Below are 72,089 nucleotides of genomic sequence, written 5' to 3'. Positions count from 1 at the left end.
TTTGTTTATTTAATGACAGTCAATAAGAGGATCAATGATTAATATCTCGAACATGAGAAGTTGATATGCAACAGTAAATATTTATCAACATTGCTTGAGCTTCTATAAATGGTAACTTTTTAAACATGTACTCTGGAAACAACTTTGAATATTTTCTGTTGGACGAAGCCAATCCAACGGTGGACAGATGGGAAATCCCAGCATTTTTGGCCATTCGATATCTTATTTACTACAAAAGAAAAATTCCAAGCATGCGTACTATATAGAATATTCCATTTGTAAGCTCAAGCACAATGCTACCTATGCACAAACAACCTCATAGCACTATGTTTCTCTTGTTAGTACAACCCCTGTTACAACTATGCTCTATTCCTCAATTGTGCAACCCATTATCTGGTTTTGCTATTCATGAAACTATGCTCCGTTCTTCAATAGTGGCAACCCATTATCTGGTTTTGGTATGCATGAAACTGGGCCACATCATCGAGTCATGCATCTGGTCAGTACTGATGCATGCAGTAACAATTTACGGCCACTGCCTGCCATTAACAACAAACATGGATTAGTTCTTCTCTTGCACAAATCAATCCATGAAACTATGCCACATCAGTAATCATGCATGCCAAGTCCATGCAACAGTACATTTCTAGCAACAAGATTTTCTATTGCATTCTTACTATATAGAATTTTCCATTACTAAGCGTAATCATAATGCTCCATGCACAAAGCTGATACCACATTTTCTCCTTTCTTATATAATCTTTCTTACCTTACAGTGCAAACTTTTTCTATCTGCTTCATGATTTCCATATAATGAAGTGGACTATGCATCTTATTTTCAATCTGATTACCAAATCTGTTGAGACCTACTAAACAGTACATTTATTTAGTTGTCAGAAAAACTGGTTTATTTGATGAAAATCATGAAGCCATACAGCTATATTGTGAAGACATTTTCTGATTGCAGTCAGTAATTCATTGCACAGTTTCTTATGTATGCACCCTATGTAATTATTAGCAACAAGGATGAGTAATTAAAGCCATAATTTCTTATGTTCGCAACCGATGTACCTCAATCCAAAATTTCTCTTTTTTATACATAATTCATGACCTCATTCATATGTTTTGTTTTCTTCAAAATATCAAGTGAGGGCAATCTTTTGTTTGTTGATGCGGTAGTTTTACTTTGTAGTATGTACTCATCTAGTTTGAATATCATTAAATTAGATATTGTCTGGTATCTCTTTATGATAAAACCAGATCATACAACATATTGTTGCAAGAAATGGCAAGAAATGATCCTATTTTTGGAATTATCTATTTTCAGTATGAACTAAAATATGTGCTTGAATGCAGTAAAGTGATTTGTTCATACCGTAAAACCTGAACACTTTAGTTAATTGTCAACTTAGATTGTACAAATAGGAGTACTTTAGAGGGGAGAACAGCTACGCATGCAAAGAAAATAAAAAAGAACAAGAAAGATAACAAATAATACATAAACATATATTGCAATACATGAGGTACATGTTGTGTGAATCATCTGATTGATCATATTTTTGTATTCCTACTTTAGGAATGTACTTGATACTCTTATGAAATGCTACATTTCTGTATTCCTAATCTGACATAGCTGTCGATCAACTAACACACAGGAAGATGACGAAGACGTGGATGATAGTAAGGAGAGTAGGGACAGCAAGAGCCGCTACGTCCTTAGGAGGCTGCGGAATGGGGAAATCCCATACCGCAGCGGATACAACAGGCTCTACGGCAACATAGCATGCCCCTTCTGCTGCGCGATTATCAAGAGCGACTACAACAGCCTGATCATGCATGGCACCTATATCGGCCGTGGTAATGGGAGGAACCGCAAGCCCCACGTCCGAGCTAAACATACCGCTTTTGGTGCCTTCCTCAGGAAGTACGCAAAGGGGCATCTGCCATTCTACCTCCCGAGGCCTCCTCGTCCGGCCAAGATGCCGAGGATCTGATGCGCTGCTTGGTCGTTACTGCTGGCCCACCCTAGTTAAGACCGTTTTTATGTTATGTTGTCGTGTGATACTTCTGCCCCACCGTACTGCTTGAACTTATGCGCCGGTTTATCTTTTGGGTTCTGACTGTTTAACATGCTATGTTTAAGTGTTTGGTAGTACATTGCTCATTTCTGGTAATGGCCAACTTCCAATGCTACGTGCTTAGGTACATGCTAACAATAATAAACATGGCTTTCTAAAGCAGCAGTGCCAATTTGTACATGATAGGCGCCTAATTAAGCGTCTACCCTGTTCTAATAAGCGTCGTTGCTTCATTAAACTATTGTTTATCTTGTTAGCACCTACCCTAAGTGCATTGCGGTCAACCTTGCCTAATACCACTATGGTGATATATGGTACATATATGTTATGACTCTAACTGAAGATGCTAATGCTATATCTTGCACTGAATTTGGTATGTTTAGAAATAATGACATTCAAGTTATTTCTATGGACAGTTAAACCATTATAAATGAGCTTGTATTAATAGCTGCCAAAAGTAGAGCACACAAATGTTTGCCAGGAGTACATACTGCCATTTGAAGGAAAACAAATGAGCATGCATTAGTAATTGCCAGAAATGTAGCATGCACATGATTGCCAAAAGTACCTATTGCCACTTTTTGACATGCACTTAGGTTGTACTATAAGATATTGCCAAAAGTACATCATGCAAATGATTGGCAGAATGACCTATTGGCAGTTCAACCAAAAGAACTGAGCATGCATCCCTAATTGCCAAAATTACATAATGTTCGTGATTGCCAAAAGTATGTACTGCGACAGCAGATATTGCTATATTGTGGTATGTTATCATACCCTACTTTTTACGGTCTTAGCTGGTGTTAGCACGCCATCTTTCACCGCTCGTCGATGCATGTTTGATAAAGTTCAATCACCAAATCGTAAATGACAAATGTATCATAAGTAGTGCTAACTACAGTGCTACCCAGTACGTACCTAAACTACCATTTGGTTAACTTGAATGGGCTCGATATAGCTTGTGATTGTTTGCGTGATCGTCTTGACATCGAAGAAGCCACTTGTTTAGCAATGGTCTTGCTATCAAATTTCACTCTGAGCTCTTCCATAGTTTTTGTTTTTTTAGCTTGCACTTCATCGACAAGCTTCCTCGGGCGTCCACGTCCTCTCCGCTTTTTTGGGGAGCTTGGGGTGTCAGGATCCTTTGGGGAGCTCGACGTGTCTGACATCTTGCACTCAACGGTACTGATAATTTCTTGGACATCGTCTTCTGAACCCATAGGTTGCGATGCAACATGGGCTTCATACGTCTCCGCCTGTAAAGCAGACATGAGTGCATTCGGTAGCGTCATGACACATATGAATAAAATAAAATATTCGTGCTTTTTTCGCTAACCGTTATGGGGTACTTGTATGTTTCCATGCGAAGACTGTTGCAATCTGAACGCAGCAAGCTTGAAACTATTTTCCAGCTAAATATATCTATCTGTGACTACATTTGATAAGCGACACATATGTCAGCACAGCGTTCAGTCATAAGATATTCTACAAGAAAATATAGTGTTTGGCTCACCTGCTCCACTTTGTCGGTAAATACTTCACCGTTCCATGTCAACATGTACTTCAGTGTGAAAAACGCACATGAATGCTTGCAGTGTTTAGTTTAGGTTTTAGTAAACTTGGACGTGTCGGCAAGGAATAATTTAGGAGGTCGTACGTACCCGTCATTCTGTTGCAGTATGTCGTCATAGCGTACTACTTCCCAGTCGGTAAATTTGATGGGCTTAGCTGGTGTTACCAAGCCATCCTTCACCGCTTCGTCCATGCAGGTCTGAATCGCCTCCACCTAGCATAATTCGAGTATTACGAAGGGTTACGGTGATTTGGGAGTTCATGTGCCATGCGACAGTAAAGAGGCAGCAAGATAAAGCTTACAAGAGCAGTTTCCTTGGACTCGTCAAATTGATTTTTCAAGGAGTTTAGGATTTGAATCTCTTCTTTGTCGAAATTGAACACCATTGCCATCCAGTGGTTATCATTCACATTCAACGGGATGTGGACCTGCCGTAAAGTCAAAGAGGACTCATTCCACGGAATAATGTATATAAGGTAACAATTAGGGTTCGGGGGACCCCTGAAATATTTCATCTACACTATCTATTACGATATATGAAAGTGAGGAAAACGGTTACCTTCCGGCGTCCTACAAATTTATTTGCAATACGCTGAACCCACGAGCTTCCATGGCCCTTTGGAATAACCCCTTTTGTTTGTAAAAGCTTTCTGGTTTCATTGGGGGATATGACTGAGGTAGTATCAGTCTCAACTCCGCTGATGTGAGCATACGCCATAATAACCTGCCAAATTTGTAATCATGTAATGATGTGCCAACAGTTCAAATAGTTGATGTACAATGGAGTACAAGGGGCTTACATCACCACAGATGTATTTTTTTATCGTAAATTGGCTTCAGTAGTTCCGCTCTTAGGGGAATGTCTCGGATTTGAACGACTTCAACAGGGCCGTGTGTTCCCCGGATGAAAATGGCTGCCTCTTTGTCCTCAGCGGTGAGCACGTAATCATTATCAAACAGAGGCTTCATCGATGTGATTCGAGGATCGTCCTTGTTTGGCAGGACGTGTCTGGCACTTGGTGTTGGAGTCGAAGTACATGGCGTGGATGCGTCGAACTTAGGAGTCGCCATGAAGGGATCACTGCACACATTGACTTGTTCCTACAACAACAAAAAATGGTCAATTATAATTAGTTTGGTAATACTACTTATGTGGTGGGCCATAATTATTACCACGACGCCTGGTTTCTGTGACTCGGATTGTCGGCTGACTTTACTTTTGTTTTTTAATTCCTGTAACAATTATAACAATAATGAATATGGAGGAACATATTCGTAACAATAAAAAATGCACAACATGACATACCTTCAGTTCCCTCCTTAAGTCCTTAATTTCGTCCTCGAGTAGTGAGAGCCTAGGATTACTGCCAGATTTACTCTTAATGTCGATTAACTCTTTGCTCAGGGTGAGGAATTTTGCGTCAAATCTATGCTAAAATTCCATTAACTGTCTGCCTATCTTCTTTTCTTGCTCAGCACAACGTGCATTCAGGGATGCAACTATCATTTCCACCTGTGCAAACGAAATAACACCCCGTTCACAAGAAATCAAAATGAATGAGTTTCGATGCGACCTTTTACTGATCTTGGAAAATGAAAATTGTCTTTGTTGGGCTTACTTGGTGGCTACTCATATTTTGACCTTTTCACTGTGCTCGAGATGAATCACCTTCATCCACATGTACAATTTTTTTGCTTCCTGGATCCTTTCTATTGTTGGCCTCTGGTTGTCGAGCACAAATTTCCATCACAACCTTTGAATCAGGTACAATGAATCAGTAGTAGCAAATAAATAACCGGATATATACATGGGTCAAATCTAGAAACACACCAGTCCTTTATGAAGACCTCCTGAGGTGTAAGCTTCTGCTCTTATTACGCACGTGCATTCATCCCATCGTGCGACCAATGGTGGGGGTATAGGAGTATACATCAATTTGCCGGAACGCAGGTGCTCCTAGTACCAAATCATCACAATAAATTACTTCGTCAATATAGAGAGATATAGAAAAGAAAAACAATTGTACAATGTTAACTAGTGATGTTGCACTAACCTGAAGCAGAGGTAGATTTCCCTGTAGAGATACTTGATCAAGAGAGTTAAATTTGTGTATGGACATGAACAAGTGTTTCATTGAGAAACATCCCCAGTTCAATCTCGGAAGCCTTTTAATATCCGCAACAAGTTTAAGGTATTTTGCATCGACATAAGATTGTGTTGTTGGTGCTAAAACTGTGCCAATAGCGAATAGAACGAACCGCGCCAGGAAATCATTGTCTGGTGTTTTGGAACTTAAGATCTCTCTCTCAAGGTCAGCCAGATCAATGCTCCCATTTTTTTGAAATGTGTTAAACAAATTTGGATCCGGTGCGCTTTCCAGCTTTTTATCGATATCCTCCCCTTCTATCGCAAGGCCAAATATATGGTGCACGTCTTCTGCGGTGATAGGAATGGGTGTTTTACCTATGATAATGGACGATGTCTCACTATCGAAGCTCTTTGCTAGTCTTATCAACATAATGCGCCGGAGTTTAAATTCACGAATCATGTTTAGACACCCAAGACCGGTATCGCTTATGATTTTCTCTATGTGTTTTGATGACAACAATTTCATGCCTTTGGCGAGCCTTGACGGTGAGCACACTAACTTCATATGGCCGTGTTTCCTCAAGATTTCCTGCAAAAGTGGCAATAGATTTTATCGAGTATGAAAGAAGGGTCTGCAAGTACAGTTTTCAAACAAAATGTCAACTACGTACCTCATCGGTCATTTCGGAGACGTGTTTTTCTCCATTAGCAGGACTTTTAACAGTAGTTTCCATTTTACTGGCACCTATGGAACAGAAGCAAACCGGTTCAATTTATTTGACCTTCACGTTGAGAAATGTGTAACAAAAATAAAATCTTATACGCAGGCACGGATGAGTTTATTAAATAATATGAACTACATGTAACTTTAAGCACACTACAGATTTTGGTCATGCATAACATTGGGACAGTTCAACTAGGGTTTTGGGATTGCATAAACATACGACGTGTTATTTCATGAAAGAGATACCCTTGTTGTGGTATTACCTCTTCGGACGTTCGTGTAGTGTGCCAAGATTGATTACAAGATAGTTATTAATGAGAGCTATGATCAGGTAATCTTGACGACTGGAATAACTTGTGGGAAACCTATTAGGGCTTTACTAGTAGACGTGTGTGTCTGAGAAAGATTAAAAAGAGCTATGATCACGTAACCTTCTGTCATCGGCGGTGGCGGCCCAATGCTCCACGCGGATAGTGCGTCCCACACTAGATGTCGATGTGTGGCGCTCGATGGCAGCAACAGGAGCAGCGATGCGTTGACGCGCGTAGTAGGCGGCGACAACACCACTCCCGTCCGACCCCTCAGGCGACGTTGGCGGTGGGCGGTGGGCGGCGGGCGGCGGGCGGTGGCTACAATCTGATCTTGCAGCGGTCGTGGGGGGTGGTAGGGGACCTGGATGCTGCGGGTGGTTACGAGGGAGGAGCTGTAATCGTGGGATTTCGGGAGATCTGGGCGGCGTGAGTTATGGGAGGTTGAAACATTAGCATGTAATTGGCCAAAACAAATGTAATGTTCCGAAGAAAAAACAAATGTGCCGTCAAGAAAGGAATGCATTTTTTAAGTTGTAAAATATGTTGTTTGTTCTGAAAATGCCCGGAAATTGGCCGTACGTGACTAAACTTGCAATTTCGTTGAAAATGGTTGAAATTTGAAAGTACCCCAATAATTACCATGGCTTGCAACCCTGCAAAGTTGGGTTGATTTCAGGTAGGTCAACAAACCAGCATGTGATTTCGGAGGTGCCAGTCAAGGCCGCAAGGGCGTGTTTGGGGGCACCCCCATGTTTAGTAGATCATCTACAATACAAAATGATGTGTACTAATTCCCATGGAATCCCATGACCAAAACAAGCTGCCATGTGAAATGCTTCTAAGTTTAGACTAAGATTTACACATGAAAAAACTTTCAAACCTAGATGAAAATGGTTCAAACTTGGCATATGTATCCCTAACATGGCCATGGATTGTAACGATACAAACTTGGCGGTCATTTAATATAAGTCAATAAACCAATATGTGCTTTCGGAGGGTACAAGGATAGCCCAGAAGGGCCCGTCTCGGGCCACCTCCTTCAATACACCATGTACATAGGATTCCAAGTTATTTTGATGCCATCCCATGAACCAAATCAAGCATGCATGCACAGTGCGTTCAAGGTTACACATGATTTTCATGATTTTTTCACCTCCCAGACGGTCTACCCGTAGACAACCATCGAAAGTGGCAGCACATGATGCCTTCAAGCTTTATTGCCTAAGGTTAGACCTAATTGACACCATACCAAGTGCGAATATTGGTTCAAACTGGATTCCATCCATGGAGTCGATGCAATACACGCACTGCCTCCGTCGAGAACCTTCGTGCTACACTGTCGAATGTACAAACCAAGTAGATCATGCTTCATGTGGAATGAACCCAAGTTATGACATGCAATGGAAAATGTTTCATTACAGGCTTCCAGGACAACATCAAAATGAGTTTCAGCAAAATTTGCAAGTTTTCGCAATTGCGGCCACTTTTCGAGCATTTATGACCGAAAAATGGAAGAAAATGGAAAATCTAGTAGAAACTTACAACCATTGTGCATGCATGCTTCATTTGGTCATGGGAGGCCATGAAATATATTTTACAAAATATAAAGATGGTGTGAACATGGAGGTTCCCCGACACAAGCCCTTCCGGCCAAGCCTGGCGCCCTTTGAGAGCAGATGCTATAGTACTATCCTGACCTGTATGAAATCGACCCAACTTTTTGGGGTGACTATTGAAGGCCATGTTTGAACCATTTTTTTGTAAAGTTTGCAATATGATTCACGTGTGGCCAGTTTTCGAGTATTTTCGGCCGAAAAAATTACCATACATGCAAAATTTTGTGTAAACTGAATAGCATTTTTGCATGCTTGCTTGATTTTGTCATGAGATGTACTTTAAAAGCTTGGGAGAATTTCACAAATTTCATGTTGTACTTGCTTCACAAAGTGGACAGTGCAGTTCGAAGGTTCTTGACGGGAGCAGTTGATGTGCCCGAGCTTTCATACGACATGGAATCCGGTGTAGGCCAATGATCCAACTAGGCTTGGTGTGTTAACTAGGTCCACCATAAGACAAACAAAGTGTAATGCATCATGTGCCCCCTTCTTTCGATGTGTGGCTAGGGGGTAGACCATGCAGGCGATGTATCTTTTTCGCTTCAAAATTGCAGAAGGGTTATAAATGTTGAACAAATTAAAAACCATTGTGAATGCATTATTGATTTTCTTATGGGAGATCATGAAATAAAGTTGGCATCATTTGTGGATATTGTAAACACGGAGTTGCTCCAATGCGCGCCCTTCCTTTGGGCTAACATGGCATCCTCTGAGAAGACACATGCTGGTTTGTTGACCTTTTTCTTGAATCAACACAAATTTTTTGGGGTAACAACTCATGGTCATGTTAGTCCTCCATGCCAAGTTTGAAGTATTCTTAGTAAAGTTTGCAACTAATGTCACGTGGGGCCAGTTTTCGGGCATTTTCGATATAAATAAATCCCAATACGTGGAGAAGTCGTCGAAACTGAGAACCATATTTGCATGTTTGCTTGATTTTCTCATGGGAGGGCATGAAAAAAAGTTGGAATCATTTGTATGTGGTCTTAACATGGAGGTGCTCCCGGACTCGCCCTTCCGGACTAGCCTGGCACCCTCCGAAAATGCCCGATGGTTTGTTCACATATCTTAAGTCAACAGAACTTTTTTGCGGTGACAATTCATGGCCATTGTACGCCTCCATGCCTAGTTTGAACCATTTTCGACAATGATTGCAAGTGTTGTCACGTGCGGCCACATTCGGGCATTTTCGTCCGAAAATGAAAAACTTCGCTAAACTAAAAACCATTTTTGCATGCTTGCTTGCATTGGTCATAGCATGTATAGTTGTGAAACTTATTTGGAAAATGGACAAGGCCAATTTTGGAATTATATATCGTTCAAACTTGTTTCGAACCAAAAACCTAGTTCACCGTTATGAAATGTATTTTTTAGCACAACATAATGTTCTTTTTTATCTTGATGATATATGTTAAAAGATCCCATAACTCACGCACGCCACCTCTCCCGAAATCCCGTGATTGCACCGCCTTTCTCCTAACCACCCGTGGCATCGGGGCCTCCTACCACCGCCACGACAGCTCCAATATAAGATCGGAGACGCCGGGCGTACGTGCTTTTCGAAATCTCCGGACGCCGCCGCCGCCGCCGCCATCGTCAGCTTAGGGGTCAGAAGTGACTGCTCTTTTCGCCCCCTCCTCCTCACGTCCCTCTCTCGAGCGAAAATGGTTAAGGAGATCAGTGCGGTACGTATTTGGACTATAGAATTTGTCAGATCTGAATTCAACTGCTAGCACTAATCTTTAAGACTGTACGTACTAGTAATGAGATTGATCTCGATTCGCAGTGTGGCATTTGTTTGGACACCAAGGGTTTGTGCCCCGGTGAGCATCGTATGAGGGAGTTTTGTACCGTCACCCTGCGCGCGGGATTTGCAAACAAGACAGTAAGATCCAGTCTGACATGACCCATAGCAAATATCATGAGAAATTTAGTACTCCGTCAGATCCAAAATTAATGTGTTAGATTCATGTAGATACACATGTATCTAGTCATGTTTTCTGCATAGATACATCCGTATGTACAAAAATTTGTCCACAAATTTTTGGACGGAGGCACTAATATTGAACGAATATTGTACTCAGACCCTTTGTACTCAGTCAGTTGTTCGTAATGTTTACTGCAAAAAGAGTTATATTGCATGTTGATTTCTTAGATGATAAAATGGTTTTGTGTACGTGCATGTAAATTTAAATCTTCTACAGGGTTATATGATAATACTGCTAAGAAGTAGTGAACTATACTATGCTAGTCATCTATGATTGGACAAATTCTTTAGATTAACAGGCAGTTCATATATATTAACAATCGTACATATGCTACTCAGGTAATCCCCTGCTACGACAGATAAAGTTTCACGCAGAAATTTGGAGTGCCCTTGGGAAAATATGGGAACTTTGAAGCAAGTTTCAGTACCAATGAGGGGTTTGAATTCCAATGTGAGATTACCAATGACAATGAGTTGACATACATTTCAGGGGAGTCTTGGAAGGAATTTGTTAGAGTTTATACGCTACATGTGGGTCAGGAGATTACGTTCAGTACTGACAATTCAGAAGTACCAAGTAGCGTTGCGACAACTGGGAATTTGCCTATCATACATCCGAGTAAGATACTTTTTTGCTCCTGCAATTTTTATTACTCTAAATTTATCATATACCATATATAATAAATTAAATTGTATGTGCTATAATACTGTAGCATACTACCAATTGTCCAATGAGAAAAGAGATATTATTGACAATGTCGCTGTAACTGAGGGGACAAGCTTAAACTGGAGAATGATGGAGTATGTCATACGCCAAGTGATGGACCTTGACAAGTTAGTGGAGCGTCATGATGCTGGAAACTATGATCAGGGAAGAGCATATGCATTCCTCCATACGTTGACATGGTCAGATTGCAACAAGAACTTCTCGGTAACCATCTTTCTGTTCTTCATTTACTTTGTGTCATTTTAGTATGTTTTTAGCTTTGTTCCAAATTAATTGTTCTTCCTTTACTACATAACAATAAGTTGCCATGTGGTGATGTAACAAATATTGTTTTCAAACAGAAACTGCCTAATCGTGTTGTCCCCGAAGAAATGGAGGAATATGGTGCCATAACCATTGTTTGTCATCCACACAGTACTGTGTCAAGTACATACACCATTTCTGATATTGACGGTCGTGTCTGCGTCAACAAATGGAACGAGTTCATGAAGAAGGAAAAAATCTTGCTGTTAGGACAAAAGGTGCCGATGTTGCTGTACCTGGGAGATCATGGGATTTATTTGTTTGTTTCCCATGTTCCTGACGTGCCTCTAGAGTAGTTTTGGCAAAACGTAGTGTGATAAAATAAATTAAGGGATTTTTAAGTCATTGTTGTAATGGCGTACTTTATTTTTATATCATGGTACTCTTGTGTTCGTGCACAACATAGTGGGCAAGAATTTAAATGGTCGTTTACGTTTTTCCATTCGATTGCCTTCATTGCAACTCAGTTTATTCATTATTTTTTAGCAATTTTAACATGCTCCGTCTTGCCCCTTATTTTCTCATAATAGTCAAGAAGGTAAGAAATAATCAAAACAACTATTTCATGCAATCATCGTGTAAGATTTATTTCTTACTCTTACCTATCATGTTAAAAGAGGGGTGGGGGCCGGGGGGTGTAAGAGGTATCATGTTAGAACACCTCTTCTTATTAAGCTGTTATTACATGTGACCATGATAATCGCCTTGATACGATCACAAATATATTATTTCTTCACAATCAACATCACACACAACACACACAACACCATTACACTAGCCGTCAACAGCTTCAGCATGAAAACAATTTGTCTCCCTAGTCCTAACATCGTATAAGCTTGGTGCTTCGTAATGGTTGCCACATTGCTCTGACTGTAATTTGTCCTGCCTCCAATGTTGCCAATCTTGGCACATGCATTCTTTTCACACTGTTTTTTTAGCGTTGTAGCTGTTCCCTTCTATCCTGTGCCGCAGCCATTGCATCAAGGGCATTAGCACCAACAAGGACACTTGTACCAACAAGATGATCCACATACTCTAGTTCCCAGCGCCAGAAATCACATGGATCCTATGAATCAAGTGAACTCAAATCAAACCAACACTAACGAAACAGTAGAAAAAAATTACTCATGCAGTAAATGTCATGTAAAGGGATTGTACATCATGGTGCTTGCACTTGTAGAACACCCAACCATCATGCTCTTCAGTACTGGAGAGATAGAATCTAACCGTTTCGCCACAGTCAGGGCAAGGGATCAGGGGCACATCAACTGATCGGCCCCTCAGCGCGCACCTAATTGAGCTCGACGACGACATGGTTGATTTGGTGTCAGGTGACTGCGGCAATGACAGACGGTGGTCGTAATCCTTTGGGTAAGAGAAGAACTAGGGACTCCTCCGCTGGGCTAACAAACCCTAACACCAGGACCAGAGCATCGTGCTCCCTCTAAATAGGCTAACTAACAAATCTTCCAACCGACTACCCACCCTAAAATCACGGACGGACCATCCATGCGCATTACTTGTAAATATATCGTCAGATATCACAGGAGATATGTACCCTTCCATCGTACCGCATATCCCTCCCATCTTTTCTTTCCGCATATCGCTCCTTCCTTAACCGCCCAGAAAGTTTTGGTGTCCAGAGGTAGCCGTCGCCGGGATAATCGCCATCGCTCTGCGGAAGCCCACGCCGACGGCCGAGTAAAAAGGAAAAGGTATCGTCCTCCACGTCTCCTCCCATCTCTTGAAACGTTCATACTTTTTCCGTCGATTGGACCAAAAAGGAGGTTGTGATGAGATTAGAGATGCCATATTTGTGTGCAAGATCTTTGGTATTTGTTCCTGGCGGATTAGTTTTTCGTCGAAGGTACTATTTTGGTGCAAGATTGTGTGTGCTTGTCTTTACTTGGAGTAAAGGCCGTTATGAGATTAGATGTGATTGCAAGTTCACAGTAGTTCATAATACGATCTGGTTACGGAAATATTATGTTGGTGGAGCTAATTTTCTAGCCCTTTCTGCTATACTGGATTATTATGAATGATTTGCATAAGGTTGGAGTGAAGAATTTTATGCAAGAGCTTTGCGATTGGTTGTTAGGGGATCCTGATCATACGGTCTAGTTATGGATATTTTTTGTCGTTGGATTTTCTTTACAAGACCTTTAGGCTATGTTCCATTAGTAGGAATGATTTGGATGATGTTTGATTTAGCCACTTAGATGTGGCGTACAAAGACTTGTTCTCAATACTACAGTAAAGGAGGTGCTGTTGAAGGAGTTGCTGGATTATTTAGGACTGATTTGGATGAGGTTGTTCATACCAAATTAGGAATACGAATTTTAGGAGATTAGAGCGTTTGCTGGAAATTCATGACTCAGTTTGTCTCACACATACCATGCTATTCTATATTACGAGGTATTTAAATAGTCCTATGTTTTAGTGAGAATCGGTATATTTTGACAATCTGGATCTCATTAATCGCATTCTACTATCTGGTGTTGTAGGCACCATGGATTCACATGTGCATGGCAATAAGCGTGCGGAGTACAACAGGTTGTTGCGTGAAGCCCGCCGAGAGATCGACGCGAAGGTCCAACACGAACATGATGAGATGGACAGGGCACTCCAACAGGAACGTGCGTATGTCGATAGGATGCTTAAGGATGAGCGTGCTGATATGTCTCAGAAGATTAAGCAGATGCATGAAGAGATGGTTAAATCAGGACCGCGAGGCCATGTAAAAGAAATTCCAGCTGCCGTACAAGGAGATGCAGCTTAAATTGCAAAAGGACCGGAAGGTTGTCGACGGCCTTATACAGACAGAGCGTGTCAACATGGACCCGAATGTGTTGCAGGCACGTGCCAATATGGACATTAGGCTACAACAGGAGCGCAAGGACATGGACTACAAGGCTATGGTGGAGCAGGTCATGATGGAAGGAAAGATGCTGGAAGACCGTGCGATGCTTCAATCCCACGTTCAATGCCACAGCAGTCAACCGCAAGAGCATGTCTTCAGTACTCCCCCTGTGAGTACCTTGCAACGATGCTATTCAGTCACGATCACGACCGATATTGTGTATTAATAGTTTTTTTGTGAGTAACTTTGTGTAAGCTATTCATATTGTTGGGGAACGTAGCAGAAATTCAAAATTTTCCTACGTGTCACCAAGATCAATCTAGGAGATGCTAGCAACGAGAGGGGAGGAGTGCATCTACATACCCTTGTAGATCGCGAGCGGAAGCGTTCAAGAGAACGGGGTTGATGGAGTCGTACTCGTCGTGATCCAAATCACCGATGATCCTAGCGCCGAACGGACGGCGCCTCCGCGTTCAACACACATACGGAGCAGCGACGTCTCCTCCTTCTTGATCCAGCATGGGGGGAGAAGAGGTTGATGGAGATCCAGCATCACGACGGCGTGGTGGTGGAAGTAGCGGGATCCCGGCAGGGCTTCGCCAAGCGCAAGCGGGGAGGAAGAGGTGTCACGGGAGGGAGGGAGGCGCCAGGGCTTGGGGTGCTTCTCCCATGTGCCTCCCCACTATATATAGGGGTGGAGGGGGCTGGTTTCTTGCCCTCCAAGTCCATTGGGGCGTTGGCAAAGGTGGGGGAAAGAAATCCCATCATTTCCCTTCCCCACCGATTGTTATCCCCTTTTTTAGGGATCTTGATCTTATCCCTTCGGGATATGATCTTATTCCTTCTAAGGTGGGATCTTGGTGCGCCTTGACCAGGGGTGTGGGGCCTTGCCCCCACTACCCACGTTCATGTGGGTCCCCCCATGCAGGTGGGCCCCACTTCGGAACCTTCTAGAACCTTCCCGGTACAATACCGAAAAATCCCGAACATTTTCCGGTGGCCAAAATAGGACTTCCCATATATAAATATTTACCTCCGGACCATTCCGGAACTCCTCGTGACGTCCGGGATCTCATCGGGACTCCGAACAACTTTCGGTTAACCGCATACTAATATCTCTACAACCCTAGCGTCACCGAACCTTAAGTGTGTAGACCCTACGGGTTCGGGAGACATGCAGACATGACCGAGACGACTCTCCGGTCAATAACCAACAGCGGGATCTGGATACCCATGTTGGCTCCCACATGTTCCACGATGATCTCATCGGATGAACCACGATGTCGAGGATTCAATCAATCCCGTATACAATTCCCTTTGTCAATCGGTACGTTACTTGCCCGAGATTCGATCGTCGGTATCCCAATACCTTGTTCAATCTCGTTACCGGCAAGTCACTTTACTCGTACCATAACGAATGATCATGTGGCTAACTCCTTAGTCACATTGAGCTCATTATGATGATGCATTACTGAGTGGGCCCAGAGATACCTCCCCGTCATACGGAGTGACAAATCCCAGTCTCGATTCGTGCCAACCCAACAGACACTTTTGGAGATACCTGTAGTGCACCTTTATAGCCACCCAGTTACATTGTGACGTTTGGTACACCCAAAGCATTCCTATGGTATCCGGGAGTTGCACAATCTCATGGTCTAAGGAAATGATACTTGACATTAGAAAAGCTCTAGCAAACGAACTACATGATCTTGTGCTATGCTTAGGATTGGGTCTTGTCCATCACATCATTCTCCTAATGATGTGATCCCGTTATCAATGACATCCAATGTCCATGGTCAGGAAACCATAACCATCTATTGATCAACGAGCTAGTCAACTAGAGGCTTACTAGGGACATGTTGTGGTCTATGTATTCACACATGTATTACGGTTTCCAGTTAATACAATTATAGCATGAACAACAAACAATTATCATGAACAAGGAAATGCAATAATAACCATTTTATTATTGCCTCTAGGGCATATTTCCACCAGTCTCCCACTTGCACTAGAGTCAATAATCTAGTTCACATCACCATGTGATCAACACTCAAAGTTCACATCACCATGTGATTAACACTCAAAGTTCACATCGCCATGTGACTAATACCCAAGAGTTTACTAGAGTCAATAATCTAGTTCACATCACCATGTGATTAACACTCAATGAGTTCTAGAGTTTGATCATGTTATGCTTACGAGAGAGGTTTTAGTCAACGGGTCTGCAACATTCAGATCCGTGTGTGCTTTACAAATCTCTATGTCATCTTGTAGATGCAGCTACCACGCGCTACTTGGAGCTATTCCAAATAACTGCTCTACTATACGAATCCGGTTCACTACTCAGAGTCATCCGGATTAGTGTCAAAGTTTGCATCGACGTAACCCTTTACGACGAACCCCCTTTCCACCTCCATAATCGAGTAAATTCCTTAGTCCACTAGATACTAAGGATAAGTTCGACCGCTGTCATGTGATCCCTTCCTGGATCACTATTGTACCCCTTGACTAACTCATGGCAAGGCACACTTCAGGTGCGGTACACAGCATAGCATATTGTAGAGCCTACGTCTAAAGCATAGGGGACGACCTTCGTCCTTTCTCTTTCTTCTGCCGCGGTCAGGTCTTGAGTCTTACTCAATACTCACACCTTGTAACACAGCCAAGAACTCCTTCTTTGCTGATCTATTTTGAACTCCTTCAAAATCTTGTCACGGTATGTATTCATTTGAAAGTACTATTAAGCGTTTTTTTAATCTATCCTTATAGATCTTGATGATCAATGTTCAAGTAGCTTAATCCAGGTTTTCCATTAAAAAACACTTTTCAAATAACCCTGGATGCTTTCCAGAAATTCTACATCATTTCTGATCAACAATATGTTAACAACATATACTCATCAAAAATTCTATAGTGCTCCCACTCACTTCTTTGGAAGTACAAGTTTCTCATGAACTTTGTATAAACCCAAAATCTTTGATCATCTCATCAAAGCGTTCATTCCAACTCCGAGATGCTTACTCCAATCCTTAGAAGGATTGCTGGAGCTTTGCATACTTGTTAGCATCTTTCAGGATTGACAAAACCTTCTGGTTGTATCACATACAACCTTTCCTCAAGAAAATCGTCGAGGAAACAATGTTTTGACATCCTATCTGCAAGATTTCATAAATAATGCAGTAACTGCTAATATAATTTTAACAGACTCTTAGCATCGCTACGAGTGAGAAAGTCTCATCGCAGTCAACTCCTTGAACTTGCCGGAAAACATCTTAACGACAAGTCGAGCTTTCTTAATGGTGACACTTACCATCATTTTTTGTCTTCCCTTTAAAATCCATCTGCACCCAACAACCTTACGACCATCAAGTAGTTCTTCCAAAGTCTATACTTTGTTTTTATACATGGATCCTCTCTCGGATTTTATGGCCTCGAGCCATTCGTCGGAATCTGGGCCCACCATCGCTTCTCCATAGCTCGTAGGTTCATTGTTGTCTAGCAACATGACTTCCAAGACAGGATTACGTACCACTCTGAAGTAGTACGCATCCTTGTCGTCCTATGAGGTTTGGTAGTGACTTGATCTGAAGTTTCATGATCACTATCATAAGCTTCCACTTCAATTGGTGTAGGTGCCATAGGAACAACTTCCTGTGCCCTGCTACACATTAGTTGAAGTGACGGTTCAATGACCTCATCAAGTCTCCACCATCCTCCCACTCAATTCTTTTGAGAGAAACTTTTCCTCGAGAAAGGACCCGTTTCTAGAAACAATCACTTTTGCTTCCATATCTGAAATAGGAGGTATACCCAACTGTTTTGGGTATTCTATGAAGATGCATTTATCCGCTTTGGGTTCGAGCTTATCAGCCTGAAACTTTTTCACATAAGCGTCGCAGCCCCAAACTTTTAAGAAACGACAGCTTAGGTTTCTCTAAACCATAGTTCATACGGTGTCGTCTCAACAAAATTGCGTGGTGCCCTATTTAAAGTGAATGCGGTTGTCTCTAATGCCTAACCCATAAAAGATAGTTGTAATTCGATAAGAGACATCATGGTATGCACCATATCCAATAGGGTGCAGTTATGATGTTCGGACACACCATCACACTATGGTGTTCCAGGCGGTATTAGTTGTGAAACAATTTCCACAGTTTCTTAATTGTGTGCCAAACTTGTAACTCAGATATTCATCTCTATGATCATATCACAGACATTTTATCCTCTTGTCACGACGATCTTCAACTTCACTCTGAAATTACTTGAACCTTTCAATAATTCAGACTTGTGTTTCATCAAGTAAATATTCTCAGCATCTACTCAAATCATCTGTGAAGTAAGAACATAACGATATCCACTGCGTGCCTCAGCACTCATTGGACTGCACACATCAAATGTATTACTTCCAACAAGTTGCTCTCTTGTTCCATCTTACTGAAAACGAGGCCTTTTAGTCATCTTGCCCATGTGGTATGATTTGCATGTCTCAAGTGATTCAAAATCAAGTGAGTCCAAACGATCCATCTGTATGGACTTTCTTCATGCATATATACTAATAGACATGGTTCGCATGTCTCAATCTTTTCAAAAATGAGTGAGTCCAAAGATCCATCAACATGGAGCTTCTTCATGCGTTTTATACCAATATGACTCAAGTGGCAGTGCCACAAGTATGTGGTACTATCATTATTATCTTATATCTTTTGGCATGAACATGTGTATCACTACGATCAAGATTCAATAAACCATTCATTTTAGGTGCAAGACCATTGAAGGTATTATTCAAATAGACAGAGTAACCATTATTCTCCTTTAATGAATAACCGTATTGCGATAAACATAATCCAATCATGTCTATGCTCAACGCAAACACCAAATAACAATTATTCAGGTTTAACCCCAATCTCGATGGTAGAGGGAGCATGCGATGCTTGATCACATCAACCTTGGAAACACTTCCAACACATATCGTCATCTCACCTTTAGCTAGTCTCCGTTTATTCCGCAGCTTTTATTTCGAGTTACTAACACTTAGCAACCGAACCGGTATCTAATACCCTGGTGCTACTAGGAGTACTAGTAAAGTACACATTAATATAATGTATATCCAATATACTTCTGTCGACCTTGCCAGCCTTCTCATCTACGAAGTATCTAGGGTAGTTCTGCTTCAGTGACCGTTCCCCTCATTTCAGAAGCACTTAGTCTCGGGTTTGGGTTCAACCTTGGGTTTCTTCACTTAGTCAATGGGTCTTTCGTCAAAGTATCCTTGGGTTCAACCTTGGGTCTCGGGTTTGGGTTCAACCTTGGGTTTCTTCGCACATAAAAAATTATTTATGGAACTTTGGTGATTGCAATGTATTAAATTTGACGTGAGATACTCATATGTAGGTGCCGGTAATGGAATTTTACATTCATAGGGATTGTGAGCTTTCGCATGTCCCGACAGGATACTTTGACGAAAGACCCATTGAGATGAGATTGTTTGAACCCGGCGTATTGGACTATGATTTTCTCATGAAAGAAGTGACGAAAGACCCAATACGAAGAAGTCACTGGATTTTGGCACCGGAGACGAGCTTCCGTAGGAGGGCTAATGTTATTTTAAACGTTTTAAGCTGGAGACAACATTTTTTGGTTTTTTTATGAATGTTTGCTGTTATGGAACAATTCATTCACGATGGAGGTCTTGTAACAACATTTTTCCTAGAATGTGATTTCCATTTCCGACGCGACATCCATGTGTTTATACCCAACTGTACACTCCGTCCGTTCCTAAATACTATATGTTTTTAAGATATTTCAGTATAGACTACATACGGATGTATATAGACGTATTTTAGAGTGTACATTCATTCATTTTGCTCCGTATGTATTTCATACTGAAATCTCAAAAAAGACTTATATTTACGAACGGAGGGAGTAGTTGTTAATGAGCAGGTGCTGCAGGATCATGTACAACTGCGACTGAAAAAAAAATTGCTGCAAAACGGTGCAAGAAATAAACCAAACGGACATTTTATGTGGCACAAAGTGACAAAATTGCTGGCGAATCATCCTCGGGATCCGCGGAGTCAGACCTGACGAGATCTGCTCCGGGATCGGTGTGGTGTCAGGGCGCATCAAAGCGCAGGCGGATCCCCGCCAAAGCGCACGAGAAAGGGCCGTCGCACGCCCGCGCGTCGTCACCCGGAGACAGGCCGACCGAATTAATCTATGCGGGCCCCGCACATGTACGCCTGTCGGGCCCAGTTCGATAATCCCGCGCGATCCGCCTACTGTGCAGTTCCATGCATGCACGTAGGTTTCCCACGTCCGCCACGCCTCCTCCCCCAAAGCCCGACCCATTCAAGCAATTCAGGGCGGGCCGGCCCACGTCCCGCCGATCTCGAGCCAGGATCACGTCTTAATATTTTTAGTCCCACCTCGCCCCCCCGAGCAAGTGCTGCGCCGGCTTAAATACCTTCATCTATTTGATTATCACAAGCGTTGGTCTTCCTTGCACTCTACGTGGAGGATATGTAGGATGAGTATGATTAATCATCTGTATTCATCCTATATATTCTTCACTTGGAGAGCAAGGATGACTGATGTATTTTTTAGGATTTATAGAAAATGCAAACCAAATATCGCAAAAAAGAGAATTTGAAATAAGATGTAACATGTTATTTTTTGAGTGGTCAGGTAATTTTTATGTAAACAAAAGGAAAAGGAAAAAAATAAACAAAAGGAAAAGCATGGGCCAGCCTAGACATCTAGACCCACGCGTGGTCCAGCACGCGGGATAGGCTGGCCTATGAAAGCCCATCTAATCTGGCCCATCGCGTGGGCGCACCAGGGCAAAGCAGACTGTGGTGGGAGTTTAGTCCCACCTCGCCGAGCGAGAGGGAGACGCACCAGCTTATATACCCGGCTGTGCCTCCCCACTCAAGCTCCTCTCATATGCAGGCAGTACTTTGCCTAATGTTTCATGCTCTTTGATCAGTTGGCCCCACCAGCAGAAGAGTAATCTGTACCCCGGGCCTGTATCCTTGCCCATAAACTGTTGGATTCCTAGTCGTATACAGGCCGTGGTGTATGAAAACTCCTGCCTCTGGTATGGTAGGTGTACATTTTTTGCATTCATATTGAAATTAGTCAACAAAATTTAACACATGCTCACTGACTTACCTAGATTTGTTTGTGCAAGAGATCATGTGTGCCAAAATTTGGGTGATTTGGAGGTGGTCGAAAAAATCACCGCATTCCGGAGGGACCATTTGGTCTTAACTTAAGCCATTTTTTGAACAAAGGTGATTTTTTTTCCACCACCTCCAAATCACCCAAATTTTTTATGACACGGTGACCCACATGTGCCATTACAATGCCCCCTTGAGGTATAGACCGATGTTATGATCAGTCAGTCTAGAGGGCAGTATAAATTAAAAAAAATTCAAAAAATATAAAACCTTGGAAACCTAGCTTTGTTTGTGCAAGAGATCATGTGTGCCAAAATTTGGGTGATTTGGAGGTGGTCGAAAAAATCACCGCATTCCGGAGGGACCATTTGGTCTTTTACTTAAGCCATTTTTTGAACAAAGGTGGTTTTTTCCACCACCTCCAAATCACCCAATTTCTCTATGACACGGCGACCCACATGTGTCAAACATGTCCATGAAAGAAAACTTGGAAAAAATATATTTTACAATGCCCCCTTGAGGTATAGACCGTTGTTTTGATTAGTCAGTCTAGAGGGCAGTATAAATTCAAAAAAATTCAAAAAATATAAAACCTTGGAAACCTATCTTTTTTGTGTGCAAGAGATCATGTGTGCCAAAATTGAGGTGATTTGGAGGTGGTCGAAAAAATCACCGCATTCCGGAGGGACCATTTGGTCTAACTTAAGCCATTTTTTGAACAAAGGTGGATTTTCCACCACCTCCAAATCACCCAATTTCTCTATGACACGGTGACCCACATGTGCCAAACATTTCCATGAAATAAAATTTGGAAAATATATATATTTTACAATGCCCCTTGAGGTATAGACCGATGTTTTGATCAGTCAGTCTAGAGGGCAGTATAAATTCAAAAAATTTAAAAAAATATAAAACCTTGGAAACCTACCTTTGTTTGTGCAAGAGATCATGTGTGCCAAAATTTGGGTGATTTGGAGGTGGTCGAAAAAATCACCGCATTCCGGAGGGACCATTTGGTCTAACTTAAGCCATTTTTGAACAAAGGTGGTTTTTCCACCACCTCCAAATCACCCAATTTCTCTATGACACGGCGACCCACATGTCCCAAACATGTCCATGAAAGAAAATTTGGAAAAGATATATTTTACAATGCCCCCTTGAGGTATAGACCGATGTTTTGATCAGTCAGTCTAGAGGGCAGTATAAATTCAAAAAAATTCAAAAAAATATAAAACCTTGGAAACCTAGCTTTGTTTGTGCAAGAGATCATGTGTGCCAAAATTGAGGTGATTTGGAGGTGGTCGAAAAAATCACCGCATTCCGGAGGGACCATTTGGTCTTTTACTTAAGCCATTTTTTGAACAAAGGTGATTTTTTCGACCACCTCCAAATCACCCAATTTCTCTATGACACGGCGACCCACATGTGGCAAACATGTCCACGAAAGAAAACTTGGAAAAATATATTTTACAATGCCCCTTGAGGTATAGACAGATGTTTTGATCAGTCAGTCTAGAGGGTTGTATAAATTCAAAAAAATATAAAACCTTGGAAACCTAGCTTTGTTTGTGCAAGAGATCATGTGTGCCAAAATTGTGGTGATTTGGAGGTGGTCAAAAAAATCACCGCATTCCGGAGGGACCATTGAGGTGCAGGAGAGTTCGCGGCCGCAGAATATCCCGTAGCCCTTTCTGGAGACAGGACAACGACGAAATCCGAGGCAGATTAGCCTGCAGCAGCCGGTTTCGGGCGGTCCTGATCTTCTGTGGCAGCGGGCCGAGGCGCTGGTGAGAGTGGAGCGGCAGAAGATCCAGGGCGGCTCGCAGACTCATCATGAGCCCATGATGTTGCAGGCCCACTGGAGTCAGGGGCTGTCTCCACGTCCGCCTGGTGAACGGCGGGGCGCCGCTTGTAGCACACGGGCTGGGCCGCAAAGCGCGTGCGTCCCTGACCATTATCTGGTTTCCGCGTGGCCGCCGGTTATTGGTGCGAGCCGGAGGGCGCGCCTCGCCCGGTCCGAGGTGGCCGCGTGTCGAGCGGCGGGTCGGAGGCGCGCGTGCAGCCGACCGCAGCTGGCGCGTCTGGTCGATCTGCCGCGAATCCGCAGCTGTCACCTGGCGCTGATCCCGGAGACGATTGCCTGGGCCTCTGCGACGGAAATCCCGAGGAGGATATGTTCCCCACGCTGCGGCACACGCGATATAACTCACCCGGAACGATTTCTTCACCAGTTTCTTCGCCGTTTTCACTGTTTTGTTCGCCTGGCTCCCCTGTAGCATGGTGAGTTGTACATGCAGATACAAACACACTGTGATAAGAAGTCGCAAGCAATTTTCCTTGCACTCTACGTGGAGGATATGTAGGATGAGTATGATTCATCATCTGTATTCATCCTGTATATTCTTCAATTGGAGAGCATGGATGACTAATGTATTTTTCGGATTTATCAGGCTTTTATTTTGTTTTCAGGAGCGAAATATAATTCCTCCATTACATCTATTTCTAAATTTTATCGTGCAACCTAAACAAGCTACACGCTGGCCACAAAGAAACCATGATTCTTGAGGTTGTACTTGAAAAACTCACATATAAAATGCAAAAAAAAATCCCAAACTAATACTGTTACAAGGGAGTGGACAACCAAATAGCCGAGTCATACAATATGAGTCAGTCACTAACTGACAGAATGAAGTATTTTAGAGAAAAGGTCACACGATACTAGACATAGACGACAATGCACACGCCAACATCAGGTTGATCGTCGACGTACTTGATGTCCGACCGTGCGCACAATGTTGTAGCTATCATAGTTCTGCTTTGAGATCCTGCACATAAGGATATTATTAATGTCATGGAATATATTTGGACACATTAAAACATTAAATTATGGTATATTAGGTACCTCTATCAATTTGGCGCACGTACGTCGATTGTGACCATCTGCCTCATGACAATAGCTACATCTACCCTTTGTTCTGGTTTTCTTCATCTTTGCCTGTAGCCTTTTCTTCGGAGCACCTCGGCCTGGCACATGCACGGGATCCAGAACCTTTTTGAAACCTTCACCATCAAGGTTAGCCGATTGTGGCATCAACGGGCCAAACCTAATGTTGTTACCCTGAGCATTAGTTGATCCCTTGCTATCAGCTTGTTCACTTGTTGATCCCTTGCAAACATCTTGTCCTTCCAAAACCCTTTTTAGATGCTAAAACGCCTCATCAGAGTGGCATGCCTTGAAACATGCTGCGTGACTAAAATTCCTTAGCTTACGGTACCTTTGTAGGGCTGCAGAGTATGCATACATCTCGCTCTTTCTGGTCGGTGCGAATGCACATTTTGGACTCATTGTCCACCTAGTGAGAACACAACACCTGGGCAGTGTTTCTTCTTGCGGCAAGAACATGGTGTGCCTGCGCATTCCAATTTGCGGCAAGAACAACTGATACTGCGAAGCATACCTTCCTTCGACTCCGTGCGCACTTCGATCTTTTTATCCATTCTTTCCTTCTTAGACACAACGTATGTGGTAACCTCTGCTGCATCAAGTACCTCTCTGATCTCACATTTTTTGACAGCATCTTTGCTCCATAAGACCAACTTAAACACAGCAGGAGTGAAAACTTTCGCGGCGTGTTTCTCAAGAACTGAAGCATTTTCCTCTGTGAACGGAACGGACTGTAAGGCCTCGACGTCTTGGAGAGCCTCGTTCAAGCGTCGCGACGCAAGGCAACGCTCATAGTGCTCTAGCATTTGAAACAACGTCATCTTAGCCTCAAGATGCGTATGTAGCACCGAGTTTAAACTCTCACTCCGCTGATTGCTGCTCAATCCTAGAAAACAACGGCCCTCAAGATATGGAGCACACCACAGTTTTCTCATCTTATACATCTGATGCAGCCAGGAGTCCTCACTTGTTACTTTATTCCGTTGTAAGAAGTGTAACCATTTTCTCTCATGCTCACTAGTAGAAAAAGGGCCTTTAGTCCCGGTTCATAAGGGCCTTTAGTCCCGGTTCTGGAACCGGGACTAAAGGGTCGTTACTAAAGCCTCCCCCTTTAGTCCCGGTTTTTACACAAACCGGGACTAAAGGCCCTCCACGTGGCCGCTGCCTGGAGGTCCACCTTTAGTCCCGGTTGGTAACACCAACCGGTACTAAAGGAAATTTTATGATTTTTTTTTCAAAAAAAAAATTTGAATTTTTTTTATTTTCAAATTTCTGAATTTTTTTAACCTCTAATCTCTAATCACCCCTCATCACTGCTCAATTTCACCTCTAATCTCTAATCACCCCTCATCATTCCAAATCATCTAACTTCCCGAATGGTCACCCATCCTCTCACTACTCCAGTCTGAGCACGCTTAACTTCCGGGTTCTATTCTCCCTCGTTTCCAAGTCTGCACTTGTTGTTTTCCTGACAATAGTAAGATGTCAATCCTATTAACCCTCAGGAATTTAGCTTGAGCAGGAAGTCACACATTTCACTTTTTGAGTTTGAAACTATTGTTCTAAAAAACAATAATTATTTAGTAACACTAATATTTCTTGAATAAGTAGTTTGACCACAGTTTGACCAGATTTGACCAAAATTCAAAAAAACTAAAATAATTATTTAGTAACACTAATATTTCTTGAATAATTAGTTTGACCATTGTTTGACCACAGTTTGACCAGATTTGACCAAAATTCAAAAAACTGAAATAATTATTTAGTAACACTAATATTCTTGAATAATTATTTAGTACCACTAATACTTCTTGAATAAGTAGTTTGACCATAGTTTGACCAGATTTAACAAAAATTCAAAAAAAAAAAACAGAAATTTGAGCATAACTTTTTTTCCTTTTAGAATTTGAGGATTCTAAAAATTTGCAAACAGGCCGTAGGCGGTCAAAATCGGATGCGGATTTTCGTGCTGAACATTTTGACATATTATACATTTTTTTTCTGACATCGTATGCAAAAGTTATAGCCGTTTTACATTTTCCCTACACTTTTTGCAAAACATGTCCAAATTTAAGTTTTTAAATTTTCCTAACTAGTACATGTAGTAACATAACTACATCTGGAAGGATTTTAATTTTTGAAGTTTTTATCATTTTCTTTTGCTTTTTACAAAACTGAAAAGGCGATCCACCCGGGGGGGGGGGGGGGTGGTAGAGTTTGAAAATGGGACCTTTAGTATCGGTTCGTGCATGAACCGGTACTAATGCCTCAAACCCCATTAGTACCGGTTGGTGGCTCGAACCGGTACTAAAGGTTAGACCTTTAGTACCGGTTGGTGCCACGAACCGGTACTAATGGGCATCGCACCCTTTAGTCCCGGTTCGTGGCACCAACCGGGACTAAAGGTCGCATTTGAACCGGGACTAATGCCTGTACGGTGCCCTAGCCGCTTGAACCGGGACTAATGCTCACATTAGTCCCGGTTCGTAATGCAACCGGGATTAATGCTCTTTTCTGGCCGAACCAAAACCATGTTTTCTACTAGTGGCTCTTCAATGGAAGATGTATCATATATGAAAGATCGGAATTCCTCCTTTACCGCGTCATCATGCAGATGGCGTACAATGTTCTGCTGAATGTGCCATATACAGAGCCTATGGTTTGAGTCAGGCCACACCACCCTGATTGCTCTCTGCATTGCAAGGTCCCCATCCGTGATCACAGATATAGGATGCTTTTGTCCCATAGCATCAGAAAAGGTCCGTAACATCCACTCGTATGCCTGGCTTGTTTCATGTGAAATGATACCACATGCAAAAATAACGGTGCTGCGGTGGTGATTCAACCCGACAAATGGCACAAATGGCAGATTGTACTTATTGGTTCTGTATGTGCTATCAAAAACAATAACGTCTCCGAAAGCCTCGTAGTCAAGTCGGGATTGACTATCACACCAGAACAGTCCCTTCAGATGGCCAGCTTCATCAACCAAGTACCTGAAGAAAAAATCTGAATCTTGCTCTTGCCTCGCCACCATGTGATTGATCACCGTTTGAGCATCCCCGGAAGAAATTGTTTCCTGCTTGTTAGCATGGCAGAAATTGTAAATGTCCCTCATAATGCATCCAACCTCATCATATCCACCGTATTGCATGCACATAATATCCATAATATGGTGTTTTCTGATCCCAGATTTTTCCATGTCTGCAATGTCCGCTTTCTGCTCATCGCTAATTCTTCTGTGTGAACGCAAAAGACACGACAGATCCCGTGGGGCTAGAGGATGGTTGTGTTCATCGATGAAATCCTTGACAAACCACTGACCTGTTTCCTCCTGTCTTGCAATCACCAATTTAGCTTTACACCCTACACGAGTTATACTCCGTGGCCTCCTCTTTCTATCTTCCATCTTTCTCTTCATGTGCTTCTCTTCACGAACCCCTTCACGACTACACACAAATTTCCTTAAAATTATATGGCAGTTGGATCCATCCCACTCGACATAGCTTCTCCGGACACTAAAACCTTTCTCAAGACCATATTTGTTATAGAATGTATAACCTTCATCCTCACTATTAAACATCTTGTTGGCAATATGATAGTACTCCATCATTGACTCGTGACTTACGTCCGCCATGTCTTCCTGCATCACAATTCGGACGAATAAAAATCTGAAAGGACAGACATAAATGCATGCAAAACCCAGTACGAAATCTTGCATGGAATTTTAAACTTTGCTCCTTGTACATGTTATGGCAAGCGATCATAAACGTCCATAAACTGGGTCCCCGTAAACTAGTGAAGTGACCATGGATGATGAAAAATTCTAAATTGAATTGCATGCACTAGGGAAACCTAAATCGATGATGACTAAACAAATCTAAATAGGAAGTGCAGGCTACGAATCAAAGTAAGTTGAGATTCGGGCGATTCATACCTTAAGATGCAAGTCCGGAAGCGATGGGATCAGCGGGGGGCTTTCTCCTATACCGCCGCCGACGCTGCCACCGCAGATGTCACGCCTTATTCTTCTTCCTGCCGCCGACCATGTCTTTTATAGTGAAGGGGACCAGGAGGAGGACGAGAACGACGCCGATGACGGTGAATTGGTTCCTCTCGCCGGGCTCGTCGGACAGAAGGAAGAGGACGAGAACGACGCCGACGACGGTGAATTGGTTCCTCTCGCCGGGCTCGTCGGACAGAAGGAAGAGGACGAGAAGGAGGACTTGACCGAGCTACTAGATCTATACGTGGTTTTGGTCGTGGACGTGATCGGTTGAATTTTTTTTTTACCCTGCACCATTATGCCCTTCTCTGATTAAACTAATTAAGTTAATTCATTCTTAATCCCCCACCAGATCGGACGGCTAATAAAATCGGAGGGATAAGTACTCGAAAGTACTCCGAGTACCGCCCCAATCACCGTAAAGGAGCTCTAAAGAAATATAAAAACGTTTAAGGAGTATTACTAGCTTTCCTCGCTTTGATTCTTCAGAGGTGCCACCTTTCTTCACTCTCCGTGTCAAAGTTCTCAGCTACGAGTGTGATTGCCTGATTGGGACTTCGATTTCTTTTGAACACTCCAAATCAACCCATCCAGCCCAGCTTTTTCAATAACGCTGCATAAATAAGTCCAGGTTCTTTAATCAAATCCAGTCGACTGCATAAGCAAGGTTTTTTTTTCCGTCCTTGCTTCCTTGCTTGGCGAGGGAGGCGGTGGGGTGACCACGTCGGCATTTCTTGCTTCCTTGCTTCTCTGCTACGTCTAACATGCGAGCTACGCAAAGAACAAATTTATGGATCTTAAGAAATCCACAAATTTGTTAACCTACACGATTTTTTATGGGTTTTAGTAGTGAATAGTCTAAGTGCTAAAAATCAATGAATTTGTTTCTTTTGTAGACCAGAGTTATAATATCTCAATCTCATAAAGGAATTATATACACATGTAGAATTCATTCATACGTTCATGTGGATCATTTTCTCTGAATTTTTTTAAGCTTGCGATTTTCATTTTCATTTTTTTCTCCAAAAAACCGACCCAAAGGAGCCCCAGCTTTAAAGTGATTTTTTTTGTAGTGTACTTACTAATGTCAATAAAACAGGAGACGGTAAGAATTTCAAAGAATTGATCGATGCCGTGGTACACATCTGCGTATTCTTATGCGGAAAAGAAAGGTCTCGTGTGATAATTTCTTGCACCACCCAACAAATCACCATGGGTTCTGTTGTGTGGTAGAGGTTAGTTTCAACTTTCAACAAGTCCCTTTCACCGAGAGCAATACGTGGCTGTAGTTCAGGTGGAATTCCAAGATTTTCAGTCTTGACGTGTTGTTCACGCAAGATATTTCCCAACTTTCAACCAATAACTTTCACGGGTAGCAATAGCATGCCATGTTCACACGGAATTGCAAGATTTTAGTCTTTCTCTCGCAACCAACCCTTTCTCCAAGAGCAATAGCATGACGCTCGGAATTGGAAGATTTAATATTACTCTCTCTCTCTCTCTCTCTCTCTCTCTCTCTCTCTCTCTCTCTCTCTCTCTCTCTCTCTCTCTCTCTACACACACACAAAAGAAACGCGAAGAAATATTGAAGATGGAGATGGTTGTCTCTGCGATTGCAGGTGACCTAGTTAATCGGTTCATATCCTTCTTGATAAAGAAGCACGAGAGCCATGCAAATCTAGAGAAGAAGGTGGAAAGGCTACAACAGCTGCTTCGTCGTGTTCACATGGTCGTCGAGGAGGCCGAGGGGCGATACATCACCAACTCCAGACTGTTGCTTGAGCTCAAGAGGCTTGTGGATGCCATGTACCAAGGTTATCATGTCCTGGACACCATCAAATACAGGGTCCTTTGCAGCTCAAGTGAAGAAAAGGAGGTTAGCAGCAGCTCCAATGCCTTGTCGCTCGTGAATTCTATCAACTGCTTTCGTACCAATTCTATCAACTGCTTTCATACCACTAGGAGCACTACAATATTTGATCACCTTGAAAGTTCACTGGAGAACTTAGAAACCATGGTTTCTAACATGAAAGAGTTCGTATTTCTTGTGGGCGGATGTGAACGCATGTCCCGAAGCCCTTATGACACGTACCTATACACTGATAACTTCATGTTTGGACGTCAAGTAGAAAAACAACAAATCATGAGTGTTTTGCTGCAAGAAAATATTCCCCCTTTCGCTCCAACTGTTCTTCCCATCATCAGCACCAATAGAGTGGGCAAAAAAACTCTAGTCGCGCATGTTTGTAATAACGACAGAGTTCAGTCACACTTCTCTTCGATCTTGCGTCTGAATGGAGAAAGCATTTGTAAAACTGAGCATGGAGCTTTCATTCAAGCTGGGAGGACTTTGGTTGTGGTTGAATTTACTTCAGACATAGATGATGAGAGTTGGCAAAAGTTCTATTCCTCGGCCAAGCGTATGGGCAAAGGAAGCAAGATCATAGTCATAAGTAGGATTGAGAATGTGTCTAGGCTCGGAACCATAAGGCCGATGCACATAAATAGCTTATCGCTCGAGGAGTACAGTTACCTCTTCAAGGTCCTTGCATTCGGAAGCACAAATCCAGAGGATCACCCCCAGCTATCAGCGGTAGCAAGTGAGCTAGCTGTGTTGATGGGAGGTTCACTTGTGGTAGCAAATGTGTGCGCCGATATCTTCAGAAAGAACCAGAATGTTCAGTTCTGGCAACGTATCCTCAACAAGTACAGAAACGTGGTGGCAAACAACCTCTCAGTGTTCCGTGAACATCCAAAGCTTCTCATGGAGAGAGATCGCCAAGTGGATATAGCAAAACTTGTGTCGTCGACCTCTGCTCCGCTTCGCCTCATGCCACCGCACTGTGAAGACGACGATTCTGTGAGGGATTTGCCCAAGGTGAGGTTTGGGGACTTGATCGCCGGCTCGGTTGTTCCACCGAAGGAGGAGTTTGAGTTAGTAGCATGGGAGTCGCGGATACCGCCGTATAAAAAGTATGTTAACGTTGCTAAATTCTCTGGTGAGGTGAATGTTTCTGAACGTGCGGTCTTGCCTAGCAAGAAGCGCAGAAGATTTAATCAGAACAAGTAGTTTTGTTTATGAGATGAAGACAAGAGGACAATGAGCTGTTGTAAATCTGTACAAATTAATCTATGGGCCCTGTATGACATAATTAAATCGCCAAGCTTTGTTGGCCATTCAAAAAAGATTGATTACTTCGAGCTGTATAAGCACGCTATGTACCGTGATTTCCAAGCTCTTAACAATGACTCATAGTTATCATTGGCAGTTGGCGGGCAGTCTACACAAGGGAAAGCCAAGCAAAGTAAGAAAATAAATACCGGGTAACTGTTTTGGTCAAAACAAATAACTCATGTCACTCCGGGGGAAATCAGTCAATTTTTACACCTGCAGCTAGGTATTTATATTATTTTTTAAATGTTTGCACCATTTTAAAAGGTGCTCAACATATTTAGAAATGTTCACATGTTTAAAAAGTTATTCTTAATATTTATAAAAATGTAAAAAGTTGTGCACGTAATTCGTAAAAATGTTCATGAAATGTATTAATTTGTTTGAGCTAATTTTTAAATCATTCGTGACATATAGTTTCTGCTCGCCATGTATTCAAAAAACTATTCTCGTTGCATTTATTAAATGGCCATTGTGTATTTAAAAATTGTTCAACGTGTATCTGGAAATGTTTAATGTATATCCACAAAATGTTTCACTTCTGTTAAAAAATGTTCAACATGTATTAGAAAAATCTCCAACGCATACTCAACAAAATGTTCAATGTCTTCGAAAAATGTATATTAAGAAAGTCCAAAGTGTATTAAAAATGTCCATACACTGAAATCAGGTGAATTTGAAGAAAAAAAAGAGATGAGAAAAATTAAAGAAGAAAAAGAAATATAAATGATACTCCCCCCTACCATAATATAAGACAACGTCTTACATTATGAGACGGAGGGAGTAGAAAACAATTTTCTTTTAGCTTTTGGGTTTGCACTTCTATCTGACACAACATGCGTCTTATAGGTATTGCCATAAATAAATTCCATAACAAAAGCCAGTTTTGAGTCGGGCCACAAACCTAAAGGGCTAGAGCATAGTAGAGGGCCCCATCTTCTCGTGGGCCAGCTCCTTGAACCTTTCTTTTTTTCTCTTGGCCCACCATTCCATAATATAGTGCGTATATTCATTAAAAAAATCAAACTTTGACCATGTTTAGTGAGAAAATATTTGCATTTAGAATACATATCATTGAATACACCGTGAGTTAAATTTTTGTACTGTATAAAAATGGTTGTAGTTCTTAGGCCTCTTTGGGACGCTGCCGAGCTCCACCACCAATTTGTCCTTCTTGTCCGGCACAACTCCTTGCCCTTGGAGGAGTTTCCCGTAGCACCATTTTCAATCAGAATCGAACATTATGAACATGAGGTCAATGGAGGGGAAAATTTTAATACACATATGAACAAGAGCAAGGGAGGCATGCAGAAAATCTACTACACTTCATAATCAACATTGATTCATTCCCGTGACCGATGCATCATTTGAGCACACTTGAACCTCCAAAAGCCCCTATGTATCTACAACTGCACTCCTCTACATATTTCACCCATTTCTCTCTTTGTCTTCTATCGTCTCGTCTTCCAAAGCTCTCTCTGTCTCACCACCGCTCCACTCTGTCACCATGAACCCCTTCGCCACCGGCCCTAGATGGAAGACATTATCCTTGGGTGCTCGCTCATTGACCATCAAGTTCTTGAAGTCTATGGAGGCTCGACGCGGCTACGCTCTAGTTCTTGTTGGTTTGCAATGGATTTAAATGAATGCAAGCGTAAATAGAATGCGAGCATGGTTATCAATGCCATTGGGGATAGAGGGATTACCACCATTGATGAACTTCCGCCTGGGCGTGATGAAGTCGATGCTCGCCGTCCAGATCTTAGCTCCGATGCTTGCCATCTAGATCTTTTGCTCGCCGTCGCTGGTGTGAGAGTGGAGAGAGGGGAGAGTGAGCGGTGAGAGAAGAGTGAGGGAATTTATGACGCTGCTTTGAGAAACAACGCGCCGCCTCCCGTGTGTTGTAACAACCCAAAATTCTAAATTTTGGAATGTTATATTAAATAAATATTTTTGATTTTTTTCTTGATTGTTGTATGAATGATTGTGTCAAATTAAGTGGAATTTGAAACTTTTTGAAAGTTGAATGAGAGGGAATAAAAGGACTTTCTCAAACTTTCATTTTTACATTTGGTTCCATGAATTCAAATTCAATTCAAACACAAAACCCTAGAGTGAAGATGACATGACTCCTTCCATCAAATAAATGAAAAGGGTTTTTGAAAAGACTTGAATTCCATTTGAAAATATTTCAAATTCAAAAACTTTATGCAACTCAATGATTTTCATGAGAGAAGATAAAATGACCTCTTCAAGTTAAAAAGAAAGAGATTTAGAAGTTTAAAAGAATCATTTTGAAAGTCACTTTTAAGTTATCTGAAACCCACTTTCATTTGAAGTTATTTGAATTTCTAAATTTCAAATTCTCTGGAAATATTCTAAATGAGAGAAGGAATAAGACACTTCAAAAATTTAGAGGCATTTGAAATATATTTGGTCAAAGAAAATAGAAAAGAATTACAAATGGTTTGAAACTCAAATTCAAATTCATTTGAAGTTTTTATTCAAATTATTTTTCTCCTAAAGAAAAATATATGGAAATGAGGGTAAAATGATTCCCTTCAATGAAGAATTCAGAGAAAATCAATTTGAAATCATTTTGGTATTTAAAAAATGATTTTATTAGTTTTTATTGCATCAGTGGCACTAATAGAAACTATTTGAAGTTTCTATTAGTTTTTCTCCTAAACATATGCAACCACCTCCACCCACGTGCCTCGAGTTGCATTGCTCAGGGTTGGCTATGAAAAAATGGCTGATTCAATCGTTCCTCTAGAGCCAGGCCCAAAGCCGCTTTAAGGTTTGTGTAGGCTATGTTTTCGATGCAACTTAATTACACAACCAAATGGCCTGAAATTACATCCAGCGGGCATGGCTAAGTGTAATTCATTCTGCTAGGGCCTTTGATTATTTTGTAGTAGTAGCATACATCGTTGTTAGACGTGGATGCACAAGAGAGGGGAGGGGAAACGCGGGCGGCCTGAGCCCAACTGGTAGACTAGACAAGATGCTTCACTTTGCTTCATATGAAAAAAAAATTATGGGTTTGAAAAAAATTCGCGTATCTAAGAGGCTCACGAGAACGGAAAAAGCAAAATAAAATAAAACAAAAACGAAAAGGGAAAAGTGAATAGAAAACCAGGGAAAAAAATGGCCGGGAGCTTCTTAAACCTTTGCAAAACCGGTCAGAAGCTTCATAAAACCGGTCGGGAACATTCGCGAAGAAAAAAAGGAACCAGCTACATGGGCCATCCCATTACGTACGGGTCGGGCTCTCCTGCTGGGTTCCCAGCACGCAGTATTGTGCAGGCCCAACCACCGGCCAACACATGTCCTGGTGGACCCACCACTCAATAAACACAGCACATCTCTCTAGTTGCTGTTACGTTCCAGAAAATCAGCAAACAACCTTTTTTTTCTACCGCATAACAACAGATTTTGCCGCCAAAGTTTCTTCATGGCTATACATCCTGTGTCCTACCCATCTAGGAGTACTCCATTGTTGATTGTTGCACCCTGGATACAAGAGAATAGATCAGGATTGCTAGAAAATTGCCCTCTCCATGGATCAACCTCTATGGTGTTCTTCAGCATAGAAGGAGCTCCTGGCACTTCATCGCCCATAGGTCCATTATTGCGCCTGGAATCTACAGATTATTAACACTCATATAAGATTAAAACAAATAAACAACTAGGACATGTAAATTAATCCTTCAGAAATAGCCCCCATACTTCATCTTCCATAACCTTGTTTCTTGTGTTCAAACACATGCAAATTAATCCTTCGGAATTGCATTATAATTTATTTGCTTCAGTGTTAGCTGTATATCATTACCCTGTTTCTGTCTAGATAAACAAATATGCTTGGAAACTCTGAATCATCTGCATTTGTTTGCTGCTTATCCATCAATATATGGCAGATTAGTCGTGGACAATTAAATAAAAGAGGGAGATATTATACATCAGCATCATGAGTTAATTTAGTAACCAGACATCAGCTTGATGTTACTTAGAATCAAAGTTCACTACTAACAAAGTACAACCTAGGTTTATTTTAAATTTTACTGCATGAGATTTCTCGTTTGACATATTATCCTTTTGCCAGTTTTAATGATAGAGATTAATGTATCAATGAAAAAGATAAATATTTTGCAAATGCTCCTGTGAATACCGTGTGATGTTTTGCAAAACCTTTTGTTGTATCTTGAAGTGCTTTTCAGGTTTCACTAAAACCAGGACTCTGAATATCATGTGATTTTTCACTAAAATCAACTAAGGTATTGTTTCACTTACAAATCATACCCTCAAATTCTTTATTCCTCATACAAAATCGTTCCTTTCCTTTTTCAGGACTTGGGTAGCCAATCAAGTCATGCACAAGAGAAACACGTTTAAATAGCTCTATAAAAACTTTGCTCCTGAGGATTGCTCTACAAACAATTACTTTCAGATGTAATCCCTCCGTCACTACAAAGTTGAGTCACTTATTTTAGGATGGAGGGAGTACTACTTTTCCTTGAGATGTGTAACTGTTCCATCATCAAGAAAGATATTGAGTAGTTGCTGGTAATTTTTCCACTTTCCAGTTAAATGTTGTCTTGGGCACTAAATTTAAGAGAAGTTTTCACCAATTTGCGATTTCACCTGCACTCGTGATTGAAAAGCAGAGAAGATGTATAGGTGAAGCTGGATAGCTCTTATACTTCTAATTTCAGTACGTGCATATGTCAATAGGTGGATAAGTGAGAGCTAGTTAGCTAGAAGCAAACAACTACAATCACCTTTGCCTGTTGAGTTGCATTGAGCTCACGCCTTCTTCAAGTGTGACCCAGCGACCTCCGGCGGCATCTCCACCGGCCACGGCCGCACCCGCCGACTGGGTGCATGCGTTGTGGTTCCACCTTCTACCAGGGAGCAGGTCGGGCACAGCCTTGGGCGTGCCAGAGGCGGGCGGAGCTAGCCGCGACGGTCCCGTCATCGCATCAGCCAAGGCAACGGCCCGCGCGGCGCAGCGCGACTGAAGCAAGTGGAGCTAGCTTCCATGGACCCCATCTTGCCTCCAGTCAAGGGGTCAAGGCCACTGCCCCCACGCGGCGCAGCACGCCGGAGCCGGGCGGCACTAGCCGCGACAGGCCGTCTTTGCCGCTTTCCAAGGTCACGGCCAGGGCGTTGCAGCACACCGGACACGTGCAGCGCTAGCCGCGACAGCTCCCGTCTGGCCGCCGGCCACGGCGCCGAGCGGCGGACCTCACCTTGCTGGAATCCTCTTTCATGGAGCTGTAGAACGAGTGGCTATGGGCTGTGGAATAGCAGCAGACCGCTGGGATAAGGCAAGGAAAAAACATTTTCTATATAAATTAAAAAAAGGAATTGTGGTTGCTTTGTGGTGGGGTCCGTCAGGACACGTGTTGACCGCTCGTTGGCCCTGCACAATACAGCGTGCTGGGAACCCAGCAGGAGAGCCCAACCCATTACGTACAAGAGGTGTGCGCCGTGTACCGATTGCCAGGGGCGTTATAAGCGCTAAATGGGAATCGAGGGATTCGAAGCATTGGAGTTTTGTTTTGTTTTTTCTTTCTCATGGAAATTCAAGTTTTGTCCTCTGCTAGAAGGATCGAGTGGCAGTGACGTGTCTCCATCTCTAGTTGTAGTTGTGGATGCCACACACCCGCAAAAAAAAAAGGATGCCACAGGCAGACGTGGACGCACGAGGAAGAAGGAAGGATATGGATAGGAGAAACGCCGGCGGCCCGATCCCAACTGCAATAACAGACCCAACTTTGACGTAGTCGCTTGGCTTTATGCGCACCACAACAAATAGATAGACTAGGCGCTTCGCTTTGCCATGAAGGCCTTTCCGTCAAAAAAAGAAAAAAGAAAAAAGACGCTTCGCTTTGCTTCTTCGGACTGAGAGCATCTCCAGCCGTTGGCCCCCCCGGGGCGCCTAAAATCGCCGCCTGGGGGTGACCCGGCGAAAAAAATGGGCCTGGGCGAGTTGGCCCCCAGCCGCCGCTCCCAGGGCCGGCACCAAGCGCGGGTAAAAAAATTGTGTAGCAAATTTACGCAAAGTTCGGCTAAAACACGCTAAATTTCGGCAAACTTGGACTTATATTCGCGGATTTAAGTCGAGTAGTCGCCATTACATATAAAAACAAATAAAAAAAACTTGCTGAAGGCCGAGAAGTCGCCGTCGTTGCCGCCATCGTCGGCCTTCTCCTCCTTGACTCGGGCGCCCCTGCTGGACCCCTCCCCGGCTGGTGACGACGGCGGCGCGTCGTCGTCGTCATCGCTGTCGTCGATGATGACGACTCCTCCTTCGTCGCGGCCTCGGCGGCGCTGCTCGAAGCGCCGCAGGGCGGCGCGCTGGCGCTCCGTCACCATCTTGATCGGCGGCGGCGCTCGGGAGATGGAGTGGCTGGGGGAGAAGAGATCGGCGGCAGCGCTCGGGAGAGTGAGGGCTGGGGGAGAAGAGCTCGGCGGCGGCGCTCGGGAGAGGAGGAGAGGTGGCACTCATCACAGGCGAGCGAGGCCATATATAGCCGCGCCGCGTCCGTGTGTACGCGTCCTAGGGAGAGGAGGCGTCGGCGCGCCGCCCTGTGAACGCGCCGCCCGTGAGGAATCAATGGCAAAGCTGACCAGCGGCAGCCTTGCCATTGATTCCCCGCGGGAAACCGAGGCGTCGAGAGAAGACGAGGCGGGCGGTGTCGCTGACGCGGCTGGCCCGCGGTGCTTTCGCGCCAAAAACAATTCGCCCGGCGCCCCCGAGCACCCCCAGCGCGCCGGGTTCGGGTTGGGTCCGCCGGCTTTCAATTTCGACCCGAGCCGGCGAAAAAAGGGCTCCTGAGAGCGTGACTGGGCCGATTTTTTAACGCCGGCGTTCGAAAAATCGCCTGGGGGCCTTGTTGGGGGCGCGGCTGGAGATGCTCTGAGGTGCTGCCTTTCTTCACTCTCTGCGTCAAAGTTCTCAGCTGGTAATGTGATTGGGACTCTTACTTCTGCGTCTCCACGTCAATCAGTCCATTCCTTAATCTCTTACCGCCCTTTCAACAAAATTGCATAAATAACCCAGCCCCATTTCTTTTCTTTAGCTCAATTAATCCATTCCCTTTGTAGGGGTAATTTAATCCATTCGACTACACAGGTATAAGTAGACATGCAAACAGCGATAGTTTTTAAATTTACATCCTATGTCCTATAATATAAGATGTTTTTTTTCGAACTAACAACGTCTTGTATTATGGGACGGAGGGAGTACTCCCTCCATTCCGAATTACTTGTTGCGTATTCATATGATAAGTGCGTATGTATATACAGAAGCATCTGCGTCTGTACAGTATTAAAAATAAACTCCATCGCCGTTACGCATCCTTCGCCTGCCGGCCGTCCATACTTAATCGGGAGCGATTAGTTTAAATTGCTCACAGGCGCACAGGCGCCAACGCGTCAACTAGCTGCCACCACCAACCAAACAAATATCAAACTTCTTCTAACACAGTTTATAAACGTATACACTTATTTTTATGAACGCACATCTACATACGTATCTTATTCCTATAAGCACCTCCTATAGACTGAGTAGGCACATCATCTTAACAAAGTCATCACAGATGCTTTTGTAGTCGATGAGGATGTCTTCTCTCACTAAACACACATCATCGAAAAAATCTGAAATAAATCCAAGAAAATGCGAGCGCCAGTATCAAATCTAAGACTCGAAACCTAATGGTCTATGGATACCATCTTCTTATAACCATCTATCCACAGGTTGATTCGTAAATCATATCCCACTCAACCCTCCTCTTCTCCATTCTGTGGATAAATCCACCTTGTCTTTTTTCCACGACTATAAATTGTGTCATAGGATAGGGGCTGGGGCGCGCGGTTGCATGCTTCTTGAGGCGATCATTATCTTAAAAAAAAACTTAAAAAAACATGGTGGCTGGCTGGTGATCTTGTGCGCTCTAAGATCATCTATAGTAGACCCCGTAAAAAGCTCTGACCCGCAAAGTAACCGCCAAAATCCCGCCCGAACATACCCCGCAAACGCGGCCGGTCCGTAAAATTTTTTGAAGGGCGCGGCAAAATCTTGACCTCAACCCGCGAATACGCGCCCCCCCCCCCCCCGGGCCCGTCGGTTCCCTGCCTATAGCGGGAGCAGTTGGTGGGGAGGACATTTCAGGCCGCGCTTTTCCCCATCTACCACCTCCCCTCTCCCCCTCGCCCTGCCGCCGGGCCGCCGCCCACGGTTCTGGCGAAAGTAGCCGGCGGGATCACGCCGAAAGGCCGCCACATGCACGAGGTTGCCCTCCGCCCCCCCCCCCCCCCCTGCGTCGGCGGGCTGAAAAGTTGCAGATCTGCGGCCCTTCGTCGTGGGCGGCCGGATTTGGCTTTTTCGTCCGCCGATGGCTGCGCCAAGCGAGGGAATGGTCGGGGAGCACCTCGCGCAGCCCCTGCAAAGTCCCATCGCCGCATGCAGGTACGGGTTCGTCCTGTCGCCGGCGCCGACGGTTTGCCGGCATAGATTCGGCGGCCGTCTGCCGGGCTCGGCGCTCGCGCAGTGGCTCTGCGGCTCGTCGATGCCGCTCATACAGTGCGACGACTGTACGCGAACAGTGCTGCGGCTAACTTCGGGCATGCCGAAGCACCCAGGATGGGTGTTCTTCAAATGCGAAAACGACGGGGTACATGTTGTTTTCATTCTGCTTTGGCACCGCATTCTTTGGTTCAATTGCGATAGCTCATTTCGAACATCATCATGTGTGTAGGAAGATGGATGCTCATTTTGGTTTTGGGAAGACGAATACATTAATTTATTGATAGAAAGAAACTTAATAAACGTTCGTGCATTCCTTAGTAGAATCAAAGGTAATGAAGCGGCTGCATCTGCAACTAGAGGGAAAACAACGTCTACTTCTTTATAACCAAAGAAGAAGAATGAAGAATGCAAAATCAAGAATCCGCAGATCAACAAGGAATGCATGGAGAAGATATTGGTCCAACTAGTGGGAGCAGCTATGGAAGTTGGAAATCTTCTAAAATGCATAATTGTGGTTCTTATTTTCTCTGGGCTTGCTATTCTAGCAAAGAGTTGGTGATGTCCTATGTATCCAATGCTGTTGAAAAAGCAAAAAAATGTATTATCTTGTGTCAAATTGAGGTGCAAATTTCGGATTTGCGGGCCGGCGGGAGCGGCTCCAGACCAGACCCCGCAAAGCCGACCCGTAAAAGAGCATATTCTGCGAATATCCTTTTATACGGGTCCCTTCTGCGGGGTCTGCCTCTGCGGCCGTCCGCGCCGGCCCGCAAAGCCGTTTTTCCGCGAACTGCAAACGGGTTTTGCGGGTCGGTGTTATGCGAGTCTGCTAGAGATGCATGGAAAAATAAAGGACCATTGGCCCCTTGTGCCTATTTGATCCAAAGAGAGCACATCCTTAGCCATTCCCGTCCAAAATCAGTGGATGAACCCCTGCACATAACCACAACTACCGCCGCTGTACATGCTACTCCCCTGCCGCCGTTGTACCTGCTGCTCCCCCTTGCTGCCCTGCGGCCTTCGCCCTCTCGTGCTCCTCCTGCTGCCTCACACTAAAAATCCATGAGCTCCATTATATATCTCCGCAAGCTCAAAGTTGAAATGCATAGAGCCGTTTTAACCAATGATCCAAATTGCACCAGCTTAGTCACACATACGAATGATTTACTGTAATTTTTTATTTTTTTCTGACAAATTCTAAATTTCAATCAAAATGTGGTCAAACTAGTTAAGCTCGAAGTTGAAATGCATTTTGTCGTTGAACCAACGATCCAAATTGCATGAAACTTTCCCAGATTAGTCGTACACTAGCGCGCAAAGGCGCGGTGACGCCCATCAAGAAGTCCATGTCCGTGCCTTGCCGTTAATCAAAGGGAAGGAGTGCTAGTGTTTTTTAGATTGGATTTTGCAATCTTGTTATATAGCAACCTTGCTTTTTGAGTTTGGTTAAACGGGACATTTATTTATTACACACAGCTGCATAGCTCGGAGGAGTATATAAAAGCAAGTGTAGAAGCTCACCGACATGTGGGACCAATGAAACATGTGTCGGCAAGTGCCGGTATACCTCGAGAAACCTGTAAAAATTCATGATTCTTTTTATGTACTTGCAATTATATATATAAATGGCATCCATGCCCACAAAGAAAATATCAATCGCTAAAGCAGTGTTAAAATAGTTGGCCTCTACAAACCCGATCTTTCTTAAGATATAATTCAAAATTCTTGTGCATCATCGTCATCAGCGCTGGCGACCCATGTCTTGACCGGTGATGTCCATAACGTGTGTAACTCCTCTTTCAGTAGCCCGAGATATAGATTAACATTATTTTCCGGTTGTTTCCGCCCTTGAATCAGCATACTCACATGCAGTGGCGGAGCTACGACAAGGCCGAATGGGCCACGGCCCGCCCAGCCCATGCGATTTTCTGCAGTGTATACGTATTTTTGGGCCATGAAACACAATCCCTATAACTATTTCCTACAGCCGGCCCGGCCAACTTTTTGGGCCAAGCTCCGCCACTGCTCACGTGTATGAACTTTGTCTTCATGCACAACCATGGGGGAGGTTGTACATTCATACATGCCCCCCCCCCCCCCCCACACACACACATAGATTATTGCAAAGCACAACTTTTTACTCATCTATCTCGAGAGAGATCAAGCACGGTGATGAGGTCGGTGAGTAGATCTAGTTTGGGAGGTAGATAGGTTACACTTCATTAAATGGGTAGATCTAGTTGGGGAGGAGAGCTAACTAGCGAGACAAAGCTAGGAGTGTGGAGGGAGAGAAAAGTGAGGAAGAGAAGGATGTGCATTAACGGAGATGGTGGAGGGGGTATTAAAGAAGAGAGAAGAGAGGTAGGAGAAGGCAGAGAGAACAAAGCTAACAATGGGGGAGAGGTAGGAGAAGCAAGTAAAGGAGAGGATGGGGGAAGGGGAGGGTAAAGGTGGTTGTTGCGCCTTAGTAGCAGTGCGGGTCCAGGGTCAGCGCTACTGCTAAGCATAGTAGCAGTAGTGCTGGGTCTAACCCGCTGCTAAGCGGGGCTCACCAGCTGGTGGAGTGCAACCATTGTTGCACACCGGTGCAGGGAACCCGCGCTACTGCTATCTATTTAGCAGTAGCGGTGGTTTCATGGGCCACGCTGCTACTATAGCCAGCCCCGGTGGGCACCGTGGGGACCACTTATCAGTATTGCGTGTTGTCAAGCCCGCGTTATTGTTATAGATTTACCTATAGCGCGTGTTGCACCCCCGCACTGCTGCAAAGTAGCAGTAGCGCGGAATATTAACCCGCGCTACTGTTAATCCTCCACCTATAAGGCATTTCTTAGTAGTGCAACCAATGCCCCCATTATGTGTGTGTCCCCCCTGTTCTGACAAACGTGCCAACAAAAACACCGCCGTCACGTGCGCGATGTGGCCTATCCGGCCTGTTTCAACACGCAAGCCAACCAGTAGCCTGTAGCGTTCGAGCCACGACCCCCTATTTGATAGGCGCACCAATCAACACCCTCACCCAGCCGCGTGCGTGATGTGGGGGCCCCTGCCTAGTTTCGATAGGTGTGCCAGCCAACGCCTCGTCTCGGGCATGTCTGTGGGCCCCATGCCTTGTTTCGACATCCACCTCGGCGAACGCCCCGCTCGTGGCCGCATTGTTCACACTCACGCGCAACCGTCGGGAGGTCCATTCGCAAAAAATAGATGCGAGAAAACGAACGCACCCGCCTGCCGTCGGTTTTGAATGCCGTTTCGAAACATCAAATGTATATAATCGCAAAACAAAAATAAACATAGTCAATGTTAGCAGCTTAGAGTTGGGCCACGCGAGAAAATTGTTAAGGATTAATTTAATCCTAATAATCAATGCTTAAGTCGGTTGTAGTTACCGACATTGTAATCCTAACTGCCTTGTAAAGTGGGTATAAATACCGGATCTTCAATCAATGAGAAATACTGTTCGATCATTTGCTCTCCCTCCCTCTTTTTACTTTCACAAAAATGTCTTGCGGATCAAGGGCGTAGCCCCCTTTCTCTCTTACTAGAACCACCAAAGACACGAGTAGCACAAAACAGCTTACCTAACCACACACCATCGCTGTCAAGTCAAAGCCACGTCGACGACCCCGCTAGCATCACAAAGTCCAACCATCCCAGCCAACCAGCCCCTACCCTACTCGGAGCCGACTGCCCGCACCACCACGGGGGCCACCGTCAGCGACACACCCAGCTCCACGTGGCCCGCCCCCGTGGCACCCCAATCCTGCGGCCGAGCCTTTTTTCCCCTCTCCAGAAAACGAATGGTTTCCTCCAAAAAAAACGAATGGAAAAGAAAAACGCTACCGCGTGACGTCAGAAAGCGAGGCGCCAGTGCGGGGAGGATCTTATCGGCGTCAGCTAGCACCCGTCCCCTCCGCGTGACGGGCGGGCCCGGGCACCGCCGTTGGCCCACGCACAGTCACGGGGAGTAGGTTTGACTGGGTGAGCAGGCATTGTTCCCTCGGTCCTCGTCTCCACTCAGGCGAGTCTTGCAGAAAAGCCCCTCCGGATCCCGCAAACCGCCGCGCACCACCCCCGCTCTCCCTCCACACAGGAGAGGAGAGGAGAGGAGCACAGGAGAGCCAGGGAGCTCGCTCGCTCGCTCGCTCGGCCCCGGCGGACGGAGAAACCCCACCCCACCACAGCAGCTCGCCGGCCGCCGCCGGACCTTCCTCCGCTTCCCGCCGGTAATCCGTGCCCGGCTCGACCCCGCGCGCGGCCTCTCCCGTGCTCATGCTTCGGTCGATTCCCCTCCCCTTCCCCGGGATGAATTTCGTTTTTATTCTCTCCTCCGCTCGATTTCCCCCCAGGTCCGCTCGAATTCCCGGGCCCTCGCCGCCGCCCGCGCCGGAGGAGAAGGAGGAGGAAGCGGGAGGAGCGTCGGGGTTTTCGCTTGGCTTGCTCCGTCGGTACGGTCTGAGGCCGCGGGTTTTGCTTCGCTTGCTCGGGTTACTCGAGGTTCGTCTCCTCCTTCCGCGAACCCAAATACCCGTCTGTTCCTCTCGGGGATAGCTCCGATCCGTCTCGTTGCCCGCGGATTCGGTAATCCGGCTGTGGTTTTAGAGTAGCGGCCTAGCGTGCTCCACACAAAAGAGAAAGGGGGTTGCGGCTGGCTCACGCTGTCCGCCTGGCCCCTGCAATCGACCCAGCGTGAACTGGGTGATGAGGAGTGCGGTGAGCGGCGTTGCGAATCAGCGTGGCTTCGATCGGAACTTAGCTGTCGGGTGACGCCTGGCTGGCTGCTTCTGCAGGCGCAATCCGGCACTTCCTTGCACGCTTTGCGCTGGGGGTTTGGAGTTTGGGCACACTATCCATGTCTTGTCGGTGCTGCAGGCACACTGCACCCTTGCCCATGCTTTTCTCGCTCATGAGTTGAAGTGAAGGCTACATGGGGAGTGCACTTGTGTTGTGTGCAAGCCTTGCCTTGTCTGCAGGGGACAAGGGTGCATCGGTAGGTAGCTCCGTGCTCGATTGGTCGATTTGCTATCGGCTAAAAGCTCCGGTGGCACTGCCGGTGTCCATTTCTGAGCTAGAATGCGAAATTATGTAGTATGGTGCATGGTTTAGCATGACTTGCAGTATGAAGGCATGGTGGTCAGGTCATGTCCACAAGTGATATGTCATTTCTGTGGGTGTTAGAGATCAGCTCTATTAGAGTAACCAGAGAATAACAAGGTGCCTGTACAGTTGTATGGTCGCGTGCCGGCACACTTTGCCTTATCTTGTGCAGTTGTGCTATATGCTGTATTTCTAGTTCAAATCATGATTCCCTGTTCTTTCTTATATCTGTATGGGCTTGTTTCTTTCTAGGGTATGAGAGACGAAAACAACAGCTAGAGGATAGCCCAGATTAAGCTCCTTCATCAAGGATAGAATGGGTGGCTGCTGCTGTTGTGCATCAAGAGCGGAGGCGGATAGAGCACCGGTTCATATCTATGTATGTAGACCCTGTTTTATGCTCTGTGAATTCACAGTGTTTTCTGATTTGTGGGCCACTGTCAATTTTCGAATGACCTGTTCAACTTTCGGATGACCCGACGTCAGTGTCAGGGTGGTCTCTACCATCTTCCTTGCGTTTCTTTTATATGAAGATCAAATCAGATTATCCACAATCACGATACTCATATATTTATATTTAAGTTGTTTTATGTTTTTTGCTAATAATTTAAGTTGCTATATGCAACACGCTCTGCTCATTTGTTGATCTGGCATGTGCGAGTCATCAGTGCGTGTTCCAGAATTAGCTGATGTTTTACTTGCACATGCTTATAATAGCGGAGTGCTACAAGTTTAACTGCCTTCTTTGCAGTTTTTGGTGCAACATGACAAATTATGTTACCTACAGCGTGCATCTCCCATTTGTGTCTTCAGTTCTAGATGATTTGGCATTGTAGACTCTGGTCTTTAGGCAATATGCTGCTTGCTGTAAACCTGTAATGTTGTCTACTGATATGTACACACTTTTGCAAAAATGACAGCCTCCTCTTTGTTGGTAATTTGCACAAATTGTCATGATTAATAATGACTAGGTGGTACCTCTGTTTTGTCAAGTACGGCATTATTAGTCACTTGATGTTGCTAAGACTGTTTGCTTTGCTTTATCCAGCATCAGCAAAACCAAGAGGAGCATGAACCTTTATCTTCTGCCTTTGACGGGTCATCTCCAGCTTCTGCTATAGTCGCAGTTGACACAAATCTGGACACATCCACTCCTGACACTTACCGGGCACCACCTGCACCATTGCCTTATGATGTTAGTTTGCCAGTTACAGAAAACCCAGGTAAAGCTCTTATGGTCTTTGAGGTTAATTAGATTTTTTTTAGGCTTATTAGAATTAACCTAGTAATGGTAGTGAGGCAAGCTTAATTTTTCATGTGCAGATCTGGAGAAGTCAGATATTAAAAGCAAAACAGATGATCAGCAGGAATCTCTGAAGGTGGATGAATACGAATCATGTGAAAAAGGTGCCCCTGAAGATAAGATTGAGGAGGAGGATGTTTGCCCTATCTGCCTTGAAGGTTGTTTTTCTCTTGATCATTTGTTGATACTGTCTTTACTTGGTTGGTTGTCGAACTGGATGAACATGTTTGTGCTACTCTTCCTATAGCCTGCTGATTTCTTGTTAACAGGGTAAATTGGTCAAGAGATTGATCTTATTTAGTTGAAGCATAATCATTTGTTATTTCTCTAATGATGGTAGAGGGATATGTTACCCAGAATCTGTCGGTCAAACAAATGCTGGTGTCCAGTTATTTTTCTGCATTTGGTTCAGATGTATGCATTATTTATACATTTATATCACTGGACGGATAATTCTGCATGTTTATAAGCCTTTCTTTATCGGAGCCTTAAACAGTTCACTTGTTGCTGGATGCATGCAACCTGACATAGTGGACCTTTTTGATGAGAAGTAAGCTAGGAACTTCCATCATGCTGTAGTTTCTGGTTGCTGATGCGTGTGACACTCCCATTATCCTCCACTGATGCACCAATGGATGCTCTAAATCTAAGCTATATGTTTTGCTGGACAATAAAATTCCTTCTAATAACCTTTCTTTTTGTCATCTCACCAGAATATGATGAAGAAAATCCCCGCTCTATCACCAAATGCGAGCATCATTTCCATCTTTGTTGCATACTCGAATGGATGGAGCGAAGTGAGACTTGCCCAGTCTGTGACCAGGTTAGTATGGTAAAACCCATATAGCTCACTAAAGACACTGCCGTCGACGCATGTCGATGTGTTTTCTATTGTCGTGTCCTGTATGGCTGTATGTATGTTCATTGTGAGACACGTTGCATGGAAAGGTATACTTTAATAGGTGTTTATGCACCAAAGTCCATTCTGAAAAAGCTTAGATACAAACTTTCTGATGATGCTGATCAATATGAATATAAGAGGACAACCGGTGGATATCTTTTCGACTATATTTGTGACGATTTGTTATTGGCTATCGTTTTCTTTTCAAGTCCCCAATTTGTGATAATCCTGTTTTTGCACAAATTATCTGTAAACAAATATGGTACCTTGCCTTGACGAAAGCTTCTCGTGCTATTTTGCAGATAACTTTGATAGATGAGATGTATGAATAGCATGTTGACCCTGGTGGATCCTCTCTAGGAGCTCGTGCGTGCCTACCGAGGAGGTTTAGTACTAGTCCTTTTCTCTATGGGGAAGTAAAATCAGCAACTACTCTGCTCCTAATATGATAGGATGATCTGGTGGAGCTGCTACTGGAATGCATCTTGGGAGAACAAATGGGAAATAATGAAAAACACAAGCATCAGGAAATATGTTACCTAAAAAAACATCCATCCCTATGTTTATACTAGCATTTGTGTCGAGCTGTGGCTGTTTATGGTAACAGGAGGATTAGCTGGCTGCATCTGCAACATGCACTTCATACTAGTCGAAACTCTGAATCTAGCTCTCTTTTCCTTTTCATGCTTTCTGGATTTTGGGTCGGTGTTTTCTGTGATTCGTCGAGCGTCTGTATAAACCATCACATACTTACTAGATATAGGGTGACATCAAGTATAAAAGAACTGGTTCTGAATTGTGTCTTCATTTGTATATCCTTACCCCCTGAATCTTGTCCTGTTTGGTGACCCGAGCTGTCCCTGTTTTTCAGCTTATGTTTCTTGTTGAGTAATCCATTTTTCAGCTTATCTGCCGGCAGAATTGTTCCTTAGCTGCTGATGTTGCTCTCGTTGACGAATATGTGCGAGCTCGGCTCCTTGTCCGGGCATTATGGGTGATAGATTTATCATAGTTATTGTTGCGTGTAATCCCATGAAGGTTGACCTTTGAACAGGTCAGGCTGTGACAGCGAAGCCACACTTGAGACTTCATCAAGCGGTTTTGGTAGGAAATGCTGCGCTGCTCTCTTGGGCCACATGTGGCTGCAGCCCGAGGACATTGACACGGTCCCTCCAAGCACATTTACTCGGCAATTATCTTATAAAATAGGGTCATGTATATCTAAGTCAACTGACATTTAAGTATGTCTTAAGACAATTTTAGAACGCACAACTTGTCGTAAAGTCGTAAGACAGTGGTTTTTACGATAATGTCATAAGTCTTTTATGAATACTTTTTGGAAATTGTGGCGATAGAAAAGGAATTGGAGTTGCATTTTCTGAAAATAAACTTACTTATACGTATGAAAAACTCATCTGGTAACTAAAATCATGCGTCCATTCGATCTGAAATGTATGGCGTTGAGCGGTTGTATAAAAAACTAACAAATCCGAGCCGTTGTATCAAAAATGAATAGATTCATGCCGTTGAATCAAAAACGAACGGTGAGGTCGCTTTCTTCTTCATCCTCCCCTTCTCTTCCTCTGGCCTGATTGCAGGTAGCGCATTGTTTCTCTCACTCCCTCAACTAAGTGAAAATGGCTCCTCACCAACAGTGGTCAACCCTCGCCCTCGCCCTTCCCAGCAACGTCGTGGTCAGGCACGCCGTTACTGTCTTCGGGGTGGTCCTGGCTCGACCCTAGGGTGCTGCGGCCAAGCGACCCCCCACCCCCCTTCCGCTGAGCTTCACAGGCATTCCTCGAAAATTGTATTACCCAAAAATTGATTTCGGCCTAAGAAATGCTCCCTCCGTCCCACAATGTAAGAGCGTTTATATTATGGGACGGTGAGAGTAGCGTCTATGAATTATGATTAACAAAACCGACAAATTTCGCTGTATACACTACTAGGGAAAACCCTAGTAGTAGCGCGGGTTTTGAGGCTATCAGCAGCGCGGGCAGCCGCGCTACCAATAAGGCGCTACAGCTAACTGTTAGTAGTAGCGCGGTCTGTACCCGCGCTACTACTATGGACTGTATCAGCAGCGCTTTTCCGGAACGCGCTACTATTAATTAGCTGTAGCGATTTCCTGGCCCCGCGCTACTGCTATATCTTTCATCATTTCCCCCCGGCTTCCTACCCCGTTTCAGCTTCAATAAACAGCAATTTCCAGATGCTAGGTACTACTAGATATCAATTTCATAAAGCATTATAGGTACTAGGTAGTACTCCCTTGGTTCCAAATTACTCGTCGTGGTTTTAGTTCAAATTTCGAACTAAAACCACGACGAGTATTTTGGAACGGAGGGAGTACTAGATAATAATTTCATATATACTCAACATGCATCCTCAAGCAGTACAAGGTGATATCGACGACGATCATCATATGTAGTTCTAGATAATATCGACGACGATCATCATATGTAGTTCTACATGATATCGACGACGATCATCATATGTAGTTCTAGATGATATAGCCACACACACATATGTATTTTCTAGATGATATCGACGACGATCATCATTCTCAAGCCTGGGCGGTGGGTGTTCCTGATAGTAATTAGGATGGCCTGTCCAACACGAAGATTCTTGCCAACGAGGAATCTCTTCCACCCAACCGAGTTTAAGTGTGTGCGACCGTCTGTGTCCATGCGGTAAGTACAGGTGGTGACGGAGCCCCTTGCGGTAAGGTGTAGTCCAGTTGAGCCTTCTTCATCAGGCTCGATACCACAACTCACAGATAGGTTCTTTGGCAATTTCTGAATAAGAAAAACATATCAATTAATAAATAGCCTCGCACATACTCTTGCAAATATATTTTTATTAAGTCTAGATTTCTACACTATCAAAAGACACAGTACTACGCATTTGTACTAACTAATCATGAATTCTACTAATAAGTATATATGGATTATCTACACTATTAATAGTTCCTTGGATTCTACACTAATAAGAGCATGTGATCAGACTCTACACTAAAGCATATCATCGACTAGATTCCACAAAGCATACCATTGGACTCTACACTAAGCATATCATCGGATTCACTAAGCATATCATCGAATAATTTGCATTTGTAAGTATAACAATAAAGCATATATATATATCATCAAATTACTACAGGCAGTACGTATAACATACTGCTTCATGCCGATCGACCATGGTACTTGTCAGGCGGGTCACGAATGCCACCCCGACAAAGTCATCACGTGGCGGAATTATGTCCCATAGGTTGCACACCTCCTCCTCGCTCAGCCTCATTCTTTGAGCTATGATGGCTTCATGAAGTGGGTTCTCATCATCTTCATCGAGTGGGTCCTCATTATCTTCATCATCTTCGTCATCTCCACCAGGTTGAGATAAATGACAGCCAACTTGGGTCTTTCTGCTCTGAAAGAGAAGCTGATCAACTCACCACCAGTAAGACGCATGTGGGCAAGGAAACGGGCCCATCCATCTCCTCCAATCTGCGACATATTGCGTCCTTTCTCGACCTCCATAGTGTACGGCCCCCCAGGAGCCTCAAATGTCACAGTGTCTCCTGTCAGCTTGTTGAATTTCAACCTCACATTGTATGGGACGATCTGTGTAAAAAAAGAAAAATGACACAATGCAGTAATGCCAACACTAAAAATTTCAACCTCACATTTCATCTAATTTCTTACCGCCGCATGACGAAAACTCGGCTGGAGGTAGATGCCGAATAGCTTGCCAGTTGCAAGGCTGCTGGCGCACCTTGACTTGCACAGTCGACATAGTGGTGGTGGTGGTGGCGCTATTTTCCTAAAGCAATATGAGCAAAAGATTAACGATTCACTTCACAGGAAAGAAAAACAGTAGCATGTGATATTTTTGGTTCTTCCGCAAAAAGCAATTTTATGGACAAAGCATTTCAGTGGCACCTATTGCCCAAAAAACTTTTCACAAATATGTACCAAATAAGGGTACCACCTACCAAGACATTTCATCTCATTTGGTCCCTATTGCCTAAGATAATTGATTAAAAAAACAAGTGGCAAATTTAACTAAATTGGCACCTACATTTTGCCAAAAAATATCTTATTACAAAAAAAAACAAAAGCATCTACCTATCCATGTACAGAAAAAATAACAATAAAATGGTGCATACTAAATCAACTAAATCAACTAGCCTACTAAATCCACTAGCATACTAAATCAACTAAATCAAAATGTTCTAAATCAACTAAATCAACTAGCCTACTAAATCCACTAGCATACTAAATCAACTAAATCAAAATGTTCTAAATCAACTAGCCTACTAAATCAACTAAATCAAGATGTTCTAAATCAACTACATACTAAATCAACTAAATCCAACTAGATGGAGGAGGGAGGAGGGAGAAGGAGGGGCGACTCGAGGAGGGAGAAGAGAGTAGGACGGAGGAGGAAGACGGAGCGAGGAGGGGCCAGCCGGCGGCGAGTGGAGGGAAGACGGAGGAGGAAGGTGGAGCGAGGAGTGACCGGCCAACGGCGACTAGAGGGAGGACGGAGGAGGAGGCCGGTACCGAGTCCAGCGAGGAGGAGGAGGTGGCGGCGGCGCAGATCGGAGGAGGGGCGACGGGGGAGGACCGACGTGGGGGTTGAGGGCGAGATCGAGTGAGTGTGTGTGTGAGTGGATCGGATAGGTCCGAGAGTGGGGGAGATGGAATGCCTTATCCGTATCGCGCTATATCAAAAGGCGCTACTGCTAAACGACCTAGCAGTAGCGCCTTTCACAAAGAGCGCGCTACTGCTATGTGTCAACATGTAAAAATAGACATAAAAATATATTGATCATCAATGATTTTTTTGGGTACAATCTGATTTGTCAATATGAGACCTCACCAGTTTAGGAACTGGTGAGGACTCATATTGCGGCCACAAATTCTACATATAGAGTTCAATGAAGACCAAGTGGTTGTGAAAGTTTGAGAAGTAGTATATTTAAGGTGGTACAAACTCTCTTCACGAAACGAGGTGGGACTAATTTTTTTAGTAAACTTAGCAGTAGCGGTTATTGTGTAAATGCGCTACTGCTATGGTCCCTAGTAGTAGCGCTCTTCATATCAGCGCACTGCTGCTAGAACTAGCCTCGCGGCGGCGTCGTGGCAATTATAGCAGTAGCGCGTCTTAGAGTAGGCGCACTACTGATACATTTATTTCAGCAGCGAGGTTTGTGCGAGCGCGCTACTGCTAGTTAGCAGCAGCGCCTTATTTTAAAGCGCGCTGCTGGTAAGATTCTGTGTATAGCCTTTTCCCTAGTAGTGATAGTGGGAGTAACTTAGGTAATAACATAACACATCCTAAGAAAAAATTGCTTATGTGGCATGGAGTAAATGAGGAAAGAGATGCTTGTGATAACATAATACTCCCTCATTTTCAGTTTATAGGGCTTATCTCAAAATATTAGTTTTTCCATTTTATAAGGCCCAATTTGGTTGTTCCCCATCACAAGTTCGGATTCCAAGGTGCATTAAATAATTGCATGCAAGTATTAAGAGAAAATTGACCAATGCATGTACTTTATGCATGCATGCATTGCAATTAATACATTGGTAAACATAAATTTTTGAGGAAAACACGACCATTAATTAGGTGCTTTTGCAAATTATAAAAATTATTGCACCACTCACCATCTATCTTGGTTGGTGAGATTTTTGAATTGAGCCTTATAAACCGGAAAGGAGGGAGTATGTTACTGTAACATAACACATCCCAAGATAAAATGAGTCTATATCTCAATTAATGAAGGTTTGCATGTTACCATCCATATGTTACTATCCACTGTGAAGGTAGTAATATAGATTAGTAACATATGCATGTTATTAGCCTAAGTTACTCCCCACTTATGCAGTTCACTTTCGAGGGAAATCAAGTGGTATGATGATTCTTAAGTGAATCCTTGTAGCTGATCTGGCAAACGGATGGCGACGGTGGAAGAATTCTCTCCTCTACCAATGGGCATTTATAAAAGGTCGCCTAGAAACACTGCAACGACTGCATCTGGGTCCCGAAGTGTTCCGGCCCCACTTGCAGCGGCACACGTTAATTCCATGGCGAGGGGTGGGCCCACCTGCGGTGCCCGTTTAAATGCTTGCAAGCTGAGCTCTTGGTAGTTGGTAGAGAACTCTTCCACTCTTCGCTGGATCGTTTGCCAGGTCCAGGTCCAGGTCCAGGTCCAGCACACTGGATAGCACTGCAGAGTGGGTCCGGGGCAGCCTCGGGCCCACATACAGAGACACATTGTATGGTGCGACGAGGGCCCACGTGCACTGGGCCGCTGCCTAGCTGGCCGGCCTTCCTTGGATGGACGTGGTCGCGCCCGCGCCCGCGCCCTTGTCCTCTCCTATAAACCGGTTTCGACTTCGCCGCCCGGCTCGCTGGCTGGAGTTGTGGACGTAGCTGTGGCCTCTGTGTGGGACATGGACGGACGCGACCACCGTAGGAGGCTGTCGGCGTCGGGGTCCGGCCGGCGGGAGCGGCTCGGGCCGGCGCCCAGCCCCGCCTGGTCGCAGCAGCTCTCCGTCGGCAGCGGCCGGGCCAAGTCGCTGTTCCGGTCCATCGGCGTCTGGTTCAGCTCCCTCTCCACGCCCTCGTCGCCCACCTCCGCTAAGAAGAAGAGGTCCAAGCAGGCGCCGGCGCCGGCGCATGACGACGCGATCAAGAAGCCGCCTTGTAAGCCTTCCCTTCTTCTCGACGGTCGGCCGGTCTGCTTATTCCCCTCCGTCACCCTGACTGTGTTGGTCTTACTGTTACAGCGTTCGGCTGCGGCACCGGGCGGGCGTTGATGCTCCGGGGAGGAACGGGAGGAGGAGGAGGGCTGTACGGCGGCGGGCGGAGGAGTTTATCGCAGACGCAGCAGCAGTACCAGTTCCAGAGCTCGGTGTTCACCATGGAGGAGATCCTCAAGGCCACCAGCAACTTCTCGCCGGCGCTCAAGATCGGGCAGGGCGGCTTCGGCGCCGTGTACAAGGGCGTGCTCCCCGACGGCACGGTGGTGGCGGTGAAGCGCGCCAAGCAGCGGATGCAGAACCCGCACGTGGACGTGGAGTTCCGGAGCGAGGTCAAGATCATGGCGCGCATCGAGCACCAGAGCCTCGTCCGCTTCTACGGCTACCTGGAGCACGGCGAGGAGCGGGTGGTGGTCATCGAGCACGTCCCCAACGGCACCCTCCGCGAGCACCTCGACCGCCGCCACGGCCGCTTCCTCGAGCTCGCCGCCCGCCTCGACGTCGCCATCGACGTCGCGCACGCCGTCACCTACCTCCACATGTACTCCGACCACCCCATCATCCACCGCGACATCAAGTCCTCCAACATCCTGCTCACCGCCTCGCTGCGCGCCAAGGTGGCCGACTTCGGCTTCGCGCGCCTCGGCGCCGGCGGCCTTGGGCACGGCGAGGACGGCGGCGGGGGAGCGAGGCACGTGTCGACGCAGGTCAAGGGCACCGCGGGGTACCTCGACCCGGAGTACCTCAAGACGTGCCAGCTCACGGACCGGAGCGACGTCTACTCCTTCGGCGTCCTCCTCGTCGAGATGGTGTCCGGGCGCCGCCCCATCGAGCCCAAGCGGGAGATGAAGGAGCGGCTGACGGCGCGGTGGGCGATGCGCAAGCTCGTCGAGGGGAAGGCGGCGGAGGAGGTGCTGGACCCGTGCCTGCTGCGGACCGGCGCGACGGCCACGGCCGTGGAGGCCGTGCTGGAGCTGGCGTTCCGGTGCATGGGGCCCGTCCGTGACGAGAGGCCCAGCATGGACGACTGCTGCCGCGCGCTCTGGGCCGTCAGGAAGACGTACAGGGACACGGTGTCCGCCATGGCCGCCGCCGCCGACGCGTTCTCCGACCGGGCCAGCTCCTCCAGCGCCAGCACAGGCACCACCGGCGATTTCTGCCCGATGTAATTTTGTTTTGATTTGGCCTTCTTCTTGTAAATATTTATTTTATTTTTGAGAACACGACACGTGAACTATATATAGCTTTAAAGACTTGATCAAATGGGGCAATTGACCATGAACCAAGCGACTTGTAATTAAACACTTGACGTAATACTCATACAAATTAAAGTGCATTAGAGAATACCGTGTGACTTCTCATGATACTTTTGCTAGAAGAAATCTATCTTGCAAGGTTGATTGACTTGTAACATATTAACATTGTTACGCTTTGCTATCGCTCAACACCAATTTCGTGACATAATGGTCCATGTTGGAGAAGTCGGAGAGGCCATCAGAGAAGGACTCGACGACGAGTGCGGCGCCAATCGGCGCGGGGCCGATGTCGCCCGCGGTTGTCGGAGTAGACAAAGTGGCCGAGGAAGATAACGGTGACGCTGGCGACGGGCTGGTGCTGGATGAAGACGAAGCAGGTGGTCGGGCGGCGGCGGCTGCGGCCGAAGAGGAGCGACGGCGGCTTGGTTAAGAGCGCGGCGGCGGTGCTCGAAGTAGGCGAGGAACCCAACAGCGTGACGAAGACCGGCACGGACGGTGGCGTTCCCGCGCCAAGGGAGGTGGCGCGGCGCATACCACGATCGAGAGGTCGACGCGCGGGCACTGCGATGGACCACGGACCGCGGCGCTACGGCCCGAATGGGCGAGGTAGCGGTGGCGGGCAGGTCGGGGTGACGGCGGAAGACCTCGGGGCAGTCGCAAGGACCGTGGGCCACGGCGCTACAGCCCGAAAGGGCGGCGCAGCAGTGGAGCGCGGGTCTGTGCAACAGCGGGGACGGCCTCCGGACGGCGGCGTGGACCGCATGCCACGCTCTCTACGACCCGACAGGGTAACGCAGCGGCGGCGCGAGGGTCGGTGCAGCCACGGGGATGGCCTGGAGCCCGGGGCGGCGGTGGACCGCGGGCCGCGGCACTACGGCCTGAAGGGGCGACGCAGCGGTGACGCGGGTCGATGCAGTCGGGAGAAGAACCACAGGACGGCGGCGCTGCGGCCCGACGGGACGACACAACGGCAGCCCGTTCCTCAATCGGTAGAGGGGCGCGCTGAACTCAGGACAGTCTTCATGGGGCCTGCGGAGGCGCGCGCCACCGACGGGCCAGGTCGGTCGCACGGCATAGATGAGGCGAATCGCGGCGGCGGGCAGGTGATCAATCCGATCGCGCCCGAGGTCGGGAATGCCGCTCGGTGGAGACGGGGTGGCGGCGGAGTCCAAGATGAAGCCGGGACGATGGACGGCGGCAGGGCGGCTATGATGGGCCGCCGCATGGCGCGAGGCCGCCGGGTCGGGGTGATGCAGGATTCCCGGTCGGAGCAGGGCGGTGAAGGGCCGCCGCATGACGCGAGGCCGCCGGGTCGGGGCGACCAGAGGGCAGACGCGCGGACGACGTGCGAGGCCGCCGGGTCGGTGAAGAAGCTGCCCTATCGCGCCGGTGTTGGAGTAGAGGCGCAAGGGGTCGACGGCGCCGGTGGGCAACGCAAACCGATCAAGATTAGATCGGAAAACCAAAAAGAAACCGCTGATCAAGATGACCGGCGGGAGAGAGAAAACCCCGGAGCAAGGGCTCGGGGAAAAGACTCTCTAGGGCAGCCGGTCAACACGACCGGCGGACGAACCCTAGGTACGGGCGGCGCGGCACCCGGCGGCTGTCATGGAGGCCGACCGCCCCAGGGGCGACGCGCAGCGGAAGTGGCGGCGGTTAGGGTTTAGAACCTGGAAACTGATATCATGTTATAAGGGAGAGAGGGATTGGTGGAATATTCGATTTATTGCTTGAGTCTCGTGGGCATATATAAAGGAGTACAATGATCAACTTGAAGTACAAGACAAGCCAGAACAAATCCTAATCTATATCGTCTGTCCTAATAATCAATATACTCAACATTTGATATGCACAATAGCAATATGTAAGTTGAATGGATTTGTAATTTGGATAAGTAAATTTTGTGAGAGAAAGAATAGTTGGAGGAGGAATAAAGCTGGGGAAAGAAGAAAGAATGACAACTGTTGGATCTTAATCTATTGGCCCAAAAATCGACTTACCCAAAATAAATTTCCAAGTGACTTACACATAGCCAGTCCGCTTATTACATACTTCTTAATGGTGATATCTCTGCCCAGGCCTGGGCAGCTATGGCAATGGCCCCAGGTCTAACAACAACCCTGCCAATTGCTTTTTGCAGGGTATAAAAAAATCATCAGAGTGAACCACTCAAGCTAGTTTAGCCCTAAGCATGACCTGATCCTAGTTACCCCCCCCCCCCCCCCCCCCCCCCTCCCCCCCGAACTGAAGGATCACATGCTGACCCATCAAGGCATGTCGATTTTGTGCATCGTTATGTTACTCAATACCATTGGCACATGTGACCGCCTACAATCATTTTCAGAGTATCGTTATCCATATTTATGTCCGCAGCCTGAAACTCCTAACGCTCAACCAGGCAATAGGGAAGGACACTCAAGTGGAGTCTCAGTCCACTTGCTAATGTTATTTATTTCGTGTTTGCTTCTAGGTCCCACAAGGTTACATGAATTGCGACATGTGTTCTAGTCTATTTGTTTTCAGGTTTATCATCCAGTTTCTCTATTTGTCCAATACATGACCCAAAAGGCTGAGGCATCACACAATTTTTTGGTTTTATATGTATACTTCTAACAGGTTCAACAACTATATGTGAGCTTATGCATCTTCCAAAATCTTGAAAAATCAGGTCTCCATCCAGCAACATCCATATTAGTTTCAGTGAAGAACTATATGGGTGTGCGAGTGCATCATCTGCCAATCGCAGCTATGTATCCACATCTTATCCATTGCACGGACGTGCTAGCAAGGACATTGGATCCCGTAGTGCGCCAACATTGAGTTGCAATGTTGGCTTGAAAGTGTGACATCCTGATTATAGCCACTAACAATTGCTCTAAGTGTCTATCAACTTAGGTCACAAAAGATGCTAGGGAAGATGATTTATGACCCCCTCCCCACCCCCAATTCTCAAGGATCACAAGATTTTAGGACTATTCCATAGCTTTTTACCGTGAAATGCTATTTTGAGTCCATCGGTATGCCGGTACTTTCAAAATGGGATAATGGTTTTATGAGTTATAGATACTCTTGCAAAGTGTTAAAGATCAAACCCCCAAGACCCTCTATAACCTCAGTATTCCTAGTCCATCTCTCATTGTTTCATTTGTTTGGACCCTCCAACCATGCTCCATCCAGAACCTCCGACTCCCTTTGAAAGAGATAACCGTTTGCATTTTGTGCAAATCAAATTCTCTAAGTGAGGTATTTAGATTGTAGGAATGCTACATAATTTGTCCGACTCATGTTCAGTTCCTCTGAGTGACTTATGTCAGAGACTCCAAGTCAGCTACTTTGAACACAAAAGTCTCGTTCGGTCCCTCTGATTAGTTTGACCTGGACACTCCAAGAGGCATATTAGTATCTTAAGCACTATGACCATCATTGTTAGGCCCCTCCGAGCGAGATTATGCTTGGCCATCCGAGCTAGTGTAAAGTTGACCTTTGGATTGGTATGATTCCTCCAAGAAAAACACTTGGAGCCTCTGTATTGTACACAAAAAGTGTGCAACAGTCGCATTTCTATGTCTAGCCTATATATACCCCATCCATCCCACCATTTTAGTCAACACCTATCAAATGTTGTGCTGAGCTTCGAAGGACATTATACGCTAACCCTAGTGGTTTAGATTTGCGCCTCCTAGATCGTCTATGTGTTCTTGGGAGGCTTTAAAGTGTGAAGAAACCAAGAAGTTTGTGACGCTAAGAGGCCTCCTACTTTATGTGAAGATCTACTCCGAGTGTGGTTTTAACCTTTGTGGTAACAAGCCATGGTGGTACAAGTGGGCATACACTTTGCGGCCTCTTTGTCAGCGACATTCATGAGGCTTTGAACTTTGTGGTAGCAAGCCTTAGGACTTTGTGTCTGAACCTCCACTAACGAGGAGTATGATAACAAAAGTTTACAAACCTTAACTCTATTACCTTTCTTGCAAGTTTTTTCCGCTTCGTTAATTTCTCTGACTACTTCAAATGTGAGTATTGACGCGGTATTGACTACTTCAAATGTGAGTTGCATTACATTTTCAAGTACATAGTTATTCTGCTATGAGATGTGTGATCGTGTGTCCTCAACGGTGAGAAGAGAATGTCGTTGTAGGATCACATGGCGATCATTCAAGGTAGAATTCTTATTGATGATTAAATTCTAAAATAGATGTCTACCGTATAACTTTTAGCGATTGGCAAAAATATATACGATCTTCTTTTTGTACACTGACATGATGTTCTATATTATTGAAACATGCTACATTAATGACAATCTAAGAACACGATCTCCCTTCTTTTCTATGACTTGGAACGTGTCACTTTTCATCGAACACCAATATTGATCAAGTGGATGCTGATATCAAATTACTTCCAAGAGTTATCCACTTGATGTTTATATTGAGGTTTGTATGAGATGTTCATCATGGTATATGTTCAAATTAGTTTCTTTTGTTTGTCTCAGGTCCATCCCAACAGCGGAGAAACCATAAATTTTCTGTTATTCTTGTTACCCGTTCAACACCTACTTTCACTCATGTGTCTCCAAAATCCCATTGAAATGCAAATTCCCACCCCGTATCGTTTACATCTAGTTCCAACACATAATATTGGTGTTTTATATATTTATTATTTTAGTTTTATTGTTTGCATACTATATACACAAGTACATTGATTCTAAAAGATATGAATATGTCTCGACTGAGCTAGGGTGCTGAGTTATTTCTACAATGTCTATCTCCATTAATTGCGACCATTCTTGTGGGCATTTTGAATTACTCTGTAGCTCGTGTCACTCCTATTTATACATGCACAAGTCCGCTGGATTGATGCCACCTACAACACAACACAACACAGAAGCCAGATATCCATTAATCAATCCATAGAATTTCCATAGCAATCACATCAGTTTAGCAATTCATCACAAAAGGGGGCCATAACCTCTATTAGTAAACAAATATATAATACAAAAAAAATGAAGTGGGCTAACTTTTTTTTTGAGACCACGAAGTGGGCCAACTAATCATGAACCAAGCAACAATAAGGGCTCCTTTAAGAGGATTAGTTTAAGCCTACTAGATTCGCGACAGCTATGTCTCACTCCTACCAATTCCTAATAGTTGCCAATAGGCGACGACTAGCGGGCCGGCCCACTTAGCGTGGTTGCTCGCTGTTGCTCGTGATGGCCGTTGTAGTTTTTTTTTTCATCTGCTTTCTTTTTTTTACTTTGGTTTCCTTTTTTTCTCATTGATTTTTGGTTCTTTCTTTCTTTCTTCGCTATACTTTGGTTTTCTTTGTTTCTAATTTTGGTTTATTTGCTTTTATTTTTGTTCCTTTGTCAGTTTTTATTGGGTTTTTTTCAACACGTGTCTACTTTTTCTCAGTACACAATGTACATTTATAGAGCATGGGGGAAACATTGTTTTGATATACGTTGGACATTTTTTAAATACATGATATACATTATTTTAAAATACATGTTTTGAATACACAGTAACATTTTCTAAATACACATTGTACATTTCTTAATGGAAATAAAAAAAATTACTCCAAGATTTTTTGTATTGTATAAAAAATGAAAAAAATTATGGACATATTCTGTAAACACGTGAATATTTATTTAAAATTTCACATACATTTGATGAAAGGAAATAAACATTATTTAACCTATGCAAACATTTTTTAACATTGTACATAACATTTTTCTAAATGCCATGAACATTTATTTTTGAAACTCAGGAATATCCCATAAAATGTCACGTACATTTTTTAATGGTATCGAACATTTTATTACATTATGCATACATTTTTCTTACATTATGAAAATTTGCATACATTTTTTGAAACACAGGGACATTTTTCACTGTCACAAACATTATTTTTGAAAGTTATCAATATTTTAAAAAATTGTGCAAACAACCTTTCTATACTATGTTAACATTTTTTCAAATTCATGGGTTGATACTTCTTAAGTAAATTGAATTTTTTGAAATATATGCATTTAAAGTAAAATACGTCAACATGACAACCAACGTCCCTACTGATTCGGCCCACCATATGCTCCCCTTCAGGCGACATGAGATACTATCTCGCTACAAGCGAGACATACCCGTGCCCTACAAGATTATTGTGTAAGCAATGCAGCCATGGAACTTTGAGAATGCGTCGCCTACATACTAAGAGAACCGGATCAAAATTATTCGGCCGTTCGTACTAGCCTGGTCACAACATATATCCTCAAAACAAACAGACAAAAAAACTTGTCACAACATGTTACCCTGCCCCTCTCATCCCTCTTTCCACATGTATGACCATCACTATCTTGCCGCCGCATCCGGCACGCTCAACCATCAGCACGCTCGGCACCACAAGTTGGAATCACCACCCTTGCAAGTTGTCATTAACATCGTTTGCTATTGAGAATCGCCTTTGTCAACCATGGCGTGCCTTTCGCCGTTAATGCGTTCCTGTGCATGCCAAGCCACCGCTCCGGGTTTTCGCTCTGGCAGCAAACCTTGATCTAAGCTGTTTTGCCGCAAAATTTGAGCTATCACAAGTCATGGGTTAAAACTTGATCGACACATTTCAATATTCAAACTTTGAAAGAAAAAGAAGAGGAAAAACACATATGAGGAGGACTAAGGTGGTGCCACTTGGCATAATTCCAAAATATTGTAATACAGTAGCATTTCCAGGGCCACATTTGTCACTAAGACAAATTAAGTCGATCACCTGGCACTCGAGACAGGAGTAGCTAGAAACATTTGACTCAAATTCAGTTGTTGAACCAGTCATGTGTAGTTATATATGCAATGAAATCTATCTTGATTTTCCAAGCACAAGCCTACAAAATGAGGATGACCAAACCTTAACTGGAAAGTTATAGAAACGGTCCTGCTGCAGGCCGGCCAGTGCTAACCAACAAACAACTTGACCAGAAAAACAAGTGTCCCGGCCGGCAGGATGATGGAAAGAAACACTTAACAACAGCATCACACACATCATCATACAGTAATGTGTAGTAAGTTAGTGACATACACTTGCATTTCTCCATCGATGCTTGACCTTGGCTACCTTTGCGTCTCGGATCTCCCCAAGACTAGTACTCTCTCTAGGTGCATTCCAAGCCATAAACCCTAGCTAGTTTTCTCCGGCCAAGCGTAGTCTGGTCCGATCGATCGAGTTCAGGCATGGAGCTGGGCGATGGGGGCAGGAAGGAGGAGGTTGGAAGAAGGACCATGCGTAGCGGGGGCGACGGAGACGACGACAGGCAGCGCCCCTACGACGGCGACGACGACGACGACGAGGGGACGAGGCAGCCGTACAAGTGCGCGTTCTGCAGGAGGGGGTTCCCCACGGCGCAGGCGCTCGGCGGGCACATGAACGTGCACCGGAAGGACCGGCCAGCCACTAAGGCGGCGCCAAGGGGCGCCGGCATCTGCGGTCAGGAGTCGCCGGCGGTCATCGACGCGCTCCTGGCGTACGGAGTGCTGGTTCATCCGGAGGCGAGCGGCGCCGCTGGAGGGAGCTCCAGGATCCGTGCCCAGCGGCCGCCACGGGAGCTCCGGCTTTTCGGCCATGTCGACGACGCCGGTCGTGGCAAGGAAGATCAAAGCTGGAGCGCCAGAGATCGAGGAGGGTGCCACGAAGCCAAGGATGATGCCGGCGATCACGGCGAACAAGAGGAGGAGGAGTTGGATTTGGAGCTGAGACTCGGTGCTGCGGGTCAGTGATACGATCGACTTGCTTCCATGCATCATCTTACTCCATTTTTTTGCTCGGAAATATGCATGGATCCAGCTCGGTTGAGTTCTCAGTTTTGGGTTTGGAAATTTCAGCGTTGAACAAGTTCGTCTGTCAATAATTAAAGCGATTTGTGAGGATAGTGATGAAGATATATATATATATATATATATATGACTGCTCAACATTGTGAGGGTTTTGCTTATGATCGATGTTTTTTCTGCAAAAAAAATGATATGTTTGCACTAGCGATTAGATCTTTTTTTTGCGGTTGATAATTGTATTACTCAAATAGCAGCAGCGCTACGGTCTGAATTACAAAGATCAAGTACCTCTGACAAGCCAGAGTGCAACCAAACGACAGTTCTACTTTCCGTCCTAGCAAATATGTTTGCACTAGTGATTAGATCTATATGAATGCACACACTATTGTGCATTGTGCTAAATGACTGATTAAGGTTTCACATATAAGGATTGAAACTGCCTTGTGTATGATGATTTTTCATACGATTTTCTTACGACAAGAGACATGCCTGTTCCCCGAGGTTTGGGCCCACAACACCAGATCAGTCAGGTCATTCGAATTTTTATCGTACGTATAACAGCTCTCTATAAGGATTTTGGAATCTGGTTCTCGAAAAGATTACTATGGTATGACATGGAACTAGCTATTCCGATGCTGACAAATGTCCGACTTTAGTACGCCCTCCGATCCATATTAGCAGTGACAATTAATATGGATCAGAGGGAGTAGGTACCTTGGATTTGGGATCTTATTTGGGACCTATACATTTGGGTGAATAAGATATTACAGTTGGTTTCGATATTCATGGGAGGTGTGGTACTAATTATTTGGAAGAGTTGTTGAACCTACTTCTTCGTATTCAAAAAATTATGCACTATAATGCCATGAATGATGATCTACAAATAACCTTTTTGTTCTCTAGTACAATGCATTATGTTTGGTTGGATGCTGGGAATTTGGGGTGCGTCGGGTTGAAGCACAAGGAAGGATGGTTTACAGCAATCCAGAATTTTAGGGTTGTGATGACCAATTTGAGTGTCTGGTTAAATGAGTGGATGGGACAGTTTTGGTTGAGGAGATTAGAGTTGAATCGGATAAACATAACTTTTGTTTGGTTGGAGGACTGGAATAGATAATGAGTTGTGATCACATCTTTTAGATGCATAATAGCGAGCTTACCTAGTACCACATCAACGGACGTACCAAAAAAATTGAACTAGCAGATTTCAATTTCAATGTAAGATATTTTTATCTGTACCAAATAATGCAACGCACCATAATACAAAACTATGTTAAACATTAATCTAATATCTTAGTTAATAAAAACTAAATACATGCGCAATCAAGTATTGGATGTATAAAGCTATTCTGTACTTGCATGCCAAATATCTAATCGAGATATACCCGGCGAAAGAATCATATAAAAACTAATTAAAACATACTTGCTAACATCCTTCATGTGCCCCCCGCAAAAAAAACATCCTTCCTGTGGCAAGACAACTTTTTAATGTGTATGCTCTTCGGTGTAGTCTTTTTAATGTGTATGCTCTTCATGTGGCCCCATCCACAGTATACACCAAATCAAATAGGTGATGGGTCAGATACATGGATAGATCAAACAACAGCTAGTAGATGCAATGAGCTTCTGCAAATCGGAATAGCTGGTTGATTTTCATAAAATTAGACACACCGAACTACTGGTCGAGTTTGATAAAATTAAAGATTATTTTTCCTAAATATAACGACAAGGTTTCATAGAGAAATTATATGGTGGACCGTGATCTGACATGGTAGTGACACTTTGGGCGCTTTGGAGGGCACGCAGGAGAGCCATGCAAGAGGATATATATGACAGTCCGTTGCAAGTCCATCACTTCGTCAATGCTTTCATGAGGGACATCCAGATTCTATCGACTCCAAAGCAACCGTCAGTTACAAGTTTGTTGAGCAGGCCATCACAGTGGCTACCAGCACCACCTGATCATGTGAAGCTGAATGTAGACACTGCGGTTTTGAATGAGAATATTGGTGCAACAGCGGTGGTGTTCAGGGACATCAATGGAGTCTTTTTGGGTGCGTCGACAATCACATTCAAATATATTCATAACCCTGTTACACTTGAAGCTTTGGCAGTACGTGAGGCGCTAGCAATTGCGGAGGATTTATATTTACAAAAAATTCATGTGGCGTCTGATTGCAAGAACATTCTGGATGATATCAAGCGGGGATCATCGGCGAAACATGCAGTTATTATGCTGAAATAACAAATCGTTCGCGTCTTTTTATCGCTTGAAACATTATCCACGAGTTTAGGAGCTTAAATTTTGAGGCTCACAATCTCTCTAGGCATGCTCTTTCACTTGGGTTCGGCCGCCAGTTAGGCCAACCCAGAGATTTGAATTTCATCCCTGTAAATGTTGTGACAGTTTGAATAAAGCCTGGTGACAATGTCTCAAAGAAAACTAAACATACAACGAATGTAATGTTGAAAGCTAGATGTGTATAGCAGTTCATAATGATATTATATGTGCCTGGATTTAGTACCTGAACTTGCCAACGGTGCTTGAACTTGCCATGGATGTTCAGTTTAGCGCCTGAACTTAAAAAATACGCCAAACTAGTTCTAAAATTTGTCATGGACGTGCAAAAACGGTGCTAATTCCATCCATATACGTAAAGTGTGCCGACGTTGCACCTTATATAGCTGATGTGGCATGGAGCCCACTTATAAATACCAAATAGGATTACTAGAATAATATAAGTCTATGACTGTTGGGCCCTGCCTGTCAGCACAGGAGGGAAATTAAAATGAAAAATAGGGGAGGAACAGACTCGAGCCGACAAATGAAGCTAAAACACAGCCTGTGTTGGCCACCATGCTAATTACCTATCTTGTCATTAGGCACCCCTCAAGATTAATATTGTGTTTTTAGGGGTCCCAAGATTAATATAGGTTGTGGTTCTTAAATGGGCTGCAGTCAGTGCGGCCCATTTAGCACCTGTTAATTTTGCTCAAAAAAATGAAAAAAGTCTTTAAATTATAATGACACTAATACAAAAAAAGTTCAACCACTGTAATCTTCTCACGCGCTCGCACAATGCAAGAAGCCGTGATTCCACTAGGGACCCTTGAGGGCGGTCACCGAACCCGTACAAATGGCAACCCTTGGGGCGGTCATCGAACCCGTACACTTTGGCAACCTTTGGGGGCGGTCACCGAAACCCGTCAAATTGCTCGAGCAGATCTCCACAACCTAATTGGAGACCCTGAAGCTTGTTCGGAGCTTTACACCACAATGATTGAGCTCCGAACACCACCAACCGTCTAGGGCGCCCAAGCACCCAAGAGTAATAAGCTTCTCAACTTGTAACTTCCACGTATCACCATGGAGAATTCAAACCGATGCACCAATTGCAATGGCAAGGGCACACGGAGTGCCCAAGTCCTTCTCTCCCAAATCCCTCCAAAGCAACTAATGCTAGGGAGGAAAATGAGAGAAAGACCAAGAAGGAGAACACTAAGAACTCCAAGATCTAGATCCAAGGGGTTCCCCTCACATAGAGGAGAAAGTGATTGGTGAAAATTTGGATCTAGATCTCCCCTCTCTTTTCCCCCCAAAACTAGCAAGAATCCATGGAGGGATTGAGAGATAGCGAGCTCAAAGAAGGTCAACAATGGGGGCAAAAATGAGCTCAAGAGATGGGGAACCATCGGGGAAGAAGACCCCCTTAAATAGGTCCCCACAAATCTGCCTGTTATGTGCAGAAAACTGTAGGACCGGTACAATCGGTGCACGAACTGGTACAACCGGTCAAAGCAGAGGAAAAACCAACCTGTAGGAAAAAGCCCTAAGCGGCACAATAGCCCGGGGAACCGGTAGTACTCGTTAAACTGAACTAACCAGTACAACCGGTCAACAACCGCCCAAGAACCGCTCCAAAACAGAAACTAGTCCGGTGGTAGAGTGGTACATAGCCGGTACAACCTTCGCACCAATTCTGGAGCGGTACAACCGCTCCAAACACCGGTTGTACCGGTCAACTGGTCAACTGGTACAACCTCTCTATGGGGCAGTACAACCTCTCTATTAAAACAGGTAAGATCAAAACAACCACAACTTTCGCATACGAGCTCTGAATTCGATGAAATCAAGTTTGTTGGAAAGCTAAAGACAAGAGCAAACACAATCTTGATAGAAATATCAAGAAATAGAAATTGAGAAAATACCCATAATAAAATGGTGAGGACCCGTTCTCAATTAAGACCGGTAAAAACTCCAACACCGAAAACACAAAATAAGATGCATATGAAATCGGTTTTCGATGAACTCGAGCTTGTCATGAAGATGACCATAAGCTCCAAAAATCACAAATAAAACCAACCAAGAACCAAGAAATATGATGCAAGGATGCAATGATTTGAGCTCTCTACGAATGATACGATCAAGATACTCATCGAGAGCCCCCCTTGATAGTACGGCAATCGATCCTATAACCCGGTCTCCCAACTACCATCATGAGACCGGTAAAATAGAAAACCTATCAAGGGCAAACCTTTGCCTTGCACATGGTCCACTTGAGCTAGATGATGACGATCTTGACTCCCTCAAGTTGGACCACCTTTCTTGATTGCATTGGCTCAATGAAGACTAATCGATTGCTCCCCCATACTCCACTATGGGTGAACCACTCTTCCGCACATCTTCACAAGTCCATTGCCACCACAATGGAAGGCAAGCTTCAAGCACTTGATCTCTTCGTGATGCTCCACTTGAACTTGCACACGGCAATCTTCATGACGATCACCACTTGATGTCATCCTCTCCATGGGTTGTATGATATCTTACTCTTGACGCAAGCCCATGGACACATACCATACCATGGGATCACTTGATCCCTCTCGGTACATCTTCTACGCTTTGTGAGTTGATCAACTTGATTCACTCTTGACTTAGTCTTGATCAACCTTGATCCTTTCCAACTATCTTCATTTGGATGATGCCTTGAAGGTAAGCATGAATGATCACACAATCTTCTTCTTCAAGACATGCTTGCAATAAGCTCAACTCTCACATGAACAAACTTTGGATAATTCCTTAATAGCACCTTGGTCAACACATAAACTCCTTGAAACCAACACATGGACATCAAGAAAATCCTATGGACAAATCCTTCAAATATAACTCAATGCAACCATTAGTCCATAGAGAATGTCATCAATTACCAAAACCACACATGGGGGCACCGCATGCCCTTTCAATCTCCCCCATTTTGGTAATTGATGACAAACACTTTCAAGAGAGTTTATATAAGGAATTATGCATCACTATGCAATGCAACAACCAATGATGCATGAGTATGAGATGCGAATGCTTAGGAACAAAACCAAAGCAAGAAGAAACTCTGTAAACTTCTCCACAAAACTCTCTGAAACTTCTCCCCCATTGGCATCTATTGCCAAAATGGGCGAAAAGCTTAAAAGGCAAATATAAAAAGTGTTCCTTCATAAATTGTGTATTTCTCAACAAGAGAGTGGAAAGCCATACACATAAGGTAAATACTTGGAGGAACACAAACTATATTGAGGCACAAAGATTGCTAAAGAATGATATGCCACAAAGACATAACAAAGAGAGAAACAAGCAAACAAGCAATCAAAAGATACCAATTGAACCAACTACACCAATGATCCTACGAGCCATATGAATGAAAGATATTATGATGTGAGCAAAGGAGTGTTCTATAAAAACTAGAGAAGCTCCCCATGATTTGTGCACAAATAGAATATTTGTATTTGAATACAACGGGCACAAAATAGGATCATCACTCCCCCAAAATCAATATAAACTCACAACAAGTGCAAGAGAGCAAATAAGAAACTAAGCCTAGCACTTGCAACAAGCACAAGGTTGAGAGAGCAACGGAGTGTTCTAAAGACGCTAGTGAAGCTCCCCATGATTTGTGCACTACTTAGAATATTCGCATTAGGATACCAAGTGCACAAAATAGGATAATTACTACCCCAAAATCAGTAGAAACTTACAACAAGTGCAAGTGGGCTAAGAAAAGAGACAAGGCATAGCTCTTGCAATAAGCACATGGTTGAGCAACATGTAAACGAGGCAACTTACGAATGGGCTCAACCAAAAGGATGTGTGTGAGACATGGCAAAGCACTTGATAAGACTAATATATGGATGAGCATTAAGCATCAACATAGTCTTAAAGAATGAGAAACAAGGTGCAAGACATGTCCTTCCCACATACACACACACAACATGCAAATGGGTTCACGAGCTTACTAAAATGCAAATTAAGAACTAATGCTTGTGTCAACCCATGGTGAAGATAGAAAATGAAAGCCTCATCAAGACGAGGGATACCAATTAAGATGGCAAAGGCCTCGTCAAGACAAGCATGAGGAAAAAGATCTTCACCACAAAAGAGTGCATCAAGATGCAACGAGATAAGACCCGCACTCAAGATAAATCCTTTCACAAAACCACCAAGGAAAAAGGTGGACGTGAAGGAATATGGATATCAACTAGAGATGTAAATTTACTCAAGTGTATAAGATTCTAGGTAGATCAAAATCATGATGATATCAATCCACAAAGAAGGATGTACACACGAAATAGTTACAAAAAGGAAAGAACAAGTTATCCACAAGGAAGTCATAAATATACCAATAAGATATTTGCTTGGAAGCATAGCACATGGCTAGATATGGTCTTATTGTATATAAATGAACTCCTACCACACATCCATCAAAGACATCACAACTAGCAAAAAGAGATCATCGTTGGAATGCTTTGAGAAAGGAAACAAGTATCACAAGATATGAAATGAATATCATGCCAAGATGCAACCTACACAAGGTTGAATGCACGAGAGGAACGCATGAATAGATACTTGTTACCTAGATAGCATTGTAAGGATGTAGAATATACCAATTGAAGGTATTAGATAGTAGTTCATTGAACATCCTAGCTTGACTCCAATAAGCACATGGTGACAACACCTTCCTTGTGAGTGAGCCGAGCATCCAATGCATCTCCATTTGTTCCTAGAACAACATCACAAACAAAATGGTACCCAAACTCATTGGGACCAGAGAGTTAGAAACACCAATACATAGGACAAACTCCACATAAATATGTGCACATAGATATGAAAATAAATATCATGCACATCTCATCCAATTTGAGACTTGGTGGAGTTTCCCCTATATATTGGGTCAAAGAACGAAAGCATGCCAAATAAAATACATGAAGTAAATATGCATGCTCGAAACTTTCAAGGACCGAAACCAAATGAAAAAGAAATACCAAGAGAAAATAGGATACCAAATGGAGAAATCATCACTTGGAAGATATCATTAAAAGATACATCAAGGAATGAGATATCCATTGATACACACAAAAAGAAAGATATCAAACTCCCAAAAGAGAGAATGGTTCCAAACAAACCAAGCCCTCTACAAAGTTTAATGAATGGCACAAAGTAACAAAAAGAAATGGCTTGCCTTCCACCAACACACACTTGATAAAGATCATAAGATGAGTGTTTTATAGAAAATAGGATAGCTCCCCCAAGAGTAGTGCATTATAGAGAAATTTCATTTGAATACAAAATGCACAAGGTGGGATCACCACTTTCACTATATCTAGAAAACACTAGACAAGATCAAGAAATTAACAAGATCCACAAGTGGTATGGAAGACAACGGGTGTTGACCCAATCCTTGGCAAGAGATAAGAAAAATAAAAGCAAAAGCCAATGTAAATATGATCAATAATTTCTACCACACATAAGTGAGTACCAATTGTCAAGACAAGAGGTATTTGGAAATAATTCCCGGTGGTAGATAGCAAGGATATCCAACATCATCTTCACACCAAACACAAGCAAATTGCAACTTGTAGAGCTAACATGCCACCTAGGAACAAGATAATTTACAATATCAATTCTAGGTGACAATATCTCAAATGTACACATTTTCTAGACTACTAATATACATAGCATATTACTCCCCTGTAATGTGATACCAATTAAAGATAAACAAGAGGCAAATAAAAGGATCCAACAAGAGATAATTAATGGACTATTTAGAATTTGAATTTCTCATGAGAAGACATACCACATAGCGACTAGATAATCTTGAAATATAAAAAGTAGATGGTATTCCTCATGTACACACATTTATAAGATTGTGAGGTGCACAAAGCACATCACTCCCCCAAAATGAGATGTTCCATTAATCTCTCAGAAGAGCCAAAAGGATACAAACAAGATGCAAAAGGCTCAACACAACTCTCACATGTACATGATGTGCAAACCAACATACAGATACTTGATTACTCAAGACAAGCAAATTGGAAGCACAACATATACAAACACATGCAAGGTACAAAACCAAAACATGCAATAGGGGCAAGTAACTTTCAATGTAAACAATTTAAGTACAAGTTACCGCAAGGAGGCACATTGGATATAAGATAGAAACTTGATAACCCAATTGACTTGGCTTGAGACAATATGAATGATGAAGATCCCTTAATTCTTCATGATGTAGCCAAGTCTCCAATGCCCTCCTACAACCAATTGATCAAGTTTAAGCTAGTTGGTCCCCAACCAAGTTGGGTCCTAAGAGGTTAGCCACGATGAGTACCAACAAATTTGGCAAACACATTGCCAACCTTATCCTTCCCAAGAGAATATATATCATCAATTAGAATAGGGTTGTATAAGGTACCATTCGTGCATGAAGAAGCGACATGACCTTTCTCACGACATAGGTAGAAACGTCTACTCTTCACTTTCTTCTCACTTGATTTCTCAACTTGAGAAGCATTAGCTTGAGTATTCTT

The 72,089-nt window shown here is 44.2% G+C and overlaps 5 protein-coding genes and 1 long non-coding RNA gene across 6 annotated transcripts; 4 read left to right on the top strand and 2 right to left on the bottom strand.

Annotated features, from left to right (window-relative positions):
* Positions 1-26,863: 26,863 nt before the first annotated feature.
* On the bottom strand, positions 26,864-28,060 carry LOC141026241 (protein FAR1-RELATED SEQUENCE 5-like). The gene has a single exon (XM_073502243.1). The coding sequence runs from the start codon at positions 28,037-28,039 to the stop codon at positions 26,864-26,866; it is 1,176 nt and encodes a 391-aa protein (XP_073358344.1). The 5' UTR covers positions 28,040-28,060.
* Positions 28,061-29,987: 1,927 nt separating this feature from the next.
* Positions 29,988-31,466, top strand: LOC109761905 (disease resistance protein RGA2-like). The gene has a single exon (XM_020320716.1). The coding sequence runs from the start codon at positions 29,988-29,990 to the stop codon at positions 31,464-31,466; it is 1,479 nt and encodes a 492-aa protein (XP_020176305.1).
* A 3,248-nt stretch (positions 31,467-34,714) lies between these two features.
* Positions 34,715-36,864, bottom strand: LOC141026326 (uncharacterized). Its single transcript, XR_012188272.1, has 2 exons — positions 36,350-36,864; positions 34,715-35,215 (listed from the first exon to the last, which is right to left on the bottom strand). It is a non-coding gene; the product is annotated as an uncharacterized lncRNA (long non-coding RNA).
* A 7,239-nt stretch (positions 36,865-44,103) lies between these two features.
* LOC109761902 (probable E3 ubiquitin-protein ligase RHB1A) lies at positions 44,104-48,198 on the top strand. The gene is made up of 7 exons (XM_020320712.4): positions 44,104-44,327; positions 44,451-44,598; positions 45,451-45,577; positions 46,247-46,421; positions 46,522-46,659; positions 47,215-47,324; positions 47,705-48,198. Exons 3-7 carry the CDS (start codon positions 45,515-45,517, stop codon positions 47,732-47,734), a joined length of 516 nt encoding a protein of 171 aa, XP_020176301.1. The 5' UTR covers positions 44,104-44,327; positions 44,451-44,598; positions 45,451-45,514; the 3' UTR covers positions 47,735-48,198.
* Positions 48,199-53,778: 5,580 nt separating this feature from the next.
* On the top strand, positions 53,779-55,474 carry LOC109761909 (calmodulin-binding receptor-like cytoplasmic kinase 2). The gene is made up of 2 exons (XM_020320719.4): positions 53,779-54,116; positions 54,200-55,474. Exons 1-2 carry the CDS (start codon positions 53,864-53,866, stop codon positions 55,339-55,341), a joined length of 1,395 nt encoding a protein of 464 aa, XP_020176308.1. The 5' UTR covers positions 53,779-53,863; the 3' UTR covers positions 55,342-55,474.
* A 7,168-nt stretch (positions 55,475-62,642) lies between these two features.
* LOC109761901 (uncharacterized) lies at positions 62,643-63,185 on the top strand. The gene has a single exon (XM_020320711.2). The coding sequence runs from the start codon at positions 62,643-62,645 to the stop codon at positions 63,183-63,185; it is 543 nt and encodes a 180-aa protein (XP_020176300.1).
* Positions 63,186-72,089: the final 8,904 nt, after the last annotated feature.

The sequence above is a fragment of the Aegilops tauschii genome, chromosome 6 (genome assembly GCF_002575655.3).
Source record: "Aegilops tauschii subsp. strangulata cultivar AL8/78 chromosome 6, Aet v6.0, whole genome shotgun sequence".
NCBI classification, from domain to species: Eukaryota; Viridiplantae; Streptophyta; class Magnoliopsida; order Poales; family Poaceae; genus Aegilops; species Aegilops tauschii.
The sequence above is the reverse complement of the archived record's forward strand: the minus strand, read 5'-3'. Positions and strand labels throughout refer to the sequence as shown.

What these genes read in the sequence shown, in the direction of transcription:
- LOC109761909 (XM_020320719.4), top strand. Translation starts at nt 53,864, where the DNA reads ATGGACGGACGCGACCACCGTAGGAGGCTGTCGGCGTCGGGGTCCGGC. An exon ending in CGCGATCAAGAAGCCGCCTT is followed by an intron (nt 54,117 to 54,199) that starts GTAAGCCTTCCC and finishes TTACTGTTACAG; the next exon opens with CGTTCGGCTGCGGCACCGGG.
- LOC109761901 (XM_020320711.2), top strand. Translation starts at nt 62,643, where the DNA reads ATGGAGCTGGGCGATGGGGGCAGGAAGGAGGAGGTTGGAAGAAGGACC.
- LOC109761902 (XM_020320712.4), top strand. Translation starts at nt 45,515, where the DNA reads ATGGGTGGCTGCTGCTGTTGTGCATCAAGAGCGGAGGCGGATAGAGCA. An exon ending in GAGCACCGGTTCATATCTAT is followed by an intron (nt 45,578 to 46,246) that starts GTATGTAGACCC and finishes TGCTTTATCCAG; the next exon opens with CATCAGCAAAACCAAGAGGA. An exon ending in TTGCCCTATCTGCCTTGAAG is followed by an intron (nt 46,660 to 47,214) that starts GTTGTTTTTCTC and finishes TCATCTCACCAG; the next exon opens with AATATGATGAAGAAAATCCC.
- LOC109761905 (XM_020320716.1), top strand. Translation starts at nt 29,988, where the DNA reads ATGGAGATGGTTGTCTCTGCGATTGCAGGTGACCTAGTTAATCGGTTC.
- LOC141026241 (XM_073502243.1), bottom strand. Translation starts at nt 28,039, where the DNA reads ATGCAGGAAGACATGGCGGACGTAAGTCACGAGTCAATGATGGAGTAC.